The sequence below is a fragment of the Schistocerca serialis genome, chromosome 6, assembly GCF_023864345.2.
Source record: "Schistocerca serialis cubense isolate TAMUIC-IGC-003099 chromosome 6, iqSchSeri2.2, whole genome shotgun sequence".
NCBI lineage: Eukaryota > Metazoa > Arthropoda > Insecta > Orthoptera > Acrididae > Schistocerca > Schistocerca serialis.
In genome coordinates, this window is record NC_064643.1 from 231,303,347 (window position 1) to 231,375,435 (window position 72,089).

The 72,089-nt window shown below is 43.1% G+C and overlaps 1 protein-coding gene across 1 annotated transcript; it reads right to left on the minus strand.

Moving 5' to 3' along the window:
• Window positions 1-4,765: 4,765 nt before the first annotated feature.
• Window positions 4,766-53,903, minus strand: LOC126484786 (trypsin alpha-3-like). Its single transcript, XM_050108382.1, has 3 exons — window positions 53,788-53,903; window positions 9,731-10,025; window positions 4,766-5,267 (listed from the first exon to the last, which is right to left on the minus strand). The coding sequence occupies exons 1-3, from the start codon at window positions 53,901-53,903 to the stop codon at window positions 4,872-4,874; spliced, it is 807 nt and encodes a 268-aa protein (XP_049964339.1). The 3' UTR covers window positions 4,766-4,871.
• Between the last annotated feature and the right edge of the window lie 18,186 nt (window positions 53,904-72,089).

Sequence of the window (72,089 nt, forward strand, 5' to 3'; positions counted from 1 at the left end):
TGGTGCTACAGAAGAATGCTGAAGATTAGTTGGGTAGATGACATAACTAATGAGGGGGTATTGAATAGAATTGGGGAGAAGAGGAGTTTATGGCATAACTTGACTAGAAGTAGGGATCGGTTGGTAGGACATTTTCTGAGGCATGAAGGGATCACCAATTTAGTATTGGAGGGCAGCGTGGAGGGCAAACATCATAGAGGGAGACGAAGAGATGAATACACTAAGCAGATTCAGAAGGATGTAGGTTACAGTAGGTACCGGGAGATGAAGAAGCTTGTACAGGATAGAGTAGCATGGAGAGCTACATCAAACCAGTCTCAGGACTGAAGACCACAACAACATACTCACATAAGGTGTCTAGCATTGATCTTCCCTTAATTCAACTCGTTTCGTAAGGACCTATGACATTTTGCAGGAGTGGATTCATCCTTCTATTAGCGATGCGAGCGAGAATTTTAATTTCCTTTATTATTTGATGACTGGTTTCGAATATAAACTCCAAATCATCTAGTAAGCTATGCAATAGCATATATTACGACAACCACATGAATGTCCATTGTAGTTAAACACATCTTTAGTATAAGTCAGTTGGGGCTGTAATTCATTCAGTTAAGTGAATGCATAGTTCATTGTATTATTTGATGGAGATCTTAGGCTCGAAACTAGTCATCGAGTAAAAAGGGAAATTAATAATGCTTGGTTCTCTAAAGTTTATTGTATCACTTGATTAATATTTTAGATTTAGTAAGATATGCCAACGGCCTTGCCACAGTGGTAACACTGGTTCCCGTCACACCACCGAAGTTAAGCGCTGTCGGGCTGGGCTAGAACTTGGATGGGTGACCGTTCTGTCGAGCGCTGTTGGCAAGCAGGGTACACTCAGCCCTTGTGAGGCAAACTGAGAAGCTACTTGATTGAGAAATAGCGGCTCCGGTCTCGGAAACTGACATATGGCCGGGAGAGCGGTGTGCTGACCACATGCTCCTCCATATCCGCATCGAGTGACGCCTGTGGGTTGAGGATGACATGGCGGCCGGTCGACACCTTTGGGCTTTCATGGCATGTTCGGGAGGAGTAGTAAGATATGGTTGTCAGTCATAATTCCGCATTCTGTGTAACGTCTCATTAGCTACTCCATCCAGTTTTGACCTCCAGCGGCACCCTAAAGTGGGTAGCTTCCCAAAACCATCATTGTCTTTGCTCACAACTTCCAGTTGTCACTCAGAAGCGTCAACTACTGACCGTGCAAAGCGAGCTCGTGCAGTTTCTATCGCTGTTATTCACTCTGTCGTTTCACGAACCCACTGTAGGTGGACATCCCAGTAATTACTGGAGCGTTTATGACATTAGTGATGTTGAATATACATGCCGCGATGGAACAAAACTGTAATTATTCTGCTTCATGAAAGTGACAATAGTAGTGCGAACAGGTGAAAGGACTTTTCATGTCATCAGAACTGGCGCGTTAATTAAAAAAAGATGTAGCGGACACTGCTGTTAAAACAATGGCATGCAAATTTTTTTGCAGATTGAGGATGCTTTAACGGAAACGCCAAAAACGTTTATAGATATTTACATACCTGAAATCCTTCTGACTTACAAACCTAGTACTGCCAGAATTACAAATCACGGTAAAATATATAAAGGGAAACCATTATCCCTTGTACACTGCAGCTTTATTTACGAATAAACAATTTACTTCAGAAATTTTGTTCCGTTGGGCTTTAGCAAGGTACCTTAGGCATGAAGTATTTACATTACGTAAAATGACAAAATAATCATAAACTTCATTTGGCTTTTATCACTGTAGTATTATAAGACCCAGTAAATTATGTAAGAATGAGATGATTTTACTGTCAGTAACTGGAAACTATGTGAGACAAAACCTATGGTTAATAATTAAATTCCGATTGCAGTGTCTGGTCTAGAATCGCCTTTGGCCACCTACTTCTAAACACGAACATAACGGTGCAAATTACTTTTGATGTATGTAATATTGATTACTCTAAACTGTATCTGATTGTCAGTAAATGAATGTAAAGAATAACTGTCAAAAATAGTCACAATGACTTTTTCATGAAACATCCACACACAATGGCTAACTGTTGCGTAACCAGACCTGTTTCCTCTTATAAAACGCATGTACTGAATTTGAATGACATTTTTAACTGAAAACAATTCCTACTACTCTCATATAATGTGCGGCTAGGCCAAACAATTGTTTCCTACTTTGCAACAGGTAACTCGATTCTGGTCAGTCGGCACTGCAAAAACGATGAACTGAAATAAAACACCGGTCGGGGGTTTTGCCCTTTTAATTCTTTCACCATGCTGCATTAGCAAATTAAGCTTTCGGTCCTTTTTTCAGAAATGATAATCACTGTTAACGCAATGGTCCAATGCGTGAGAGTGCAACCATTTACCAAACACATTTTTCATTTAAACTGTGAGGATAATCTTCAGTGATATCCTTCGTAAATAAGTAAGAGGGTGTTTCGGAATTAGAGTGAAACCTTGTAAAAACACAGAAAAAACTCTGACTCATACGAACTCTTATTCTTTCTTAACATTATGATGCTGAGAAATTACGAACTTCCAGCAAGGGGAAGTAACTTAAGTCAGCAACTTCTGTAAATCAATAGAACGAAACACCAGCCCAAGTTGCAAATATTTCATTTTTCATTCGATGGCTTGTTCCGGGCAGAGAACCATTTTAAAATCAACATAACGAAGTCGAAAATAGCATTTTTGAAAATGTCAATTAAATGTGTAATGTACGCTCACAGTTACCCGTATGCACAATGAATGTACACTACACGTTTTGTTGACATATTTGGAAATGGCATTTTCGATTATGTTATGTTGATTTGAAAATGGTTCTAGGTATGAAAGTAGCCATAGAATAAAACGCAAAATATTAGCAACTCTTTTACATTAATTATGAAATATCTACAAGTTAAATTAGCCGATGAAAGCTAATTAGAACACTGAAGACATGACTGATCGTTTTCTCTGGAAACCAACACGTGCAAGCAGATATTCTTAAACTTAAATCTGTACGCTACCGTAATTACTGCATTAGTGATTGCAGCAAAATAAGCCCATTGTATATTTTTTTTAGCGAATGAGTCGTGTCTCTATAGAACTGTATCAGAACATCTTCCATCCTCCATCACGCATCATGGAACATCTCAAATAAAAATCTGTGTGCGGTATATCCGTTATCCAGGTTTCTCACTCTACCTTGACACAACACTCCCTGTACCTCTCTGGCCGACAACTGCTTCAGACTCCCTCGCTCGCCCGAGCTCTGTTCAGTAATACTACAACCTCAGGTAGCCGAAACATACGTATCGCTAACGTACTCGGTGTGCAAATACGCTCACTGTGGTAAACATTTCAAATAAACTGTCAAAATGTTCACAGAAATTGACTTCCCCATGGTATAATCATCTGTTACAAGCGTTTATCCTTATATGTGTAAACTATTAAAATGGAATCACATGTGATGGACATGGCCAGGAGTCAGTGAGTGGCACCAGTAAGCAGCTAGTACACCCGGCGCCCCGTGACGCAAGCGGCAAATGCGCAAGCTCTACGTCCATGGCTTGTTGATCAGCCTAGAGAACAACGCTATTGCTTGAAAAAAAGTGGTCAGATGTGTGTGAAATCTTATGGGACTTAAGTGCTAAGGTCATCAGTCCCTAAGCTCACACACTACGTAACCTAAATTATCCTAAGGACAAAAACACACACCCAAACCCGAGGGAGGACTCGAACCTCCTCTGGGACCAGCCGCACAGTCCATGACTGCAGCGCCCTAGACCGCTCGGCTAATCCAGCGCGCTATTGCTTGAGTCTGGAGTAACTTAGCCATAGACTCCACCAATGTCACGGAGTCTTTGACAGTTGAATGTACGAAGCCTAAAGAATGGTCCTTCCTTCTGAGCTGGGAGCTTTTGTAACAACTCTGGCTGGATGTGTTATGACAGTTGGTAAGTTCCTTAATGTTCTCGGCAGAGGTGACTTAGACACAACACAATCTGCCTGAAGATCACACTTTAAGCACTGTGGAACGCCAGGTGAAGAGCAGTAGCATGGAAAAATTCATACTAGAAAAAGTGGGTTATATTGCAAAAACACCAGGCAAGGCGGCGCAGCGATTAGCACATTGGACTGGCATGCGGGAGGCTCCATTCAAACTCGAGTCCGGCCATCCAGTGTTAAGTTTTCCGTTATTTCCCTCAATCACTCAAGGCAAATACCGGGATGGCTCCTCTGAAAGAGCACGGCCGATTTTCTTCCCTTGCTTGTGCTCCGTCTCGAATGACCTTCGTCCTTCCTTCGTGATTATATTGCAACTGTTTCGTAGTATTGCATCAACACCTATAAAAACATCTACATCCCCATGTACTGATATTGCGCTGTGAATTCTGCGATGTAGTGATGGAATATTGGCGAAGGCCCCAGCCTGAACAGCTGAGACTGTGGGAGCAACCCCTCAAAACGTCTGTAGTTTCTGGCTCCAAGCTCCTGAGGGCTTATGGTACCTATAGTGTACCCTGTATGTTTCATTAGGAACAAACTTGAAACTGGACAGGGGGACATGGCGTGGGAACGTGAGAAAGGGCATCTGAACTTTTCATTATAGTAGGAGAGGTTTCAGGTTACAAACACATTTAGAAACAGCTTCACGAAGACACAATTTATTAACTTCAATACATGGCGAAAATGCTTACTGATTGCTCAATGCTTAGACTAATAAATTTAGTAAACATATGTTTCTCGTCGAAAGTCATTGTCTCATTTCAGTTATATGTGTAAGAGGTACAGCCTGCCTAGGGTGATTCGAAAGTATTGAGTTATGGCTGTCAAATGGCGGTGACTTCAGTAATCCAGGAGCGTAAGTTTCCCACGTTGACGTAGACGGCGCCCCCAAGGAGGCAGTAGCCACTGCTCCAAGACACGATGCCCATCTGCGTAGTGCCGCTCACTAGAGGACCGCCCGAATCTCCGTGGCACACGCTCTTGCCCGTTTCTCCGGCGCGTATCATACGGGGGGTCACCTCGCGCCCTGTGTTAGGGAAGTTACACTCGGATCGGTCCCTAATGGCGATGTCCACCTTCTTCAGGATGCTGGGCAGGTACGCGTCCTCCGTGTCTCCCCAGCCGGTCGCCGTGACAGCGAGGCCGGCTGGCGGGTCGTAGCCGGCCTCTGGAAGGTTCACGATTGCCACATTGGTGCCCAGCGGTAAAGAACCGTCAATCTGCAGAATTAAACGGTAGCTAGAGCGATGGAATATTTTCCCATGTTTGAAGCATTTCTTGAATTAGAAATGTTCAAATGTATGTGGAATTTTATGGGACTTAACTGCTAAGGTCATCAGTCCCTAAGCTTGCACACTACTTAACCTAAATTATCCTAAGGACAAACACACATACCCATGCCCGAAGGAGGACTCAACCTCCTCCAGGACCAGTCGCGCAGTCCATGACTGCAGTTCCTTAGACCGCTCGACTAAACACGCGCCGCGAATTAGAGAAGGTTTTAGCAAAATAGTATAGTCCACATCGTCACTATTTTAAAGCTGTATGCATCGTATAGTAAGTACGTGAAACGTAACTACTAGATACGGTATGTGCCTCAAATAATGTTCATGAATAAGAATATGAACTAAAGAAAAAGATTTTGTTCGTGTACATGCGCTGTTTCTGAATAGTAATTGTTCCAAAACATTATAATACAGGGTGATTTAGCTGCCCTTACCAGTGGGTTTTATGCAACTTACAACGCTTCCAAAACCTCTGCACAAAATTTTCATATAATCTCGCTCGCTGCGTCCAAACTATTAGTCTTAAGGAAAAAAATGTACAGAACCTATTTGTAGGAATATATAGTTATATGTTCTGCTAGGATATGTTTACACTGAAGGTCATTGTCTCCGATTTACTCAAGAAATACGCATTTGAAAGTACCTGATGTGCACTTCTCTCGAATAAATCGAAAACCACAGCCTCTGGAGGAAACGTATCCCGGCGCAAAATTTAGCTATGCTGTCTCTCTTACAAAAACGTCCTGTACTTATTTTTTACTATGACTAAGAGTTTTCACATAGCAAGCGAGAGAATATGAAAATAATGCACGTGAATTTTGAAGGGGTTGCAGGTTGTATAAAACCCATACGTAGAGGCAAGTAAATCACCTTGTGTATATAAATCATTTCCGCTAAGCTTTATGTATTATTTTTCTGCGTAATTGCACCTTTCATGTCGGTTTATCGAGTACCAGTTTGTGTTGATAGGCGCAATATGCTTTAAAATCTACAAGGAGGGATTCGTAATAACAAATTTTTTTTTGCTGTACAGTAAGTACACTTTGGTGTTTGAAATCGTCACTGCCTTTGCATTTAATTTGTCAGTAGCAACATTTTTTTACAGAGGCCCCACCTGAATTCAGTAACCCGTTCATCGAGATTCATACCAATGTCATTGCAGCCACGGTAAGCATGTGTGAGCTATTAGGTACCAAGCAAGATTACTGTAAATGTCTGAAGCTTGGATGACACGAGGGTTGACTGAAAAGTAATGCCTCCACCTTCGTAACTCTTCAACAGTTGGTAGCATTGGTATGCGGCAGGCATTGGCTTGTTCCGTAGCCTCTTCTCTACAGCTCCAGTTGGCGGAAGCCTTAGCATTGAACGGTTTTGTTGTTACAGCGTAAAGTATGGAACCCTGCGCAGACGGTCGGTCAATGCGATTTAAGCAACATGCAGTCATTGAATTCTTGACACCAGAAGCTGTCATCCAAAAGGAGATCAGAGATTGAAAGCAGTTTATTGTGACTGTGTTGATGTGAGTACTGTATGTTGCTGCGAGAGTGGATTTAAAGATGTTGAGGCGGGAACATCTGACCTGCGTGCCAAGCAGAGAGTTGAACGTCCTGTGACAGCAACTACGGAGTTTCACAAGCAAAATGTTGACAGATTGATTCAGGACCAACGTCGTATCACTCAGAGACAAACTGCAAGTACTATCGGCATTTCACAAGAACGTGTGGGTCACATTATTGCTTTGCTTGGCTATCGGAAGATCTGTGCACGATGGGTACCTCTGATGCTGCCCCTGAAATGAAACAGCACAGTCTTGAAATTTGCCAGGAACTGCTCTCTCGTTACGAGAATGAAGGTGACGCCTTTCTCCAATCAATTGTGACAGGAGACGAAACGTGGGTACACCATTATGAGAGAACTGTGACGTAGTGGTTGCGGAAACAGAGTGTCGACTTCTTCCGTGCCAGCTTCAGAAAACTTGTTCATCGTTGGCAGAAATGTATCCAACTGGCTGGTGATTATGTGGAAAGTTAATATTGTTAATTAAAGATCACATTCTAAGGATAATATCTGCGTTTGATTTATTAAAATATTCCCTTCCAAACCCAATTAAAGAAGATGCACACATTACTTTTCATTCAACCCTCGTACATCTGTACGGAACATACTGTTCACTGCGTGCCCATTATTCTTAATGTTGGTGGATCTTGCGATGTAGTTTATGTCAATAAAAGTTTATTAACAGATGTGTAACAATAGAACAGCATGAGTACTAGACAGTATATTATGATTATACGTACCAACGTTTCAAGAGAAAAACTTTTAATCTTATCACTAAATTCCTGTTGCTGTCAGAACAGAACTGTAAGTGATTTGTTTTAGATAGTGCATTTGAAATTATTAAACTGCACTAGAATTATGGTGTTTGTTCAGCTATATTTGACGTAATATCGGATACATAGCACTTTGTGCCACTGTTACTGAGAATTTAAATGATCAGATTAAGAGTAAGTTACGACAACACTCGTTGTTGCTGCTCGATGCCATAATTGGAACAGTGGAATGTACCGCTGTTACTATTGATAAATGACATCCGGAAAAAGGGTGGGGTTTTTTAACTGACTGAAAACACATTTTTTGGCACATTTTCCTAATGTTTTGTTGCTGAGTATCAGAACCTCTCAGTTTAAATTATTACGTTTCTTAAAAACATGGTCACGTCATATTAACATGACCACTGCCGATGTTCCCCGTGAACTTGTAGCAAACAATCACGCACGGGACGTGGCAGCCCTAGGTACGGGATTGCATATAACGTGTGTTGGCGGAAGCGAAAACAGTGCCGTAGTTGACGTAACGAAAGGACGGAGCGATGTAATTGACGTTTAATAAGGCATGATCATTGGCTTTTGGGCAAATAGTGCAATCATTTTCGAAGCAGCTAAGATTCTGTAACGTGCGCCTACCGCTGTGGTAGAAGTATACCGTGAATGGCAAAATCGCGCCATCCAAAAGCTGTGCCAAGGCAATAGTGGTGCACCACGAGTCATAGATGAAGGGCGAACGCCGGTTACGGAGGTGAGTACAAGTGAACAGACGTTTAACTGTTGAGCAACTGACCACCCACATGAACCAATAGGATATCAGAAGTGTCATCTCTACGACTGTTCGGTGAACCTTGCAACGTTTAAAACTTCGCCGCAAGCTCCCAGTTCATGCAAGCATGATGACTGCTTTTCATCGGCAAGGTAGGCTGGAATATGTACACCAGTCCTACAAATGGACGTCCACCGAGGTGGCATTTTCAGATGAATTACGTTTCAAGCTCGATCGGACACATGGCGGTTGGCTGTACGGTCTGAAACGCCTGAAAAATATACGTGCGGCAGTTCGAAGTGGCCCAGAATAAGTCTACCGCACTCCCTTGGCGACCAAACTACCTCTATGTAAACCCGGTCGAGAATCTGTGGGACCACCTCGGTAGGGCTGTTTGCACCATGATTGCTCAAGCGAGAAACTTTGCCAAGCTGGCAAAGGCAAATCGACTTCTGTACTTCCCAGAGCCTCATCGACGCTCTTCCCCCACTTCTTGCAGCGGTCCCACCCGCCAAAAGGCGGTTGCTCCAGCTTTTGATGGGTGGTCGCATTAATTTGACTGGACAACATAAAAATTGATAAATATAGACTAGCAGCAAAAGATGGTTATTCGAACTTTTGGCAGGAGGTCACATGAATCTGACTGGGCAGTGTAGTATCTGATAAATAAACAGTAAATGATGACTAACTGAAAACCTCAGCTGCCGACAGGTGTTGTTGATATACCTCGATGTGGAGAGCTGAAAATGTGTGCCCCGACCGGGACTCGAAGCCGGGATCTCCTGCTTACATGGCAGACGCTCTATCCATCTGAGCCATCGTGGACACAGATAAACAGCGCGACTGCAGGGACTTATCCCTTGCACGCTTCCCGTGAGATTCACTTTGCCAACTGTCCACAATTCTACATATGTATTGAACCTTATAGACATCTGCCCACCCACTCATCTGTGTCTACGGTGGCTCAGATGGATAGAGTGTCTGCCATGTAAGCAGGAGATCCCGGGTTCGAGCCCCGGTCGGGGCACACATTTTCAGCTGTCCACATCGAGGTATATCAACATCACCTGTCGGCAGCTGAGGTTTTCAGTTAGTCATCATTTATTCCAGGGAAAAGCTGCACGGTCATCAACAGTAACTGTTCTTTCGAGAACAAGTTACTGTCTTCGTATATATAATAAACAGTAGACTAGCAGTATGAGTAGGAGCGTGGTGTACCCAACTGTCGGCAAAGTGGTCATACTTCCGCTATGCAGCGCTGCACGTAACTCTAGTGATGTATTTTTTTCTCAGTGACTACTCACGCGAAGGACGGCGATGTCGGAGTCGCCAGAAATGCTGTCGTGCTTTTCGTGTTCGTGGACCTCGGCCACGTCCAGCACGACGCCCCCACTGCTGCGGTCGGAGGATCCGGCGCGCACGCTGTACAGCGACTGGTACTGCGCTCTGTAATAGCTGACGCAATGGGCCGCCGTGAGGGCCCAGCCGGTTCCGATTATGGAGGCGCCGCTTTGATAGTAGCCGCCGTACTTCAGGGCCACCTGCCACGGGTAGTCCTCAATGCTGGCTTCGGTGCCGCCGATGATGCGGCCGTGAAGCCTCGATCGCAGAAGCAGCCCCCGTGGCGTCACCAGCTGCAGCTGAGCAGCCAGCAGCAGGCACAGCACGGCGACCTGGGTTCCTGCCATCGCGTGTCTCACGCCTCAGTGAATGAGCAGTCACATTTTATAGCGACACTACCTGCTTTCTCGTCGCTGTTATCTCCGTCCTCCAAATTGCTCGGATAATATACGCTATTATGATGTCCAAGAACTGGTTCCTTGCAGAGTTTTATCCCTCGGCGAACGATGTCGAAATGTTGCATCACAGGAAGTATGTGCTTATCCTAGATGACGATCAATTTACGGCTCGACAGAGCTCCAGCATGACTGATACATTCTTTTTCATGTTGGAACTTACTGGTGAATCCATTGTAACAAAGTAATGACAGAAGTGACTGAGTGGGACATGCGACATCTGTAACTGAGACAACGTAATTTCCTGTATTTTAACATCCGTTGAGACTATCGTCATATCCGTAAATATAATTCCATATTATTACAGGCGTCTGACAGCAGCTGGTCAATGGAATACAGCACTACTGCACCAACAGCTGTTATATTGGTACTGTTTTATTAGACACCCAGTTTAAAACAAAGCACCAATATTCGTATCGGGTCTACATGTACATCTACATTTATACTCCGCAAGCCAACCAACGGTGTGTGGCGGAGGGCACTTTACGTGCCACTGTCATTACCTCCCTTTTCTGTTCCAGTCGCGTATGGTTCGCGGGAAGAACGACTGTCGGAAAGCCTCCGTACGCGCTCGAATCTCTCTTATTTTACATTCGTGATCTCCTCGAGAGGTATAACTAGGGGGAAGCCATATATTTGATACCTCATCCAGAAACGCACCCTCTCGAAACTTGGACAGCAAGCTACACCGCGATGCAGAGCGCCTCTCTTGCAGAGTCTGCCACTTGAGTTTGCTAAACATCTACGTAACGCTATCACGGTTACCAAATAACCCTGTTACGAAACGCGCCGCTCTTCTTTGGATCTTCTCTATCTCCTCCGCCAACCCGATCTCGTACGGATCCCACACTGATGAGCAATACTCAAGTATAGGTCGAACGAGTGTTTTGTAAGCCACCTCCTTTGTTGATGGACTACATTTTCTAAGGACTCTCCCAATGAATCTCAACCTGGTACCCGCCTTACCAACAATTAATTTAATTTGATCATTCCACTTCAAATCGTTCCGCACCCATACTCCCAGATATTTTACAGAAGTAACTGCTACCAGTGTTTGTTCCGCTATCATATAATCATACAATAATGGGTCCTTCCTTCTATGTATTCGCAATACATTACATTTGTCTATGTTAAGGGTCAGTTGCCACTCCCTGCACCAAGTGCCTATCCGCTGCAGATCTTCCTGCATTTCGCTACAATTTTCTAATGCTGCAACTTCTCTGTATACTACAGCATCATCCGCGAAAAGCCGCATGGAACTTCCGACACTCTCTACTAGGTCATTTATAGGTATATTGTGAAAAGCAATGGTCCCATAACACTCCCCTGTGGCACGACAGAGGTTACTTTAACGTCTGTAGACGTCTCTCCATTGATAACAACATGCTGAGTTCTGTTTGCTAAAAACTCTTCAATCCAGCCACATAGCTGGATACATCCAAACTCTTCGGAACCAGATACGAAATTTGGTGCCTTGCTTACACATGCACGATTGGTACTTACGTCATTCACGTGAGAGACCTAAAGATAAAGTGACTGGAACGTCGAAACTGGTTGCGTATTAGGCAACAATATAAAAATAACGACTGTTGGTACAGCATTATTATTTTTCAGTTCTAATATATTTTTGTTACTGACTGTGCGTATAGGCACTATTCAAATCTGATCTCTTTGTTGTTCTATTCTACCAGTAAGACTATAATTCAGTTTCAGCAATCCTTTCTTTAATTCAATAATACTGTTATTCTACAAATCGGTGTTATCAATCAGATCATCTTTTATAAACTAGATCATTTTTCCTTTTGTTTAGGCCGGCCGGGGTGGCCGAGCCCTTAAAGCCGCTACAGTCTGGAACCGCACGACCGCTAAGGTCGCAGGTTCGAATCCTGCCTCCGGCATGGATGTGTGTGATGTCCTTAGGTTAGTTAGGTTTAAGTAGTTCTACGTTCTAGGGGACTTATGACCACAGCAGTTGAGTCCCATAGTGCTCAGAGCCATTTGAACCATTTGAACCTTTTGTTTAATAGCAGTAACTAGCGTCTTCAGAGTTAAATACCTGTTCTACAACACAGTCTTTCGCCATAGTCTAATTCTTAACGTATTCTGTCTTTGTCTGCAACTGCGATTTGATTTTGAGTTTGTCCCGATACATGTAGTGTTCTCCTCCAGCGAGTTTACCAGTGAATGTCTTCCTCTCGTTTTCTACGCTCCCTGCTTGCTTCAGCCTTGCACCTCACCAGCCATTTTATATTCATAGTCAGATTCCGTCAACTCCGGTTCAGTCTTTAGTTTCAAGTATTTCGACTCCACCACGTTAGTTATTTACTGTAACAATGCGATAACTGTACTAAGGTTCTCATGTATCCTACTTATAATTTAATGACTTTTATCATTCGTAATTTTGTGACCCCTAATTACGCACTGCTTGCAAGTTTGTGTCTTTAGACTTACGGATTATGTGTGTGAAATCTTATGGGACTTAACTGCTAAGGTCATCAGTTCCTAAGCTTACACACTACTTAACTTAAATTATCCTAAGGACAAACACACATATCCATAACCGAGGGAGGACTCGAACCTCCTCCGGGACCAGCCGCACAGTCCATGACTGCAGCGGCTAATCCCGCGCGGCTTTACGGATTAGGTTCTGTCCTGTAACAAGGACGTTCGATGGAACGTCCGTTACCTTCCTCTATTTGCATATATAATTCATCTGTATACGTGTCTCACTCACAGCAACAAACAAAACTGCAAGTCGTCCCGTGGCGAATTTAGTGCTGTGTCACCGTAAGCCAAGCGCAGTGACCTCTCAATGAACAATCCTATATGGCTTGCTAGATATAAAGAACTACTGAAAGCTATATTTCAGTTTAGTACCCTGCAGTTACTTAAATTAATTTTCTTCATTCAAACAGTTAAATAGTATATCCTGCAGCCACTATGAATCAAGACAAAAAAGGAATTAAAGTCATCAGCTGGCAGTGGGCACTGCCTCAAATCAATGTGGAAGTAGAAAATTTGTGCCATACCTGGTCTCGAACCCGGATCTTCTGCTTACACGCGCGTGACCACAGCACCATGCCAACACAGTGAGCATTGTAACTGCAGGGACTACACAAACACGCCAATCGTCAGACCCAAATTCTCAATTTATAGAGACACTAGTAATGTAGTGTCCCTTGACCATTATCCTCATAGTTCACGGCATCTAGCCGATTCCCGCAGGAGTTCCAGGCCAGTGTGCATCTGTACTGAAGGGATCACTGGCCGTCCTCTCTCGAACACTTAAGGGGGTTGATGAAATGTCGCCAGTTATGAGGATAAAATAGTTCAAATGGCTCTGAGCACTATGGGACTTAACTTCCGAGATCATCAGTCCCCTAGAACTTAGAACTAGTTAAACCTAACTAACCTAAGGACATCACACACATCCATGCCGAGGCAGAATTCGAACCTGCGACCGTAGCGGTCGCGCAGTTCCGGACTGTAGCGCCTAGAACCGCTCGGCCACTCCCACCGTCTGTTATGAGGTGTGTGGACAGGTTGAGAATTTGGCCTGACGGGAGAACTACAAAGGTAGTCCGTGCAGTTATAACGACCACTGTGTCCTGTTGTCAGTCATGGTCGCGCACTCGGCCGGTGCACGTCGTGCGGTGACGGGCGCGGGCCAGTGTTTACATCGCGAGCGGTACTGCGGTGGGGAGCCGAGCAGCGTGTGGGAGCGTTACTTACGTCTGTTTTCTTAATAGCTGTTGCAAGTACGATGTCGACAATTACCAGAGTCAACATCGTTCACTGTCATATTGATCGCGCTGAGTTGCGGCCGACGGCGTTTGAAATTCATGAGTGGATTTTTGAGGATTTGAAATAGCCTGAAGCTATAGGGGACACGTTTCAGCGAAATTTATTTCGAGTGATGCTTACGAGAAATTTGTTGAGGAGCATGCTGGCATGAGACAATTTCGTCGTACTGGTGCTAGTATTAGTAATGACCAGAGCGTGCCTTAGGGATACGAAGTGAGAAACGTCAGGGTACGTAATGTGCCACCTAAGTGTTCTAATGAGCTCATTGCAAGTTCTTTGTCTCGGTACGGTGTTGTTGTTTTGTCGGTTACGAATGAAAAATGGTGAAGTGCATAACATAACCAAGTTACCAGCGGCGTGAGAAGTGTACGTATGACTTAAAAAAGCATATACTTTCGTGTGTTGTCATTAGCGGCTGTCGCGCGGGTAACTTACATTTGTCAACCTCCTACCTGTTCGATGTGCCATTCAACAGAACATTTGCGGATGAACTGCACATGTCGACGTCCATTTCAGTTTCCACGGGAACGTCCTCCAGATGGTAGTGAAAGGCTTGTGCCATTATTGAGTGAGGTAGTCGCGGGGACTATACCACAACCACGACAGCCGGAACATGTTAACGAAGCGGCAATGCCAGTTCAGGTGGAAAGCAGTGGCAAAGACATTCCCGGTAGAATGGACGGCACTTCGGCCCCGTCATCAGCGTCGGGACAGTTACCACTGGATACCGACGCTGCGCCGGCCACCTCTGAAACTCAGATGTGTGAGACGCAGGAGCGGTTGCAGATCCGTTTACCTGAACCACCCCTACCGGCAGAGACTGCAGCGGAAACGACGTCGTAGGGGAAGCAAGGGGAACAGTAGCAAAGAGGGAAAGTCGGATTATTTGATAACCGTACCCATGTCAGAAAGTGGCAGCGAGACCTAACCTCAGTCTTCTTGCTCAGTGCGCTGCGAAAACACCGCAAGGCAAGAACGCATTCGTGAACAAACATCTGAAGGCACTACTGAGTGCCTAGAGGGAACAGAGCACCGCTAACGGCCAACAGGAAGAGCGAGCAGAGCAGCGAGCAGCTGCCGCAGCGCTCCCGTAGGAACTCGCTGACGTCAGTCGCAGCCCCGAATGATGGCCAGGCGGATGCGGCCACGTTGACAGACTCAACCGGCGGTGGCGGGCAGGGCTGTGAGCGCACGGCGCAGCACCCCGACAGCAATGAGCCTTGGTGACAGCAGGGCGAGGAGACGCAGCAGTAGCGGCTCTCGAGCATGACTATCGCGCTGCGGCCCTCTGTCATTCCCAGACACGTTATGGCTCTGACGTACCGCCTCATACTCCAGACATTGCCAAACGAGCCTGGTTTGAAGCTGTCGAAAAGGATGATCACACCACTCAGAGCTTATCGCCCTATGAGCCACTATGCGCGTTAACCAAACGTATAATATTACCACACTTCACATCAACAGGATTCAAAGCGCGGTGAAACTCCGTTCGCTAACTGATTTCTTGTATGGTACCGCCGTTGACATTGCCCTGCTACAGGAGGTAGTCACTGTCTTAAAAGTTCCCGGATATGTACTTACTGATAACATGAACATGCCGGATGCTGTAGGCACTCCCATACTTTTGCGCGATGGTATACCTTTACGGACGTGCTACGGCTGCCTAATGGTCGTGACATTTCTCTTCGAGTGTATGTTGTGCAGACTGTTAACGTGTACGCCCCCTCAGGTAGCAGTCATAAGAGAGAACGTTCGACTGTTTATATAAACGACGTTCCCATTCTTCTTAGAGCTTATCGTGCACATCTCATTCTTGGTGGTGACTGCAGTTGTGTGCTTAACGACAGAGACCAAACTCCTAATACGAATAGATGTGTGTATAACTTGAACATTTAATTCGTAGTATGCGTCTTCACGATACGTGGGGAAAACTGTAAGGTGAACAGGTAGCGTAAATCTTCGTATATAGTCATTTTGCCAGTCGGCTCGATAGGATCTAATGTTCGACGCCCTCCAGCGACACACTGTGAACTGTGACATAGCTCCTGTCAATATCTCTGACCATTGCGCATGTCAGCGTTACCTTAACTTACAACGTCAGCAAATCTGCCGATGTAAAGGCTACTGAAAATTGAATGTCAGCCTTCTGCAGGATGCCCAACTTGAAGAGGAGCTGAACATAATGTGGCAACAGCTCCAGCGATACCGACGACGTTATGCTAGCGTTCTACAGTGGTGGATTCAGTGTTCCAAGCCCAAATTACGCCTTACCATCGTGACATACGCCCGACAAAAAAGCTTTTGGCAGAAACAGACTATTGAATTTTACTATCGCTGTTTGAGAGAATTGTAGTCACACTACCATACCTTCTCGCGATATCGATGCCAAGATCGACTATTGAATTTTACTATCGCTGTTTGAGAGAATTGTAGTCACACCACGACACCTTCTCGCGATATCGATGCCAAGATCGATTGATGTAAAACGATAATCACGCCGATCCAACGCAAACGAATGGAAGGAATCATCTTGCGAACCCACCCAAAAGACGTTTCCGCCGAAAAACGGGCCTCTCTGTATCCAATTCTGAGAACGACGAAACGGTGTAAAGCAGTGTTGATTGAAGCGGTCGTTGATGAAACCGAGAATGCCATCACTAAACAACGTGACATCATCTCGCACGTCTACAACTGTTATTGTCAACTTTACAAGAAGCAACCAGTTGATAAACACTTGTGCGACAATTGTCACACGAGGATAATACAAATCTGGAATCTGTTTTCGGAGGACGAAATCCTACGAGCGGTTCACATCGCAATGAAAGGGAAATCAACAGCACCCGATGGTCTCAGCGCTGAGTTTTACTAGCGCTACTGGAACCTCCTCGGCCCGACACTCCTCGAGACAGCGAAAGAAATCTGGCACCTGGAAGTAATACCAAGGTTTTCATGGAAGGTATCATCTTACCCTTACCGAAGAAAGGTAACAGCAGGAAGGTAGGAAACATGCGACCCATCAAACTCCTGAACACCGATTTCAAAATCATTACCAGATCAATTAGGCTACGGATGCAAACAGTTATGCACAAGGTTTTAGGTAATTACCAATTCAGGGCAGTGCAAGGCCGAACTGCAATCTCAGCTGCTTGTGATTTAAGGGACATCGTCTGTTCATATGCTGAAACCAAAGGAAATGGCGTTCTGATCTTTCAAGATTTTGAGAAGGCGTATGACCGTGTACGTGACTTCCTCTTTCAAACAAGGTGAACATAGGTTTTGGACCTATTCTCATAGAATTAATTCGCAAACTAACTACATACGTCTCTTCCCGGATTCTTATTAATGGCCATTTTACAAAAGAAGTTTCCATTGGGAAATCCATCCGACAAGGATGTCCTCTGTCAATGACTTTTTACGCCATTGTAGTAGAGCCGCTACTGCAGAACTTAGTGCACTGTGGAATCGGGCTTGGAATCGGTTCTGTTACTATCCCATGCATTGCGTACGCCAACGGTATATGCGTAGCTGTTTCATTGTCACAACAACTTATGTCAGCTGAAACTCTTTCACAAGCATTTACGTTTCTTTCAGGAGCAATATTAAATAGAGCAAGAACCATGACTTTTCCCATCGGAGGCGGTATCTGAGATATATCCCATGTTACCCGGAGTATTGGGACAGGGCCGGCACCATTCCAAAATACCGAATGTATCCGGCACGTGTTGTCTCTCTAGTCGTTATTACCGTAGCGGGTTGCGACATAGAGAGAGTCCATTCCAAAGCATCGTTAGTAGACAACAACAAGGTCGCACGCAGTGTATCCGGCAAGTGTTGACTCTCTAGTCGTTATTACCGGCGCGGGGTTGTGACATAGAGAGAGAAACCCTTTCTGGAACTCGAACCCTGCTCCTCCTGGGTGGAAAGGCCAAGTGCTCCCACCTAACACAATTAAACCACCAGACACACATGGAATTGATGGGAAATTAAAAATGCCGGAGCCCTTTCTGGGACTCGAACCCTGGTGCTCCTGGACGGAATGCTCAAGTGCACCCACAACACATGAAACCTGTCTAGATGCGGGAGAGGAAGGTTAGGTTAGTGTACGTAATTTATTTTGGTCGAGAAACTGACGCAAAGATCGATCCTAATTGCGTAATTAATCACAAAGATAGGTCCTAATTACACAAATATATGCAAAGCACTACAGAAGGACGGCATAAAATCGCAATACGCCGCGAAAACTGACGATACCATACAACTGGTGTTATCCTGTCAAGAAAAAAATTCGCAGAACCACTCGAAACCAGCGACAGAAACATCGAAACTCTACCCTACACCTACAAGCTGCCAGAGTCGATATTAGCTAACTTTGAGACGAGTGTATTTCCTGCTTTTCATGTATGCGTGTTTCTACTGCATTACAGAGAAGTTATTATCAGAGTTTTTTTTTTCTTTGTATACGTCTACGGCATTGCATGTTTCGAATTCTTTAAGTTCAATGGGCTCCATGTACAATTAATCTTAAATAGAGTGATGGTAGTACTGCTGTCTGGACGCTTCCATATGAGGTCTACTTTTTTTCGTATTTGGTCTTCGTGGTCCTTATGCGCAATTAATGTTAGCTGCAGTAGAGTCGTTTGGTAGTTACCTTGAAATGAGGGTCTCTAAATTTTGTGTTTACAGTTCCTAGGAAAGAACACCGTCCTCCAAGGACTTCTGTTTGAGTTCTGAAAGCAGCTCCATGGCACTTACAGGTAACAAATCTAGAAGCCATTCGCCGAAATTCTTCAACATGACCTAGAACGGATCAATCCTACCAGTGAAGTAAGCAGGACGATAGTAATACTTCACCTGAAAGTTACTGGTTTATTATTCCTACTCATCAGCATTAACTTGCATTTTTTCCGCATTTAAGGCTAGCGACCATTCATCACACCAAATGGAAATTTTGTGTAAATCGTCTTGTGTCCTCCTACAGTCACTCAGCTTTGATGACTTATCGTAGACCGCTGCATCGCCGGCAGACTACTGACCCGCCAAATCATTTAAGTATAAAGAGAACAGCAGCTATCCAATTGCACTGGGCTGCATATTGGATATAGCCACTCTCTTATCTCTGAGCATGTTACATATGCTCGTGCCTTCGTTAACGGGCTGCGATGGGAGATCGTGTCATATACCTTCCTGAAATCTAGAATATGTAATCCACCTGTTACCTTCCTTTATAGTTCTAGATATATCACGTGAAATAAAGGCATGCCGAGTTTTGAACGAATGATGCTTTCTAAAATCAGGCTGATTCATCAACATAAACAGCTTAGCCTCAAGAATGTTTATTATATTCGAACTGAGAATACGTACAAAGATTCGGGAGCAGTCCGAAGTTAGGGATATTGGTCTGTAATTTTGCGGTCTGTTCCTTCATCTTTCTTGTGTACTGGAGTGACCCGCGCTTTCTTTCTTTCCTTTATACCATTCGTTTCGATCTTCGTGTTGGACGAGAAAGAAAGAGAGAGGGAGACAGAGAGAGGCGGGGTGATGGACCAATTCCCTGGAGTACTCCTTCTAAAATCTAACAGGAATGCCATCCGGACCAGATGATTTGTCTGTTTTTCAAATCTTGACGGTGCTTCCTTATGTCACTTACACATCTTCCATACGGGGGTCCGTCCGAAGGTCAAGAGACTGCATGTTTGTACGGTTTTCATGCTTGAACGATGTCTTAAACGTGAAATTTTAAACTTAGGTTTGGCTTTTGCTATCTTCAACTGCCGCACCAGACGTGTCAACAAGGAACTGAATGGAATCCTTAGACTCGCTTACCGATTTTACACACGGCCTGAAAGTTCTCGGCTCCCTGCCAAATCTTTTGCTAAGTTGTGACGGTGGCAGTTACGTGCTTCACGCATTAATATTTCGGCAGCAGGCTAATGACTTACGAGGTCTCGATTCAATCTATTAAACGTGCTTGATTCGACTATTCTATTCCCTACAGCTTACAGCCATGAAATATCGGTCAAATTATACATCATCTTCGTTTTCCATTAATGTCGATGGTACTTCATTCCTAAATATACGGCTTACAAGTAGTATTGTTTAGTGCTCGTCGCAGTTATGAGTACCGGTAACTACAAGCGAGGTTCATTACAAAAGCGATTCATTACAAAAGCGATACTGTCTGACTCGAAATAGCCAGGTATCTATGACAGGGTATGCTAATACACAGAAAATTCGGTGCATAACTGATTCTTTGTCTATGTGATGCACAAAACTAATTTCATTTTGTTTTGATGTTATTTATTTATTTATTGATTTTAGTTTCAGAAGCTATCCCCGATAGCTCCGCATCGCCGTCACCACTACCATCACTGCCAAGATGGTACTTACTTCCGGAGGAGGGGTATGGAAAAGATGATAATGATGACGATGATGATGATGTAATATTTCTCTGTGAAATAATAAACATCGACTAAAAGCACTACATATTTTGGAACACAACCTACGAGCAGCTTAGAGACAGAAGTGATGACACTTTCTGCGGGACCTGACCATCATTTTGCAGAACAATGCTCAAGCACGTAGAGTGCAAACTGTTACTGATTTGTTTGACTGATGGGAGTGTTGAGTGCTGTACCACCTACTGAGGTCCCCTGACGTAAGTCCTCGTGAGGTCAACTCGATTTCTGACTGAAGGAAACACTTCACGGCATTTGCTTGACGACTGCTGCAACTCATCGATTAACAGACCGCGCCACTCGAACTGTCGACACATGTGACACTGCTAAGAGCATCACTGGCAAGGGTTATACACTATGCTGGAGACTACTTTGAAGGTCAATAAAACTTTGAAAGACATATTTATTTTGTACGAGCTGTAAGTAAATAGTTTCCACTGTTAAATTTACAATCCTCGTATATAAACTCTCTCCTAGTATCCACCATCTTCTACAAGACGAGTCCCTTACAACAGAGTATACCACAGAGGTGCATGTGTGTTTGATGCTTTAGAAATACGCAGTGTGTTGCCTCTACAGTTGCTAAATTCATCATAGCATCCACAGTGAGTAAATGATACACTGTCACTGTTGCGGCCAAATTATACATCATCATGTATTGTACTTAAACTGCCAACAGCCTTGTTCAGTCTATTTCAGTAATGTCCAGCCTCGTACCTATCCATATATCCTCAATTTACACTATAACTTTGATGCCACTGGCTGATCTCCATGACAGCAGCAATATCTCCCTCCCTGTAATACTATTACTTGGAGTGCAATAAGACTCTTCACCAACTGTTCGGTGTTGTAATCCAGGAAGAAATTAACCGCGTATTTACCTTCTCAGAGGAACCGAAAGTATAGGACCACTCGGATTACGTTTCGCAGACTCATCCATCATTCAATTTGATTTCGTTTGGCTCCCATACAGCTCAGCTGATGACGCCATTCTTACGTGCTCTCCGTCCCACTCAGCAACTTGTGTGTTGAAGACGCTCGATCTGCTCACCACACAACGAATTCAACCACTGATGGTGTTAAAGATTAATATGTTTTAGAACAGTTAGTCTAATTCTGAAGCCGACGCTAGTTGGACTGATTATGGCATTGGTCTTCCGCTCCTAGTCTGCTTCTGTCTGTAACGGCAGGTTCAATTCAACGTCATGCTTATCTGTTGAACAAAACAAGAGTTAGTTTTACACGTTACAACAAGTAAAAATCAGTGATAGTGGTCAAGGTTCATGGATGGACTTGAGAGCATCTATCTTTTGTGATGACCTTCATTATCATCCTTTAAACAGACTGGCGTGTTGTTTTAGCGTCTCTGCTTAACTCAAATAGTTAAGCCTAGACTCGGCTAGCGTCGCTAATACGTCTCTACAACACTCCTACTGCCCAAATCATCAATAAGCTCTGTCGATCACGCTATTGCGTGCGACCAGCCACCTGATTTACGTCTTTCTATGACGGCTCAAAACTCGTCTTTTCACACAACATCCTCATCACACCGATTACGAATTATCCATGTTTGATGCGTCCCTATCGCCTAATTTCGATTGACTGGCCACCGGATAGTCGTTTTGATCACCGTGCTCACACTATCAACACAATTGAGATAACACGTGCGTCTCGAACACCACTGCGTCGGACAGACCACCTCATAATTATCACCCGAAACACCCACAATCGCCATACGCCGATAACGCAACGGGTGGGTCCTGAACACTACCGCATCGGACGTCATACCCTGCACTCGTCTCAAGAAACGCAACACATTCGGTGGGACGCAATATCCACCTACCACATCACAACACGCTCAACACGCCCCAAATCCAACCACCACAGAGCCAGATTTTATCCTGAAAGCTCTCCTGTCCAATAGCCTTGCCATAAAATTTTGTATAGGAAGTTATCTACATAAGATAACCCCTTCTATAATTAATCTAATACTTCTAAATATTGTTTGTGTCATAGCTGAAGCAAATTTTCTATACTAAGCGACCCAGTGCTCCCAATACAACAAAATTTAACATCAAACACATAATATACACACAATCCATACCAAAATAAGACAAGCACATGAAAATAGGAAAATAAATACACACAACATAAAACAAATAATCACAAAACACAAATAAAACACTGCCTATACTAATACAAATAAACATCGCCAACAAATCACAAAATCTAATCTAATTATACACTACTTTGTTCCCGGCCGCGTTCTTCCGCCGCCGAGTGTGACGCCCTAGTCATTCTTGTCTGTTTTGCGCAGTTTGCGTACGGCCAGGGTTCGCCGGACGTATTTTGATTATTTGTGTAGGTTCTGGATTGCGGTCTTCACTCGCTCTCCAGTTCTGCACTGGTTGATCCCTTCCATTTTTATTGGTTGGTTTCCAGTTATTATAACCCTGGTTCCACCTACGTTCCTGTGACGGATAATGTTTATCCTCTATTATCGCGTCACTGTGGATTGTTTCTTCAAGTTGCATGCTTTGTGGGCTGCACTGCGGAACTTACCCGTAAGATGACAATGGTCTCTACGAGGAGTCTCAGCTTTTCTATCTAAGGCCAGCCCGCAAATATGACAATTAACAGCCTTTTCATACAAGTCATCATTTTCATTTGATTTGGTCATGGGAATATTGATGCTGTAGAGCTTGTGAACTTGCCATGAAAGTTTTCCAAGCTCAGTGAGAAGCCAAACCGCCGGATCGCTCCCTACATAAGTCTGATAGCTATTAAGTTTTACAATCATATGCGCATACAACTTGGAACACAGCCGCATAAGGTACGTGTTTTTGCGTGAAGGTTGTGTGTGAGGCTAAGGGGTTCCCTTCACAACGAGTAATAGGAGCCACCAAGCATCAAAATCGGCGTACACAACAAAAGGACAACGCTGCTGGTGGTGAGCATTTTAAAATTTAATTAAGTTATTTTCCTCAGTGGGCATAACAACATGTACCGGGACCATGCATGCACAATCTAATAGATGTGTCGCTAATAACTCTTGAGATGAAAAATAATTCAAACACCTTATACAAATATATAGTTTATGTTCACTTTTTCTTAACTGGGAGGAAATGAGTCGGGACATGTCTTTGATCCAGACGTAGTGATAATTATCACGTTTGGAGAAGAGCAGCATGTTGACATGCAACTCTCGCTCACATGCAAATTTTGAGAAATGGAGGGGGCCTACTACTGTATGCTTGTTCTGCTCATCTGACTTGCTTTTCCTCTCCAAACCACAAACGTGGACCGATATTGCGGTATTCTGAGCTTAAAACTTAGGTATGTCCTGGATTCTTAAAGGGAACTCTATTCCATCAAAGTTGTACTGTCTCTTAATATCTTTGACTTTGTAACTGCTGGGACGCTCGGGATGATGTTTGTAATTGTAATTGTAATTTCTCTCGCAAGCCAGGACTGACCATGCAAAACACGCATTATCATACTTATTTTGAACATTAATGCACGCCTGCTTTATCTCAATATCTATAGGGAGTTTAATATAACTGAACCCTCCATTCATTGGATCATAGACATGTATATGGATGTCGAGGTGTGGTATACTGCTGAACGCTTTAGCGGATCCACGTACTTCCATCTCGGAAAATCGGGCCATAATAGCGCTCAAGGTGGATTCTCGGTACAACTCAGCAATCGATGTGCTCCGAGAAATAACACCATTTTCACCCCATATATAATGCAGAGTAGCCGTCTCCGCGTCACCTTGATGTTTAGGGGGGTGACTCAGTTCACTGCATAATACCGCACTGCATTTAAAGGCGTTAAATTCCGGATCTTCTAAGAGCTTGAGGAGCTCGGTCTCCAAGACGGGGAGGCACGCCTCCAAAAACCTTACAGGATCGCGATACCTCCCGCATGGATTCTCAATTCTGGTGAAAGAGATTCGCCCATCAAACGCTCAAGCAACTGCTGAGTATTCTAAGGGAGTCATTACGCCGTTATTCTGATCGAATTCGTTATCGATAGGACGGGGGGGAGAACTACCGCTAGCCATAAGGAAATTACTATTATTACTGTTGCTACAACTAGGAGTCCATCCGATAGATGAATGGACTGGTGATGGGTGATCGTAATCATCATCATTTGCGGGGAGAGGTATACGTCTCGGAACGCATACCTTGCGTGGGCGGCGAGCTGCTGCTTCTAGAGGAGGAGGGGGTGACAGCCGGTTTGAAGGGCCAGGCTGTGGCGACGGCGGACGGGCTGCGCAGCCAAACGGTTGCGACAGCGCTGGGGGAGGAGGTGGCGCTAACTCTCTCTCTTGGCTTCTCACTGAGCTTGGAAAACTTTCATGGCAAGTTCACAAGCTCTACAGCATCAATATTCCCATGACCAAATCAAGTGAAAATGATGACTTGTATGAAAAGGCTGTTAATTGTCATATTTGCGGGCTGGCCTTAGATAGAAAAGCTGAGACTCCTCGTAGAGACCATTGTCATCTTACGGGTAAGTTCCGCAGTGCAGCCCACAAAGCATCCAACTTGAAGAAACAATCCACAGTGACGCGATAATAGAGGATAAACATTATCCGTCACAGGAACGTAGGTGGAACCAGGGTTATAATAACTGGAAACCAACCAATAAAAATGGAAGGGATCAACCAGTGCAGAACTGGAGAGCGAGTGAAGACCGCAATCCAGAACCTACACAAATAATCAAAATACGTCCGGCGAACCCTGGCCGTACGCAAACTGCGCAAAACAGACAAGAATGACTAGGGCGTCACACTCGGCAGCGGAAGAACGCGGCCGGGAACAAAGTAGTGTATAATTAGATTAGATTTTGTGATTTGTTGGCGATGTTTATTTGTATTAGTATAGGCAGTGTTTTATTTGTGTTTTGTGATTATTTGTTTTATGTTGTGTGTATTTATTTTCCTATTTTCATGTGCTTGTCTTATTTTGGTATGGATTGTGTGTATATTATGCGTTTGATGTTAAATTTTGTTGTATGGGGAGCACTGGGTCGCTTAGTATAGAAATTTTGATTCAGCTATGACACAAACAATATTTAGAAGTATTAGATTAATTATAGAAGGGGTTATCTTATGTAGATAACTTCCTATACAAAATTTTATGGCAAGGCTATTGGACAGGAGAGCTTTCAGGATAAAATCTGGCTCTGTGGTGGATGGATTTGGGGTGTGTTGAGCGTGTTGTGATGTGGTAGGTGGATATTGCGTCCCACCGAATGTGTTGCGTTTCTTGAGACGAGTGCAGGGTATGACGTCCGATGCGGTAGTGTTCAGGACCCACCCGTTGCGTTATCGGCGTATGGCGATTGTGGGTGTTTCGGGTGATAATTATGAGGTGGTCTGTCCGACGCAGTAGTGTTCGAGACGCACCTGTTATCTCAATTGTGTTGATAGTGTGAGTACGGTGATCAAAACGACTATCCGGTGGCCAGTCAATCGAAATTAGGCGATAGGGTCGCATCAAACATGGATAATTCGTAATCGGTGTGATGAGGATGTTGTGTGAAAAGACGAGTTTTGAGCCGTCATTGAAAGACGTAAATCAGGTGGCTGGTCGCACGCAATAGCGTGATCGACAGAGCTTATTGATGATTTGGGCAGTAGGAGTGTTGTAGAGACGTATTAGCGACGCTAGCCGAGTCTAGGCTTAACTATTTGAGTTAAGCAGAGACGCTAAAACAACACGCCAGTCTGTTTAAAGGATGATAATGAAGGTCATCACAAAAGATAGATGCTCTCAAGTCCATCCATGAACCTTGACCACTATCACTGATTTTTACTTGTTGTAACGTGTAAAACTAACTCTTGTTTTGTTCAACAGATAAGCATGACGTTGAATTGAGCCTGCCGTTACAGACAGAAGCAGACTTGGAGCGGAAGACCAATGCCATAATCAGTCAAACTAGCGTCGTCTTCAGAATTAGACTAACTGTTCTAAAACATATTAATCTTTAACACCATCAGTGGTTGAATTCGTTGTGTGGTGAGCAGATCGAGCGTCTTCATCACACAAGTTGCTGAGTGGGACGGAGAGCACGTAAGAATGGCGTCATCAGCTGAGCTGTATGGGAGCCAAACGAAATCAAATTGAATGATGGATGAGTCTGCGAAACGTAATCCGAGTGGTCCTATACTTTCGGTTCCTCTGAGAAGGCAAATATGCGGTTAATTTCTTCCTTGATTACAACACCGAACAGTTGGTGAAGAGAGTCTTATTGCACTCCAAGTAATACACTCCTGGAAATGGAAAAAAGAACACATTGACACCGGTGTGTCAGACCCACCATACTTGCTCCGGACACTGCGAGAGGGCTGTACAAGCAATGATCACATGCACGGCACAGCGGACACACCAGGAACCGCGGTGTTGGCCGTCGAATGGCGCTAGCTGCGCAGCATTTGTGCACCGCCGCCGTCAGTGTCAGCCAGTTTGCCGTGGCATACGGAGCTCCATCGCAGTCTTTAACACTGGTAGCATGCCGCGACAGCGTGGACGTGAACCGCATGTGCAGTTGACGGACTTTGAGCGAGGGCGTATAGTGGGCATGCGGGAGGCCGGGTGGACGTACCGCCGAATTGCTCAACACGTGGGGCGTGAGGTCTCCACAGTACATCGATGTTGTCGCCAGTGGTCGGCGGAAGGTGCACGTGCCCGTCGACCTGGGACCGGACCGCAGCGACGCACGGATGCACGCCAAGACCGTAGGATCCTACGCAGTGCCGTAGGGGACCGCACCGCCACTTCCCAGCAAATTAGGGACACTGTTGCTCCTGGGGTATCGGCGAGGACCATTCGCAACCGTCTCCATGAAGCTGGGCTACGGTCCCTCACACCGTTAGGCCGTCTTCAGCTCACGCCCCAACATCGTGCAGCCCGCCTCCAGTGGTGTCGCGACAGGCGTGAATGGAGGGACGAATGGAGACGTGTCGTCTTCAGCGATGAGAGTCGCTTCTGCCTTGGTGCCAATGATGGTCGTATGCGTGTTTGGCGCCGTGCAGGTGAGAGCCACAATCAGAACTGCATACGACCGAGGCACACAGGGCCAACACCCGACGTCATGGTGTGGGGAGCGATCTCCTACACTGGCCGTACACCACTGGTGATCGTCGAGGGGACACTGAATAGTGCACGGTACATCCAAACCGTCATCGAACCCATCGTTCTACCATTCCTAGACCGGCAAGGGAACTTGCTGTTCCAACAGGACAATGCACGTCCCCATGTATCCCGTGCCACCCAACGTGCTCTAGAAGGTGTAAGTCAACTACCCTGGCCAGCAAGATCTCCGGATCTGTCCCCCATTGAGCATGTTTGGGACTGGATGAAGCGTCGTCTCACGCGGTCTGCACGTCCAGCACGAACGCTGGTCCAACTGAGGCGCCAGGTGGAAATGGCATGGCAAGCCGTTCCACAGGACTACATCCAGCATCTCTACGATCGTCTCCATGGGAGAATAGCAGCCTGCATTGCTGCGAAAGGTGGATATACACTGTACTAGTGCCGACATTGTGCATGCTCTGTTGCCTGTGTCTATGTGCCTGTGGTTCTGTCAGTGTGATCATGTGATGTATCTGACCCCAGGAATGTGTCAATAAAGTTTCCCCTTCCTGGGACAATGAATTCACGGTGTTCTTATTTCAATTTCCAGGAGTGTAGTATTACAGGGAGGGAGATATTGCTGCTGTCATGGAGATCAGCCAGTGGCATCAAAGTTATAGTGTAAATTGAGGATATATGGATAGGTACGAGGCTGGACATTACTGAAATAGACTGAACAAGGCTGTTGGCAGTTTAAGTACAATACATTCTATCCCTGTATTGGCGTCCTTGGCCGCAACAGTGACAGTGTATCATTTACTCACTGTGGATGCTATGATGAATTTAGCAACTGTAGAGGCAACACACTGCGTATTTCTAAAGCATCAAACACACATGCACCTCTGTGGTATACTCTGTTGTAAGGGACTCGTCTTGTAGAAGATGGTGGATACTAGGAGAGAGTTTATATACGAGGATTGTAAATTTAACAGTGGAAACTATTTACTTACAGCTCGTACAAAATAAATATGTCTTTCAAAGTTTTATTGACCTTCAAAGTAGTCTCCAGCATAGTGTATAACCCTTGCCAGTGATGCTCTTAGCAGTGTCACATGTGTCGACAGTTCGAGTGGCGCGGTCTGTTAATCGATGAGTTGCAGCAGTCGTCAAGCAAATGCCGTGAAGTGTTTCCTTCAGTCAGAAATCGAGTTGACCTCACGAGGACTTACGTCAGGGGACCTCAGTAGGTGGTACAGCACTCAGCACTCCCATCAGTCAAACAAATCAGTAACAGTTTGCAGTCTACGTGCTTGAGCATTGTTCTGCAAAATGATGGTCAGGTCCCGCAGAAAGTGTCATCACTTCTGTCTCTAAGCTGCTCGTAGGTTGTGTTCCAAAATATGTAGTGCTTTTAGTCGATGTTTATTATTTCACAGAGAAATATTACATCATCATCATCGTCATCATTATCATCTTTTCCATACCCCTCCTCTGGAAGTAAGTACCATCTTGGCAGTGATGGTAGTGGTGACGGCGATGCGGAGCTATCGGGGATAGCTTCTGAAACTAAAATCAATAAATAAATAAATAACATCAAAACAAAATGAAATTAGTTTTGTGCATCACATAGACAAAGAATCAGTTATGCACCGAATTTTCTGTGTATTAGCATACCCTGTCATAGATACCTGGCTATTTCGAGTCAGACAGTATCGCTTTTGTAATGAATCGCTTTTGTAATGAACCTCGCTTGTAGTTACCGGTACTGATAACTGCGACGAGCACTAAACAATACTACTTGTAAGCCGTATATTTAGGAATGAAGTACCATCGACATTAATGGAAAACGAAGATGATGTATAATTTGACCGATATTTCATGGCTGTAAGCTGTAGGGAATAGAATAGTCGAATCAAGCACGTTTAATAGATTGAATCGAGACCTCGTAAGTCATTAGCCTGCTGCCGAAATATTAATGCGTGAAGCACGTAACTGCCACCGTCACAACTTAGCAAAAGATTTGGCAGGGAGCCGAGAACTTTCAGGCCGTGTGTAAAATCGGTAAGCGAGTCTAAGGATTCCATTCAGTTCCTTGTTGACACGTCTGGTGCGGCAGTTGAAGATAGCAAAAGCCAAACCTAAGTTTAAAATTTCACGTTTAAGACATCGTTCAAGCATGAAAACCGTACAAACATGCAGTCTCTTGACCTTCGGACGGACCCCCGTATGGAAGATGTGTAAGTGACATAAGGAAGCACCGTCAAGATTTGAAAAACAGACAAATCATCTGGTCCGGATGGCATTCCTGTTAGATTTTAGAAGGAGTACTCCAGGGAATTGGTCCATCACCCCGCCTCTCTCTGTCTCCCTCTCTCTTTCTTTCTCGTCCAACACGAAGATCGAAACGAATGGTATAAAGGAAAGAAAGAAAGCGCGGGTCACTCCAGTACACAAGAAAGATGAAGGAACAGACCGCAAAATTACAGACCAATATCCCTAACTTCGGACTGCTCCCGAATCTTTGTACGTATTCTCAGTTCGAATATAATAAACATTCTTGAGGCTAAGCTGTTTATGTTGATGAATCAGCCTGATTTTAGAAAGCATCATTCGTTCAAAACTCGGCATGCCTTTATTTCACGTGATATATCTAGAACTATAAAGGAAGGTAACAGGTGGATTACATATTCTAGATTTCAGGAAGGTATATGACACGATCTCCCATCGCAGCCCGTTAACGAAGGCACGAGCATATGTAACAGGCTCAGAGATAAGAGAGTGGCTATATCCAATATGCAGCCCAGTGCAATTGGATAGCTGCTGTTCTCTTTATACTTAAATGATTTGGCGGGTCAGTAGTCTGCCGGCGATGCAGCGGTCTACGATAAGTCATCAAAGCTGAGTGACTGTAGGAGGACACAAGACGATTTACACAAAATTTCCATTTGGTGTGATGAATGGTCGCTAGCCTTAAATGCGGAAAAAATGCAAGTTAATGCTGATGAGTAGGAATAATAAACCAGTAACTTTCAGGTGAAGTATTACTATCGTCCTGCTTACTTCACTGGTAGGATTGATCCGTTCTAGGTCATGTTGAAGAATTTCGGCGAATGGCTTCTAGATTTGTTACCTGTAAGTGCCATGGAGCTGCTTTCAGAACTCAAACAGAAGTCCTTGGAGGACGGTGTTCTTTCCTAGGAACTGTAAACACAAAATTTAGAGACCCTCATTTCAAGGTAACTACCAAACGACTCTACTGCAGCTAATATTAATTGCGCATAAGGACCACGAAGGCCAAATACGAAAAAAGTAGACCTCATATGGAAGCGTCCAGACAGCAGTACTACCATCACTCTATTTAAGATTAATTGTACATGGAGCCCATTGAACTTAAAGAATTCGAAACATGCAATGCCGTAGACGTATACAAAGAAAAAAAAACCTCTGATAATAACTTCTCTGTAATGCAGTAGAAACACGCATACATGAAAAGCAGGAAATACACTCGTCTCAAAGTTAGCTAATATCGACTCTGGCAGCTTGTAGGTGTAGGGTAGAGTTTCGATGTTTCTGTCGCTGGTTTCGAGTGGTTCTGCGAATTTTTTTCTTGACAGGATAACACCAGTTGTATGGTATCGTCAGTTTTCGCGGCGTATTGCGATTTTATGCCGTCCTTCTGTAGTGCTTTGCATATATTTGTGTAATTAGGACCTATCTTTGTGATTAATTACGCAATTAGGATCGATCTTTGCGTCAGTTTCTCGACCAAAATAAATTAAGTACACTAACCTAACCTTCCTCTCCCGCATCTAGACAGGTTTCATGTGTTGTGGGTGCACTTGAGCATTCCGTCCAGGAGCACCAGGGTTCGAGTCCCAGAAAGGGCTCCGGCATTTTTAATTTCCCATCAATTCCATGTGTGTCTGGTGGTTTAATTGTGTTAGGTGGGAGCACTTGGCCTTTCCACCCAGGAGGAGCAGGGTTCGAGTTCCAGAAAGGGTTTCTCTCTCTATGTCACAACCCCGCGCCGGTAATAACGACTAGAGAGTCAACACTTGCCGGATACACTGCGTGCGACCTTGTTGTTGTCTACTAACGATGCTTTGGAATGGACTCTCTCTATGTCGCAACCCGCTACGGTAATAACGACTAGAGAGGCAACACGTGCGGGATACATTCGGTATTTTGGAATGGTGCCGGCCCTGTCCCAATACTACCTGGTGCAATGTAAAGGATTGTCACAAAACTGTCGGTGTAACCTTTGAGGGCGTCCCAGACCTATTTCTGACGAAAGACTGGTCAAAAATGCTTAATAAATTAAGTGCTGGTTTGATAATCCACTCTGAATGCGATTTGAGCATACTACAGAAGAAAGTCAAGACTGTAGGGATCGCCATTACAAGCAAGATGAATTATTTAGCGCAAATTCTTCCTATATCCGACCATCTAGCAAAAAGTATACAACAAGCGCTACGCTTTGTAGAGGGCACATTTTCCAATGTTCAGTTTGATACATTTAATTTACCTACGTCCAAAGGTGGCCTTACCTCATTACGGTACACAAAAAATGTATCACCCTGCTCCTACATCGCGTCACGATGAAGTTCGTACCCGGAGGACTAGAATCAACACAAACCTCATCCAGCGGTGGATGCCAGATAGCCTTGACCCACTCGTTGATATCACCGGCATTCCGTTTTATTACCGACATGTGCCACTGCACTACATAAACTGAGCTACATCCGACACAACATCTTCGATACCGGCAGTCTGACCAACAGGAAACTTTATAACCTTCTCATAACAACAAACCACAGCAATAGTTTGGAAGACATATATCCATATATAACATGGAGTATAGTATGGCGGAATGTGCCCAGCGACATGTTACCGTCACGCGTCATAGCCGACTCGTATCTCAAAATCAACGATAAAGCGGCAATGAATTACAAGCTACATAAAATAGGCCTTCATCCGATGCCCAATTGTGAAGCATGCGGGAGAGTCGATACACTAATTCACAGGCTCACGTGCGAACATGCAGAAGAAATGATATTTCTTCTTCAAAGATTGTCGGGGATAGACCGCACGACGCCAAATATTGTAGACCTATCAGAGATCATTCAGCCACAAAAACTGAGGTATTCACGGAAAAAAAAAAAACGCTGCAACGCGGATCATGGGCCACACGGCATAGTTTACTATCCAAAATAAGCATGCTACTTTCCTCGATTTTCTATCTTACGTCGAAACTGAACACCTTAAAATAAGTCAACATCGGGACTACAGGAGATTATTTGGAAATATGCTGCACATAACAATAAAACGGTTGAATACTTCAAACCCAGTATTCCGGATGGTAGAGGTTGACACTGTTCTGTCTAGAAGAATACTATTGCTTCCTGAGACTTTAGCTATTGTCTAAACTTTGAGATATTATTCCAGGCGCATACCGTGGCAGAAGACAATTTTATTTCCCTGTTAATGTTCCTACATTTCCTTTTTCTCGCAAAACAGGAGAGCGAATTTCCTTCAACAGTGAAGTGATAGTCATTCGTGTAATATAAGTTTTTCTGTTTACCACTTTGGAAAGAAGAAATATCAAGAAGAAATGTCAATGAGAAATTTCATTTCATATATTGCGCAACGGAGGGTTGCAAATAATAGGTACTTTGTTAGTTCTACTCACATCACAATTGGAGAAAATGTTTATTTTTTCTTCCACATCAATGGAACTCCATCCATTTCCTCTTTTTTTTCAAATGGAATGTAACGATCTATTTGCAAATTCAGCTTAGAAGCTGGCCGATTAAGGCAACATAGGTGGAAAAAGAAAAAAGGATGGCGTAGTGGTCAGCACTTCTCCCTATTAAGCAGGAGACGTGGGTTAGAATCCCGGTCTGGCACAAATTTTCTACTTCCCCCATTGACTTGAATCACTGCCCACTGGCAGCTGGTGTCTTTAATTCTTTTGTGTCAGTTAAAAAGTCACATAATATTTGTTATAATTAAATCATTTCAGTTTTGAAAAGGAGTAATTGTAATCTGTCTCTGGTTTAACACAGTATCTAACTTACTACTCGTCCACCTCTGTAGCTGAGTGTGCCGAGCGAAATGATGCAGTGGGTAGCACATTGGACTCGCATTCGAGGAGACGACGGTTCAGACCCACGTCCCGCTATCCAAACTTAAGTTTTCTGTGATACCCCTAAACCGCTCCGGCCAAATTCCGGGGTGGTTCCTTTGAAAGGGCAAGGTCGATTTTCTTCTCTTCTCTTGACACAATCCGAGCTTGTTCTACGTCACTAACGACCTCGAAGTGGACGGCGTTTTAAACCTAATCTCCCTTTCCTTCCCTCCTTGTAGCTGAGTCGTTAGCACGGCTGATTGCTATATGGAGAATGTGGATTCAATTCCCAGTGCTACGAGAGATTTTACCTTGGTGGGAGGACTGGATAGGGATGCACTCAGACTCGGGATGACAAATCCGGAGCCGGCTGAAGTGGCCGTGCGGTTAAAGGCGCTGCAGTCTGGAACCGCAAGACCGCTACGGTCGCAGGTTCGAATCCTGCCTCGGGCATGGATGTTTGTGATGTCCTTAGGTTAGTTAGGTTTAACTGGTTCTAAGTTCTAGGGGACTAATGATCTCAGAAGTTGAGTCCCATCGTGCTCAGAGCCATTTGAACCATTTGAACAAATCCGGAGCTACTTATTGGAGTAGTAGCGGCTCCAGGTCACGAAAACTGATAAAGTCCAGGAGAAAGACGTGTAAACCCCACTCTCCTCCGTACTGATGTACTAACGAACACTATAGTTAATCGAGCCTCGAACTCTCAGTCACTGAATTAAATATATCTTCAGCTTACTGGAGAGAAAAGAGCTAGCTTAGCCGTAATATAACACACTGGGCGGTCTTATTACGACCAGCTATCTCTGCAACAACTACCTGTATACTCTAACTTTTTAGACGATGACATACTGAGTTTTTTTTATGATAAATGGGGAACATGGAGACCGAGCATCGATGACTGCAGGTATTATAAGTATTTTGAATAATTGTAATTGGTTCACATCATACTGGTTTTCACGTTGTACACTGAGATTTTCTGTATAGGAGAACACGTGGATATCAGGCTGTAGATCCACTCAATAATGCGCCATAAAACATTACTTCTTAGACATAAATTATTCTACGGTTTAAATCTGTAGAAATTTCAGTGGATGGGAATCTCGCTTGTTTGGAATTGTCGCTCACCGTTATCGAATTAAATAGTTTCCAAAGGCATGTCTATAATTTACGAAATTAAATTTTAGTTGCAATAATCTCCCAAGAGAAAATTACTAGCCATTCCACAACAGATCACAGCGATAGCTCTGAATTGTTGAGTATTGTATAGAATTGGTACCGGGCAGTGTCATGTGACCTATCACTACCGACGTAAGCGATGGCAGGTAAATGATATATATTATTCAGATGGCTTCATGGTATCGTAAGGACAAGATGGCTCGACTTGGAGCTGTGACAGATTGGCAGGAAGGAGTAGATGAGCTTTAAAGTGCTCGGAACTGCAATGTGAATGACGAAGGGCAGCAGTTTTACGAGGAATGGTATGCCGGTCGCAGACGTATAGCTCGGGTAATGTTAGAAGTGTGATGTCCGCTGTGTATATACTCATATTATTCAAACAACGGAAGGTTCGGTTGAACTTTATATACCTGTCATACCTTGTTGTATTGCTATTGGGGGGGGGGGGGGGAGGGGGGGCGGGAGGACTGGACCCGGTAGATGAGGTAGCACCTAATACCACTCCGTGTCACTGTTGAGACTCTTGAGAGAGGGTGAGAGCGGCTGATATATTGCGTCACCGATCCAGAATAAATCTGGGAATGAACTAAATGAACTGCGAAGACAGTATTGTCCCGAACGAGATAAGCTAGTTGGAAAATCACCTGCAACTGTTTTAAATCGCGGACAAGACCAAACAATCGTAACGCTAGTGGATGTTTTAGGATTCAGAACACGGAAGCTATGGTTGACCATCATACAGATAGCAAGTTGCTGTAGGTGGCTGAATCAGACTGGTAGGCGAACGCTTGAAAGTGCTCGTTGTTCCTGTTATGACCCAAGAGAGAGGGTAGTGGCCACTATCTGGCTTCGTATTTCCTTTGTCATTAAGCACAATGTATCATCGCGCACTTCTTATCGCCGAGCAGATATTGCAAAAGTCTTACTGTGCCCAAAATAAAGCTTCAAAATATTAACCAGAAACAGTAAAACTGCTTACAGAGTAGCTACAGGAATTCTGAGGGCATCGCTGAAATCGTAGTAAAGAGACGAATGTAATAAAATTATTAACACATTTCTACAACAAACATATCACGCTGGAAATAACGTTTATTTGTAAAAAAATTTATAACGATAGTAACAAAAGCTACAGAGAATGTACATGTGTGTCAAGCACACCAGCATCTCGGCCTTGAAGTCAGCTATAAAATATCCTATTACTCAGACACACTAACTATTTTAAATATGAACCAGTTATCTTATAAGTCAATGTAAAACGTATGTCTGAATAATGTAATCTGAAAGCAGCAAGCTGAATAAAGTCGCATTTTTGACTCGTAGTTTTGATTCCGGCTATGTGTGAGGTGTAAAATATTCATTAAAGTGATAATAATGGAATGTTTAAAGCCTAGTGGAGTAATATCTTCCTGCAAATTTTCTAAATAGGCCTATATTTATTGGATATCTGAAAGATTTAAAACTGTGGAAATTCTATTCAGTAGAATGGTTGTCTGTCTACAAGATATACACTTGTCTGCAGTAGTTCGTTACATGATATAGGAAGCACAGTATGATGCTTCTGGTAAGATCTGAGCAGGCAGGAACTCACGCGTGCTTAAATGACAGTTCGATGATAGGAATATTTACACTGAAGAGCCAAAGATATCGGTACACCTACTTAGTATCGTGTAGAGCCTCCGCGAGCACGCAGTAGTGCCGCAACGCGACGTGGTATGGACTGAAGTGGTGCTGGAGGGAAATGGCACCACAAATCCTGCAGGGGTGTCCATAAATCCGAAAGAGTACGAGGAGGTGGAGATCTCTTCTGAACAGCACGTTGCAAGGCATCCCAGTTATGCTCAATAATGTTAACGTCTGGGGAGTTCGGTGGCCGGCGGAAGTGTTTAAACTCAGAATAGTATCCCTGTGGCTACTCTGTATCAATTATAGATATGTGGGGTGTCGCGTTGTCCTGTTGGAACTGCCACAGTCTGTCGGAATGCACAACAGACATGATTGGATGCAGGTTATCAGGCAGGATGTTTACGCACGTGCCATCCGGCAGAGTCGTATCTAGACGTATCAGAGGTCCCGTATCACTCCATCTGCACACGCTCGCCATTAAAGAGCCTCCACCAGCTTGAAAAATGACCTGCTGATATGCAGGGCCCATGGATTCATAAAGTTGTCTCCATATCCGTACACGCCCATCCTCTCGATATAATTTCAGACGAGACTCGTTCGACCAGACATCCCCCAGGCTGTGGCTAAGCCATGTCTCCGCTATATCCTTTCTTTCTGGAGTGCTAGTTCTCCAAGGTTCGCAGAAGAGCCTCTGTAAAGTTTGGAAGGTAGGAGACGAGATACTGGCAGAAGTAAAGCTGTGAGTGCCGGGCGTGAGTCGTGCTTCGGTAGCTCAGATGGTAGAGCACTTGCCCGCGAAAGGCAAAGGTCCCGAGTTCGAGTTTCGGTCGGGCACACAGTTTTAATCTGCCAGGAAGTTTCATATCAGCGCACACTCCGCTGCAGAGTGAAAATCTCATTCTGGATCATGTTTCCAGTCTTCAACAATCGAATGTCGGTGTTGACGAGCCCAGGCGAGGCGTAAAGCTTTATTTCGTGCAGTCAGCAACGGTACACGTGGGACTTCGGCTCCGAAAGCTCATACCGACGTAGTTTCGTGGAATGGTTGCGACTCTGGCTCTTGTTGATGGACCAGCATTGAAATCTGCAGCAATTTGTGGAACAGTTTCACTTCTGTCAGGTAGAAAGATTCTTTGCAGTTGTCGTTGGTTCTGTTCTTGCAGGATCATTTTCCGGTTGCAGCGATGTCGGGTGTTTGATACTTTACCAGATTCCTGATATCCACGGTACTCGATAAATGGTCGTAAGGGAAAATCCCCAGTTCATCGCTACCTCGGAGATGGCGTATCCCATCGCTAGTGCGTCGAATATAACACCACGTTCAAACTCGCTTAAATCTTGATAATCTACCATCGTAGACGTTTGCGCCAGACACTTGTCTCATATAGGCATCGCCGTATTCAGCCTGTTTTCTCTGGCGCTCTGGTATAGATGTGCGTCCATTCGGTACTAAATGGTGAACTGGTTATTCTATATGAAGTTGAATGAACTGTTGAACATCTTGGATTTATTCAATTTCAAAGATTTTGGTGCCCGACACGCTGGCAGTTACCGCTATGCTTGTCCTGTTACATCAGTTACTTCATATTTTGGTTCGTATTTTATCTATCTTCAGCAACTATAGTAGAATTAAGCACAAAGCATAACTTAATCATAGCTAACACTTAATTTAAGAATCATGAAAGAAGGCAAGGGAAGGTTTGACATTGATTATAGAACGGTAAGACACAGATATCGGAACCAGATTCTAAATTGTAAGTAATTTCCAGGGGCAACTGTGTACTCTCATCACAATTTATTCGTTATGTACAGTTGATTAAGATTGTAGAGACTGTAAAAAGGCAGGAGTTTTAGAGGATGGGAACTGCATAAACTGATTGAAGCAGGGATTTTAGAGTGTTTCGGAGGGAGCGTAAGGGAACGATTGACAAGAACAGGGGAAAAGAGTGCAGTACAAGCGTGGTGCGTAGCTTTGAGAGACGAAATAATGAAGGCATCAGAGTAACAAGCAGGTACAAACGCGAGGGTTAGTGGAAATCTATTGGACATAAGAGATACTGAATTTAACTGATGAAGGGAGAAAATATAAAAAATGCAATAAATGAAACAGGCGAAGGGGAATACCAATTCTAAAAACACGAGACTGAAAAGAAGTGCTGTTCAGGAATGGCTAGATCACAAATGTAAAAATTTATAAGCATGTATCTCTAGGGGAAAGGTAGATGCCGCCTATAGGCAAATTAAAGAGACCTTCACAATAAAGAGCACCATCTATAAGAATATCAAGAGCTCATGTGGAAAACAAGTACTAGCCAAAGAAGAGGAAGCAGAAAGATGGAAAGAGTACATAGAGGGTCTTTACAATGGAGATGTACCTGAGGGCAATAATACGGAAATGGAAGAGGACTTAGATGATGATGAAAGGGGAGATATGATATTGCATAAAGAAATTGACAAAGTAGAGAAAGACATGAGTCGATACGCGGCCGCGGGAGTAGACAAAATTACAACTACTGATGGCCTTGGGAGAGCCAGTCATGACAAAACTCTTCGATCTGGTAAACAAGAGTGTATAGAACAGCCGAATTACTCGTGGGACTTCAAGAAGAATGTAGTAATTCAAATTCCAAAGAAAGTAAAGCTGAAACGTGTGAAAATTAGCGATCTATCAGTTTAATCAGTCACCGTTGCAAAATACTAACACGGAGTCTTCAAAGAAGAATAGAAAAATTGGTAGAAGCCTGCCTCGGGGAAGATAGTTAGGTTCCCGGACAATGGCCACTGGAATACTGTCTTTAAAATTCTGAAGGTGGCAGAGTAAAACACAGGGAGTGAAAGGCTATATACAAATTGTTCAGAAACAATCTGGCAGCTAAGAGTCGAGGCGTATGAAAGGGAAGCAGTGACTGAGAAGGAAGTGAGACAGGTTTGTAGCCTATCCCAGATGCTACTCAATGTGAATATTGATCAAGCAGTAACGCTATTAAAGGAAAATTTTCGAGTAGGAATTACAGTCCAGGGAGAAGAATTAAGAACTTTGAGGTTTGCCGATGACATTGGAATTCAATCAGAGACAGCAAACGACTCGAAAGAGCAGTAGAACGGAATGGACAGTGTCTTGAAAGGAGGATATGAGATGAAGATCAACAAAAATAAAACGACGATATGGTGTGTATGAAATGCCGAAACTAGTAGCCTTCACAGTAAAATAAAATAATATTTTACATTACACGGCTGTTGATGAACTTTATTGATAATGAGAATAATGGAGTGTAGACGAATTAAATCGGGTAATGCTGAGGGAATTAGATTTGGAAATGACACACTTAAGATAGTTGATGAGTTTTGGTATTTGAGCAGCAAAATAAATGATGATGGTCGAAGTAGAGAGGATATAAAATGTAGATTGTCAATGCAAGGAAAACTTTTCTGAAGAAAAGAAATTTGTTAACATCGAGAAATGATTCAAGTGTCAGGAAGTATTCTGAAAGTATTTGTATGGAGTGTAAGCATGTATGAAAGTGAAACATAGACGATATACAGTTTAGACAAGAAGACTGTAGAAGCTTTTGAAATGTGGTGCTACGGAAAAATGCAGATGATTAGATGGGCAGATCACGTAACTAACGAGGTGGCACTGAATAGAGCCGGAGAAAAAAGAAATTTGCGGCACATCCTGATTAGAAGAAGGGAACGATTGGTAGGACACATTTTGAGATATCAATGGATCACAAATTCAGTAGTGTAGGGAATCGTGTGGGGTAAAAATAGTAGAGGGAGAGAAAGAGATGAAAGAAGTAATCAGATTCAGAGGGATGTAGGTTGCAGTAGTTCTCGGAGATGAAGAGGCTTGCACAGGATGTAGCAGCATGGAGAGATGCAAGAAACCATTCTTCGGTATGAAGACCGCAATGGCAACATTATCCACAGGCGTCATCCTTTTTATCCGCTTTATTTAATAATCTGTTTCATTTACTTATGTGCTTTAGTAAACTGTTCACTGATTGTTCATTAGGCTGGCTGTATGATTAATTGATTCCTGTGTAAATTCTCAACGCAACAGTTGCTCAACTGAACTCCTAAGTTAGCAAACGAGCCACTTACAACTTTTTATGTTCACGTATTCCTCCTCTTGTGGTTAGGTAGCTGTAAACTGATTTCAACTGCCCACTGAATCCACAAAATTCATCGGTTACCAAAACACCGTGTAACATTGCAATAACTTGGTGAGGATTTGGAACAGTTGTAAATAGTGACGTTGAAAACGGTGTACGAATAATGTTTTTGAAAGCATAATATCCGCCAGGCACTGGAGACAGGTATTACGTGTAGTCAGTGACATTCGTTTTCAAACCCCACCGTATTTACTACTTTTCGTGAATGAAAGTTCATTCATCCAGTTTTCAAGCAAACACTACCAAGGGAACTCAAGGCTATGTACATTTGGTGTCGGGTCCTCGGAAAATGACAGTAGCACATAAAGCTGCTGGTAATCAGTGAATCAACCGAGGAGCCCAGTGAGGGTACAAAAAGGCGTGTAACCTGCTGTGTAAAGAGAACGTTATTGGGGGGCGGTAGCGGGGAGGTGGGGGGGGGGGGGGGGTTGGGGTTGGGGGTGGTGGGTGGAGTAGGGGGAGGGGTTACAGTAGCATGACTTGGGCACATTAATCCAGCATATCGTGAACATGAATTAGGATGTTCAACATTCTCAATGGCCAATGTGTTGAGCTTTCTTGTAGAGCGTGATTTTCCCTATTTCTCAAGAAGACAACATCAGTATTCTCAACGATGCATTCATACGAGCCTGGTTTGACGAATACAGAGGTACACTATCGCATTGCTCAATACCATTGGTATCTGTATCCAATCACAGGCCCCAGAAGAATTTTATAATTGTGAAATTTCGGTCGAGGTACAATACAAAGCAAAACAATTAATGAGAAGACATCAGTAAAATCTTTAGAAAATCTGATGTATCTCTAGTGTCACTTATCTTAAGAGCTCTCACGCCAATTGAACGTCATTGTTCAAGGTTCCGCGAGTGTCGTGGTACTTTGTTTGGACTGATACTGAGTCACAGTACCTCCATATCTTAATACGTATCGTCCTGGTGGTTTGTTGCCGCTAAGGAAGCTCAGAGCGTTCGGTCAGAGGGCTCGCTGCCCTCTGTAGTAAAGTAACTGAGTGAAGAGTCAATGAACGGCTTGAATAAGTGACATGTGGCTTCAACCCGGACCAAATGACTAGAAAAATGACAAAGAAAAAAATTAGAAAAAGTGGTAAAACGTGTGGCTGGAAGCTGAGAGGTCACGGTATCGAATCCTGTCCGGACCACGGAAATAATGTAGCTTTTACTTCCCAACCACGTGAAGAATCCACAGGACATTGTTCGGATCCCACGTCAAACTGTTGCTCCTCTTTTTCCCGATAGGGTAAGGGGAGTAGATTAGCATCACCCAAGTTGCCCAAACGGTGCGCAATTGAAAGACTTCCATCCGATCACTGAGACACAGCCATTCATTATTAGCCGCTCACAATAAAAAGTGAAGCACATTACATTTAATTAAAATTTTTATTCGTGCGCTGAAGAAGGGCCGGGGAGAATATTGGAACCATCTGTTGTCCGCACACAGAATTAACGTCAATTAATGGCGAAAGTTCTCACTGCACCACGTAACGACTGATAGGTTTTTGAGTGGCCATTTCAGATAAAAGGAACTAAAGAAAACAATTTCTATAATGTAATTTTATCTTACATACTAATGTACACTTCATGTTGTACAAATCGAAGGCACTGGAAATGCTGAGGATCCCTAGCGCTTCTCTCACGTTTATCATATTATCCATCACTTCACAGCATTTCCTTTCGTAACTTGTTGAGAAACTGAAGAAACATCAATGCATGGCGACATTTTACTAATAGTGCGCATGTAGGGAAATGGCCCTTACTGTATCCAAATGAGAATACAGAAAACAGGTATCAGTAACGAAGTTTACTATTTAATGAAGTGTTTTAACCGGTGAACCACCTCCATCGATCCTCAGGATTTGTTCTAGAAGCTACACATCTCTTCCAGTACAAAACGATGTTCTTGATAGAAAAAGAAAATCAAACAATCGTGTAGTCTTCCCCACAAATTTATTATCAGAATTATCGTTTGTGTTGTACAGTTGGCAGTGTGTTACTGGTCTTGGAACAGGTTTGTTACCCGTATATGGCTAAGTACTACGAATCTTTCCGCTATCCATACCACAGCACATGAAAAGTTGAATACGAATACACATATATCAATGCGCAAGGTAGTCACACGCAGATGGTGCCCAAATCATTCCTACTTTTAGGGTAATTGATGACTGTAGCGTAAACGAAAACGGCCGGCAACAATATTAATGTAAAATAAATTTCCCTATTTAAGGTACTATATTTCCATCATTATTTGTCCCTAAATACAAAGAAGCAAGTCTTATTCATAGATTTCCTTGCATGTAATATAGTGTTCGTAGTAAAACAAAGAGATAGCATCTGTTGTCTGAATTACTTGCCATTGTCACGGCTTCTTATGCACGATTTTTTGTCTTATTTCCCTATATTTGTTAAAGACTAGATCGAAAAATCATCCAGCCACATTGAATAACAAGATTCGAAAGAATTTATCATTTGCTTTGTCACTGTTTGACTAGCTACTGTAAAATTAGGCCACATGATTTTCTGAGATTTTCCTCTCATTATAGGAAATTGAAGATGCTGGAAGTTGTTGTCAATGTTTACACTGCACCAAAGTAAGAGAGGATAATGGTTCTCTACGAGAAACATGGATCGAATTCACATCTTTAAAATGTCCTAAAGCGAATATTCTTTGCTCAAAAATAAGACTATGACGTACTCTCTCGGGTTCCTCTCCGTTTGAACTTAGGTTGTTAGAGCAGTAACCCTCTTCTGCTATATAGTGTCTCAGAAGCTGCAAAAGTGCACTGAAATAGAAGCCTTCACCTATATGCCAGGAGTAGTTCCTGAAAGTGAAAACTGTATTTAAACACATACATTATACAACCGTAGCATGAAACGCACATGTAATCGAACGTAAGGTTCTAAAATAAGTAGTAATGATGAAAACATAAGATTTAACTGAAATTTATTGTTATGAGGTCTGTGCGATGACCTCCTGCGAAGCTTTTACTCTCATGAAGTTTTTTTCTGTCCGAACGAAATGCTTTGCAGTACGCTGATTGGCGAGCGCCCCCTTGATCTGCGGGGCCCGGTGCTCTGCAAAGGAGGAAGGAGTGCGGACCGAGTCTGCACGGTGCATCGCGGGAGACCAGTTGGTGCGCGGTGTACCACTGTGACGCAATGGTTTTGTCAATGCGGCACCTGTGGCTGTCAGTGAGAGAATCTGGGGTGTGGCTGCAGTGACAAGTAAGCATAGGCTCCGTCCAAGAGTCGCTCCGCCTTTGCGCTGCGACGAGAACCCCTGAGTTTGGCCTGGCTTGTACGTCTGTGGCAACTCCCTGGATTAATTTTAAAATGATGACCTATTTGTGTGGTGGGTCCTTTTCAGTCTGTGACTGCTCCTCGTGACCACTCTGTTTGTTCGAAAAGTGTTGTTCTAAATCGCTTGAGTGATCAGTTTGCATCACTGTGAATCGCGAGTGGAATTAACTGACTTGAGTTTGCTATCAGTTCTCGACTGTTGTTGGTTGTGGCCGATATTCGCCGAATTTGTCTCTTGTGTGAGTGAATTCCTACTTTCACGATTTGTCAATGAATTCCTCATCTGCTTGCTATAGGTTAACTTTCAGCTTAACTTGGATTTTGCTGTATCACTGTCTGCCTGTGGGCGGTAGTAACTTGTTGATAACTTTGTCCCGTCAAAGGGCGGTATTGTTAGTGGTTAAAAGTGCGTGCAGATATTAGATCTTTACAAGGTCAAGTCCTGAGTGACTGCGCAAACTACCTTTGTGAAAGTTAATTTGATTCAAGCTGTCTGAGACGCCCTGCTAAACCCGGTAGTTTAAATTGTGGAAAGGGTCCAAAGTAAGCGGCTGTCAGTTACACTCGAACATACAACTTTATTTATGTTACCAAACACTACAAGAGCGAAGAAAATTTTTAAAAAACACAGCATTACTTTTTGGAACTTTATTGCCGGCTGAATGCGCCGTACAATCTCATGTTTTAAGGTCAAGACCACCTTAATTTAAAATCGTCTAAAAGTCAATAACTTAAGACCCAAACCAAAATCAGAAATGTACAATGCATAAGGCCTTATCTTAAAACAGTTCTTCAATGTAGCTGAAGGCCCAAACAATCTGACACCTTAAGAGCAAAACAACTTAAATTTAAAAATCGGCTGAAAGCCCATCACTTGAAAATCAAACGAAAATAAATTTTTAAAAGGCCAAAGGCCTTACCTTAAAACTCTTCTATAAATTAGGCTGAAGACCCAAACGAACTTACGCGTTAAGGGCAAATCAACTTTAATTTTAAAATCGTCTAGAAGTCATACAAATACAAACAACAACAAATAAGAAAAGGCAGTACATTCAACGGCGCTCAGAAGTTTCTAAGGGTCGGTCTGGAATTCAAACACTAACGCTCGCTTGGGTGAGACAGGCAGTCGGCCCAGACATCCTCGATCCGACGACAACCAAACCGACAGATAGTCAACGGACAAGATAACTTCCGCTCCACCCGACTAGCAGACAACAGGGAGTTCAATGGAACAACTAGACGGTATTGGCGCCCACAACCAATTATATATTGAGCTGTCAAACTACACACCGTGCGGGACAGCGACAAAACGATGAGCACAATACACTGTCTGAATTTAAGTCAACGGCCAGGACAGGTAAATGGAACGTTAACAGCCACAAGGCAGAAGATTCCAATGGTGCACTGCAATCAAAACAACCACGTACAGTTAAACTCGACTGGAGGGTGGCTAAAATTGAAAACATATTTTGTTGCTTGCGGGAATGTCCCAACAGCCGACAAAGAAATTCAAACTAAACAATGGGAACAGTCGTGACTTGCTGGTATATTATGTCACAAGTCAACTTTCACGTCCAGGATCGGTGAGCCACGGACCTCGTAGCAATGGGAACAGCACCACACACTCCGACCGCGCGTGGACGCCGCCAGCGGCCTTCGCCAAACTATGCGCCGCGATTTCCTTGCTGCTCCACGCCAACCGACGAACTGACCGCACACAGCACAGAAGGAAACTATAAGCGCCAGGCCAAAGATAGTACAAGGTGCGAATATCGATACACACCGCTGCTGCCACTCGCGGAGAGAGGGGATACCAGCATAATGGCGACAACCGCGGGAGACTAAACACAGAATAGCAATCAAGGTTTAATCCAACGCAAAACATGAGCCAGCCACGGCTCACTGTCTTACTTGCAGAATTAACATCAACTGCAGTTGCAGTTTATTACGCAATGGCGAATTGAAGAAACCTTGAGCCGAATCTCATTTCCATTTGTTTTCTATTTCAATGAACCTATATTTTACCATTTTGGTTATTTGTTCAAGTGAATCGTATATTAAGGATATTTTTGTATGTGTCACAGAAGCTGTTGTCAGAGTGCAGCCGATGCTAGTTGTTGTTTCTGGTCGGGTCTCACGTACGAAATTCAGACGCGCGGCAGATGTCGAACGCCACCGTCAATAGCGCGCTGATTTGTACCTACTCCTTTCAGTATACTGCATCATGTAATGGTCACCCAATATTTGCTCTCATGCTTTTCTCTGCAAGCTGCAGATTCTTTGGTTGTCAATCAAATTGCTCAATTGTTATAGCGACTTTTGCTGTTAAGACAATTTACAGTTGAATAGTTTGATACCTTCTAGCTTACTATAATCTGTGTTATCATGTTGGCATTCATAAGGGGCTAACAAGTTGCCTTGGTTAGAATTCGTTCATTCAATAGCCGTCAGCATTTTTTAAATTTGGTTCTGAAGTAAATTCTATGTAGTGGTAGTACTTTTTTTTTAATGTTTTGGGTCGTAGGGCCGTTTATCCTCCACACCCTCAGCAACAGTTTACTTAAATGGGTGCTAATTTTTTAAAAATTTTGTTTTAATTAATGGCCGGCCGAAGTGGCCATGCGGTTAAAGGCGCTGCAGTCTGGAACTGCAAGACCGCTACGGTCGCAGGTTCGAATCCTGCCTCGGGCATGGATGTTTGTGATGTCCTTAGGTTAGTTAGGTTTAACTAGTTCTAAGTTCTAGGGGACTAATGACCTCAGCAGTTGAGTCCCATAGTGCTCAGAGCCATTTTTTTAATTAATGCTGTTACCATGAGCATATGTCTCGCGCATGGATGTGTGTGATGTCCTTAGGTTAGTTAGGTTTAATTAGTTCTAAGTTCTAGGCGACTGATGACCTCAGAAGTTAAGTCGCATAGTGCTCAGAGCCATTTGAACCATTTGAACCATGAGCATACCATTAGTATACCATCAGTCGCTTATAATACTATCGTTCGGTAACTGTGTTGTTAACAGTGTCTGGATCTTGGTTTTGCCAAATAAATCTCTATTTTTTCTGTGTCCACAAATTGTGCCTCAGCCTTTTACCGTGCTCCCTAAGTTATCAGTGACCGCAATTTTTGCGGGAAGGGGGGGCTCGGCGTAGTACTAATTATAAGTCATTGGTAACAGCATAGTGGCTAGTGTACAACTTTTATTTTTAATGAGCTTGTTATTGGTTGTTGTTTGGGTCTTGTTCTGTCGTCGTTTGTTTTGTTGGACTACGAGTTCCACAAGACCGAGGAAGGTCATCGGTATAGCCAGTCTCAGAAAATCCTGCTAAGAATGTGAAAGCAGGATGAGGAAGACAGTGTACTGGAACTTCTGCATCTACATGGATACTCTGCAAATCACGTTTAAGTGGCTGGCAGAGGGTTCGCCGAACCACCTTCACAATTCTCTATTGTTCCATTCTCGTATAACGCGCAGAAAGAATGAACACCTATATCTTTCCGTAGGAGCACTGATTTCCCTTACTTTATCGAGATGATTGTTCCCCCCTATGTAGGTCGGTATCAACAAAATATTTTCGCATTCGGATGAGAAGGTGACTGGAATTCCGTGAGAAGATTCCGTCGCAACGAATAACGCCTTTCTCTTAACGATTTAGAGCCCAAATCCTGTATCATTTCTGCGACACTCTCTTCCACATTTCGCGATAATTTAAAACGTGCTGGTTTTCTTTAACTTTTTCGATGTACTCCATGAGTTCTATCTGGTAAGGATGCCACACCACGCAGCAGTATTCTAAAAGAGGACGGACAAGCGTAGTGTAGGCAATCTCCTTAGTAGGTCTGTTCCATTTTCTAAGTCACCTGCCAATAAATCGCAGTCTCTGGTTAGCCTTCCCCACAAAATTTTCTATGTTCCTTCCAATTTAAGTTGTTCGTAATTGTAATACCTAGGTATTTAGTTGAATTTACGGCTTTTAGATTATACTGGTTTATCGTGTAAACGAAGTTTAACGAGTAGTATTGCATCTTTCTCAATGCTAGCGGGCTGCGTGGACGTCGCCAGTGATCATCTTGCAGGAATCGGTGGGAGAGGTCAGTGAAACCATACTCTTTTGTAAAAATTAGTTAGGAGACATTCAGGATGATGTGATAGACCTTCAGTATGCATCGCCGTCGCGAAGGTAAGACCCTCCTTGATCATTTGCTCAACATGTAGCCCCATATGCGTGGAGTCAGTAAAGATCCTCCGGTGTTAACCGAGAGTCACAAATTGCAGGACGAAGTTTTAGCTGTGCAGCAACAAATATTATCTTTAAACTGGCATGAGGATGAGCAAAATGTTGATACTAATGTTGGTCAAGAAAGTCTAGCATTGAAGAGTCACAGTGTGTTTGGAAGATTACCTAATCCTCTAATGGCTATTCTTAATGTGGTACCAAAGTTGTCCATGGAAGGTACTGACAAGTTGTTTGAACTCTGCTGGCACTAGAAGGCTAACATGTTCTGAATCAATCATAATGTAGTATCGCAACTTATTTACCCATTGGCCGTGGGACGTTTAGCGAGGATAGTTACAGAAGAATTAGAAAATCAGGAAGCATTATCGGATTTTCGGAACACGCTCTTAAATAAGTGTGTTGATACTCATGAGAAGCCGCGCGGAGTGGCTTGCTCGGCCCCTCCCGCCGGAGGTTCGAGTCCTCCCTGCGGTATGTGTGTGTGTTGTTCTTGCCATAAGTTAGTTTAATTAGTGTGTAAGTCCACGGACCGATGACCTCAGCAGTTTGGTCCCTTAGGAATTCACACACACACACACACACACACACACACACGCACACACACACACACACACACACACACGTACACACACACGTACACACACACACACACACACACATATACACTCATGAGAAGAAAGACATAACTGATCAACATCTTTATCGGGTGCAAAGGAAAGATGAAACAATTTCTTACGTTAAATAAGTGCGTCTTGCCATCTTAGCATTGTGTGTTGATTTCTCAGAGGCTCAAGCGGTTGCAGTTACGAGTACCTTGGAAAATATGTGGTCCACCGATAGATGCACGATTCTCTTTTTTAATAAGCCATCATGTTTTGCCGATTTAGAAGAGTTGTTGACTAAAGGTGAAAATGTTCGTCATGGTGATTGCAAGCTCGGAGACTTAGAAGCATGCTGTAGTGAGGTTGTATGTTGTTGTTGTGGTCTTCAGTCCTGAGACTGGTTTGATGCAGACCTCCATGCTACTCTATCCTGTGCAAGATTCTTCATCTCCCAGTGCCTACTGCAACCTACATCCTTCTGAATCTGCTTAGTGTATTCATCTCCTGGTCTCCCTCTACGATTTCTACCCTCCACGCTGCCCTTCAATACTAAATTGGTGATCCCTTGATGCCTCAGAACATGTCCTACCAACCGATCCCTTCTTCTAGTCAAGTTGTGCCACAAACTTCTCTTCTCCCCAATCCTATTCAGTACTTCCTCATTAGTTATGTGATCTACCCTTCTAATCTTAAGAATTCTTCTGTAGCACCACATTTGGAAAGCTTCCATTCTCTTCTTGTCCAAACTATTTATCGTCCATGTTCCACTTCCATACATGGCTACACTCCATACATATACCTTCAGAAATGACTTCCTGACACTTAAATCTATACTCGATGTTAACAAATTTCTCTTCTTCAGAAATGCTTTCCTTGCCATTGCCAATCGACATTTTATATCCTCTCTACTTCGACCATCATCAGTTATTTTGCTCCCCAAATAGTAAAACTCCTTTACTACTTTAAGTGTCTCATTTCCTAATCTAATTCCTTCAGCATCACCCGACTTAATTCGACTATATTCCATTATCCTTGTTTTGCTTATGTTGATGTTCATCTTATACCATCCTTTCAAGACACTGTCCACTCCGTTCAACTGCTCTTCCAAGTCCTTTGCTGTCTCTGACAGAATTACAATGTCATCGGCGAACCTCAAAGTTTTTATTTCTTCTCCATGGATTTTAATACCTACTCCGAAATTTTCTTTTGTTTCCTTCACTGCTTGCTCAATATACAAATTGAATAACATAGGGGAGAGGCTACAACACTGTCTATCTCCCTTCCCAACCACTGCTTCCCTTTCATGTCCGTCGACACTTATAACTGCCTGCCCGCAGCTCGCGGTAGTGCGGTAGCGTCCTCGTTTCCCACGCCCGGGTTCCCGGGTTCGATTCCCGGCGGGGTCAGGGATTTTCTCTGCCTCGTGATGACTGGGTGTTGTGTGATGTCCTTAGGTTAGTTAGGTTTAAGTAGTTCTAAGTTCTAGGGGTCTGATGACCATAGCTGTTAAGTCCCATAGTGCTCAGAGCCATTATAACTGCCATCTGGTTTCTGTACAAATTGTAAACAGCTTTACGCTCCCTGTATTTTACCCCTGCCACCTTCAGAATTTGAAAGAGTATGTTCCATTCAACATTGTCAAAAGCTTTCTCTAAGTCAACAAATGCTAGAAACGTAGGTTCGCCTCTCCTTAATCTAGCTTCTAAAATAAGTCGTAGGGTCAGTATTGCCTCACGTATTCCTACATTTCTGCGGAAATTAAACTGATCTTCCCCGGGGTCGGCATCTACTAGTTTTTTCATTCGTCTGTAAACAATTCGCGTTAGTATTTTGCAACCGTGATTTCTCTATGTCTACAGATGCTAGAAACGTAGGTTCGCCTTTCCTTAATCTAGCTTCTAAGATAAGTCGTAGGGTCAGTATTGCCTCACGTGTTCCTACATTTCTGCGGAATCCAAACTGATCTTCCCCGAGGTCGGCATCTACTAGTTTTTCCATTCGTCTGTAAAGAATTCGCGTTAGTATTTTTCAACCGTGACTTAATAAACTGATAGTTCGGTAATTTTCACATCTGTCAACACCTGTTATCTTTGGGATTGGGATTATTATATTCTTCTTGAAGTCTGAGGGTGTTTCGCCTGTCTCATACATCTTGCTCACCAGATGGTAGAGTTCTGTCAGGACTGGCTCTCCCAAGGCTGTCAGTATTTCTGATGTAATGTTATCTACTCCCGAGGCCTTGTTTCGACTTGGGTCTTTCAGTGCTCTGTCAAACTCTGCACGCAGTATCATATCTCCCAATTCATCTTCATCTACTTCCTCTTCCATTTCCATAATAATGTCCTCAAGTGCATCGCCCTTGTATAGACCGTCTATATTCTCCTTCCACCTTTCAGCTTTCCCTTCTTTGCTTAGAACTGGGTTTCCATTTGAGCTCTTGATATTCATAAAGTGGTTCTCTTTTCTGCAAAGGTCTCTTTAATTTTCCTGTAGGCAGTATCTATCTTACCCCTAGTGAGATAAGCCTCTACATCCTTACATTTGTCCTCTAGCCATCCCTGCTTAGCCATTTTGCACTTCCTGCTGATCTCATTTTTGAGACGTTTGTATTCGTTTTTGCTTGCTTCATTTACTGCATTTTTATATTTTCTCCTTTCATCAATTAAATTCAATATTTCCTCAGTTACCGAAGGATTTCTACTAGCCCTCGTCTTTTTACCTACTTGATCCTCTGCTGCCTTCACTATTTCATCCCTCAAAGCTACCCATTCTTCTACTAGTGTATATATTTCCCCCCTCCTTGTCAATTATTCCCTTATGCTCTCCCTGAAACTCTGTACAACCTCTGGTTTAGGCAGTTTATCCAGGTCCCTTCTCCTTAAATTACCACCTTTTTGTAGTTTCTTCGGTTTTAATCTACATGGTGATGTTAGTATAAATAATGTTAACACATAGCATCGGCGGCCGAGCTCGGTTGATAAAGTAGTGTGCTACCGCTGTAAGAAAACAGTGCATTTTATTAAGGACTGCCTCATTCTGAAGAGTAGGCGGATAAGTAGGCGGATAAGAGCTGACGCCAGAAGAAAGGGGTGCCGCCAGTGTTCCGTATCAAGCTCCCTGCTGGTTTCCGTAAAATACGTGCTGTAGAGCGTCAGCGGATCGCTTACATGTTGTACGGATACTGTTTGTGTTCTAATTGCTTCGGGCAGTAGTGTTTCCCTGACTCATGATGACTGATATACGAGATACCGACTTGTAGCTAGGTTACCGGAGTTAGGTCTAGTCAGTCAATCTTGCTGTTCTGTGAATGGGAGGCCTTGTGAAGTAGCAGACCAGGCCGGTTTGGAATTGAGTATTTAAGTGTTTACATGGTGCCTTGAGTGTCTGGTTATTAAAGGGTTATCAGTTAAAGTAATTTTGAAGTGCAATTTTTTGCACTTAGCGCTGTGTTTAGTGTTTTGCGCGGGAGGTCGATTTTGTTTCAAGTTTAGGCCAAGTGGGAGTTTTAGGGTATGTTCTCATAATGGTGGGGCGAGGGCATGTAGAGTGGGCGTTCAATGGAACAGGAGAGACGTCAGTCATCTCTCTGAAATCTAGCTTCTAAGTTCGTTGAGTTGTTGGACGAATTCCCAGAGGTGTTTACGGATCAGTTGGGTATTACTAACAACATTCGGTGTAGTATTCAGCCCAGGGATCAGAAACCCATATTCCAGACACCGCATCGGTCGTGTCCTTCTTAGATGCAAAAACTACAGGAAATCATTGATCAGCTTCTTACTGATGGCGTAATTGGACCTTCCCTCTCGCCCCGCGCTGCCTGATTTTCCTCCTTTTTGAGACCCATGGTGAAGGGTTTTGATCCGTGATTATCAGGACTTAAATCATAAGCCTGTATTGGAATCTTTTCCGCTTCCCGAGTTACATAACTGTTTTACATGGTTTTCATGTGCTAAGGTTTACAATGTCCTTGACGTAAACAAAGCCTATTATTATATTCCCTTTGGAAAAGAGTCTACACCTATTTCCGCCTTGTGCAATGATTTCAAGCTTCTGAATTCAACAGAGTATTCTTTGGGTTGGCTACTCAAGCTGCCGTTTCGTCGCAACTATTGGATTCTGTGTTGGGCGACCTGAAATTTGGGTTCTTGTGTAGTTATTTAGATGAAGTGGTGATGTACTCTGCCAGTTTTGGGGAACACCTTGAAAACTTTGAACATCTTAGGGAAGTTTTATGGCTCCTCAAGGAAGCATATCTCACCGTAAATCCTGCTAAGGTGGCCCTAGTCCCCAGGCCGATTTTCTTCTTGGGCCATGTGGTATCGATAGTAACGATGCCACATAGTTTCAAAGGTTGTCACTACCACGAGACACCGACGGCAGCGCCCTCTAGCTGCTGCTGTGCAGCTCTACGGGCTCCGCCACAGATTCTGTCCATTTTCATCAGGTTCAGCCAGCCAGGAATCTTCGCTTCAACTTCGCACCACCTTGCAAGTTATGTATTCTTACTTGTTGAGTAAAAAGGGTTTAAATTCGTACAGCAGTACCGACGTGTCTTACCTTTTCCTGATCCAGCCCACGCGCTGCCTTCCAGGCGGGACATAAAAGGCCACATTTACCAGCCAGTTTTGGAACTGAGTTTATGTAGCCACATTATGAAAAAGAAAGGGATACCACATGTAGCTCCGATAATTTGAATGAAAACAGGCTGATTTTATTTTATACAATTAAAACTATAGTATCTTTCAGTACCTTAAAGAGAAAATTCAGCCATCTTGAGGTTCCTCAGTTGCCTCAGGAACTCTATGAACGTGCCCCACCGAAGGACCTCGCCGCACCCGTTAAGACGCCACGGGGTCGTCAGAGTTCAAGCCCTTGCTCTCTGGCGGCAGCGACCACGGTCGGCCCCATATCCAATACTGACCCCGTCAGCTCTGCGCCAGAAGTCGTTCTGCCCGCGAACATCACGCGGTTCCACAGTGCGCCGTCGTCGCGGGATCTCCCGCCCTAATGCGGAACTCGGCGCGACTGTCGCGAAATGAAGAACTGCGCAGCTGGCGGCAGCCGAACACTGCCGCGTCCATCAGGGCACAAGTTAAACGTCTAAACAAACGTACACTAATGTGAAAAATATCATTATATTTGCATTTTTAGGAAAACGCGTCCTTGCCGCTTACCAAACACTCTGAAACAATCCAATTAACAGTCGTAATTAAGGAACATGCGCCACGGCGCTCACTAAATCTTTAACTGATAGAAATTATGGTTACAAGGTACTTAAGATCAAAATGCGCCCCTGCGTTGAACAAATGATTAATTAAATATCAATGGTTCAGCGCGAAGTAAGCTCCGAACTTAAATGTGAACAAGCGCCAGAATGCCAGCAAACGTATTTAAGAAAGTAAGAAATGTGCTGTAAAGCTATTGTTGTTTTATAGCTTCGACCTCGAATCGTCAGCAGACCAGTATGAGATGGCTTGGCGTTTTCTAGCACCAACACGACGGTCGGTCGGTCACTAAGAGAGCGGCGCCAGACCAGTGGCTGACCAGGCCAGCGGAAACCTGCGACAAGCTCTCACCAATCAACTGATCACATGACACAGGCCCATAGGTGGACTGTACAGCACTCCGTCTTAAGGTCACCAGCGGCCTACCGGGACCATCAGACCGCCGTGTCATCCTCGGAGGAGGATGCGGATAGGAGGGGCGTGGGATCAGCACACCACTCTCCCGATCGTAAGATGGTATTCTTGACCGAAGGCGCTACTATTCGGTCGAGTAGCTCCTCAATTGGCATCACGAGGCGGAGTGCACCCCGCGAAATGGCAACAGCGCTTGGCGGCCTGGAGGGTCACCCATCCAATTTCCGACCACGCCCGGCAAGCGCCCAACTTCTGTGATCTCACGGGAACCGGTGTTGCCACTGCGGCAAGGCCGTTGCCCGGACTGTACAATAACTGACTAAAATTCTAAATCAACAGACACAAGGATGAACAATTACAAACGGGAACATACCTATTCCACTTTAGGGAAATGAGAGTGATAATATCTTTGAATTCAAACAACAAGAAATTGTGAACTCCACCACAAATCACGGAATTAATTTTGCTCCCGAAACATCAATAATGGCTACCAAACTCAAGGTAGAATATTACGCTTATAAGGGCACAGTGATCTGTCTAACAGCCACGACTACATAACACTTTGATTATCACCTATTATAACGCTTCTGAACTTTGGCAGCCTTAAGTGGTGGCTTATTACGCCTCAACAAATGACAGAATTGTTGTCTATAAACTCCACTGGAGCTTCAAAGCAGCGCACGATGTGGTCTTTTACATGTAAACAAGCACTTTTGAGACGAAATGACTTACCAGATTCAGGAATGGGAACTGGCCACATAGTTTGGCTAAAGGTTCTGCATGGTAGTCAGCACCTGAAGGTTGTCACTCCTCCCGCGGTGATATCGGCGTCCATACACCACACGCACCGACATGAAGGTAGCAACCCTGTCTGCCTCTCGTCATGTCTGCAAACGCCGCTCGCTGCATACACTCCAACTTCCTGTCTTTACTTTTCACAGCAAGGAGCCCTCCCTAAATGCTGTGGGCAAACTTGTTGCTGATGTACCACTCGCTTTTGTACTTTCTTCTTTCCACCAGCCAGCCAATTCTGCATGCAAGGATCGCAAACCAGTCCATCAGAGATGTATCGAATCGTGCCACACGGCTAATGCTCTCCAGCCCAAAACTCAGTACGGCCTGACCTGTAATTTTTGAAAAAGAAGGAGACATTTAATCCTGAAACCCTTCCAGTAGGAAAGTTCCATACCAATATTCTGACTGGATTAAGAACCTGAATAACGACACAAGGCCTTACAAAACAGGGTGTCAGTTTATCAGGAAAAGCGTGTACCAATCTCGACTTGGAACTCGCTTCGCCTTGACTATAATGGCGCGTCTGCTTCTGGTGTGCGATGCTAATATTTCCTCGCAGTCGTCTCCAGTTCTCCTGAATCAAGTCAAGTGTCGCTTTCTCCGGGAGCAGGTCATTAACTGACCGCAGGTTGGCCAAGAGGGACTTGACCAAACATCAAGGATGTGGGTGTGGTTTCAAGAGTTTCATGGCAGGCGGAATTAATCGCCAAATTAAGATATGGTAACGAGGAATCCCATTTGTAGCGTGAATGAGATTGGAAAATAGTGAAGGCTACCTTCATATTACGGTTCACTCTCTCTGAAAATGAACGTTGCAGCTAGTATGATGCAGTCGTGGAATGAGTTATTACATTATACATGGAGAATCTTCTAAACTGATGTGAAATAAAAGGCAGCAGTTTTCTCATTGACAGCACATGGAAAATACTCCCCACAAATGACGAATAGGTAACCCAGCGGCCACTCCACTACTGGGGACTAACCAGAAAAATCCGGAGAAGGCATCAGCCACGACCAGGGCGTACCGGTTCCCGTTACGGGCATGCGACAGGCCATTGACGTAATCAACGAAGAGCTTACCCTTTGCAAGTACGGTTTTGGAAGTTACTTACAGAAATTTATTTACATCAAGACGTACCTACCATGTTATCAGGGAATTTTACTATTTTAAAAAATTTGTAACTGTTAATTTTTTGCAGGTGTGTTCTCATACTTCAGTTAACGGTTCCACCTTACACTTGAGCGTTGTATATTTCAGAATAACACAAGAATTGCTAAGGTTAATAAGATAAGATTTTCAATTGACAGGTTCGTTATGCAAGTGGCTGGACAGCGTCGGTTCTAATCCAAAATATACGTCTTTCAGATTTTAAGGTTGTGAATAGATAAAGGCTTCACAGCTATGAGTTGGAATGATGTTGCTTTTCTGCCATTACTGCAGAACGAGGTTTAATTTAACATATGAAATCACAGTACTGTTTCCTATGACAAAGGCGTTGTGGTTATATGTTACTTATATTTCAGGTTCTCATGATCAATAGCAGATTTATTTCGCACTTGTGACATCTGATAATCGTAACTGAGCTTAACTGAAATTAGATACATAAACTTCCTGTAATTTATTGCGACTATCGCTTGACAACTGAACTGATGTCAAATAAATGTGAAAAAAGAAAAAGCAACTTACATTTAGTCGCGCTCTAATTACGATTCTAAAATTGGGTTTAGCAACTTTAAATTCATACCAATCCCACACTAAACGCCGTATATCTTTACACAACGTGGGCCAATTAAGAAATTCCCTCACCTGGCTAAGGTTCCGACCAATTCCCAAATGCTCTCCAACCACAGACTTATGAACGTAGTGGAAAATGGCAGGAATCAAGTCTCCCTTTTGTGGGTTATATCCCAGCGCTGATATGCAGCTTAATAAACCTTACTAAATTTTACACAAAACAGGGTTTTGGTCGTGTTCGTGGTCCAAATTATTGAATAATTTGGGTATCTCAGTCAGCGTTCAAAAGAAAATATCTGATATTTACTTCCTGAAATTTTAACATAGGGCACATTACGTGAACAGGTACTCAATTGTTTGAGTGATTTTAGAAGGGAATGACAGTCAGAATCTCTGGTTTCTCCGCCAATCAAGCTAGCTCGGGGAAACATGTATTACGTTTCATACGACCATTAATTTACCTGCTATTAGATATATGAGGGAGATAATTCAATTCAGAACATTATTAATCCAAGTGGATGTAGATAAAATGCTTTATTTTAGCATGGAATTCCAGAGTCATCGAGTAAACTTGTTGTGTAGCGCTGTGCATCGTGAGTTCTGTAAGACTCGCACACATTTTAAAGCATCTTTTTTGTGCTCTACACTCATAATGAATAGCGACGATAATGCAAACTACTTGTGTCATAGTTCTCCACCAGCTACACGAAGACCAGAGTTTCCACAGATACGATTGCTAGCCAACTCGTCACCTTCAGCAAGAAAGCAAGAACTCCATACATATAATTTCTTCACAGCACTACTACTACTATGGAAAGAAACAGGAGGACCTGCTACATACTATGCGATGGACTGTGATGGGCCACTAGTGGAATTGTCACGGTGCTCTGTTGTTCTTCCTGTGTTTTTTTTTCCTTGATTGGTGGCTCAAGTACTAAATGTTAACCAAGTGGTACCAGAGCTGCGACTAGCATCGCTGCGTCAGTTTATACATGACTCCTGTGCGGATGCCTTATTCTCTCGAGAAGGCATTGCCGTAGCTGAGGTAGAGATGCCTGAACCTGTTTGAGGGCTAGGCTGTAGACTTTTGGACCTCACCTTGGATATTTTACATGCTCCATGTGGTTCTGGTCACACAGTGGAACGTTCGCGGCTTTATAAAGACGAGATTATTTGTGTTTTACGTAATATTCCTCAGGGTCTATTATTTGTGTTGATTTTAATTATGTTGTGCTTCCTGTGATCTGTCTCCCCATTTTATTTATTGTCGGGTTTTAAACGAATTTATACGCTCGATTACTATGAAAGAGGTTTGAGAGTGTTAACATCGATCGTTGGCCAAATTTATGCATTTTGCTGAAACTTCTAGTAGCACGAGTGACCGATTCTGCTTCTCAGGCTTGGATGCGCAGTCTTATTCTTTCAGTTGACGTTATCCCTGCTAGCTTCTATGATCAAATTGCTTTGGCCGCTCTCCAGTTTGATCGGCAACCAGTGAAACTATTCCGTTCCCGATGAATGTTACATGTCGCCCCATTGGCAAGTCCATCTATCGATGTCGTCATACACGATATGTAGGAGCGTGGTTTTCAATCCTCTTGGAGGTACTTTACCACTCTGGAATGCTGAACTGTCCTTGCTAAACTGAAGCTCTGACAAACTTTGATCACTTGTTATGCTGCTGGGGACAGGAATTTTCGAACTCATTTAATTTATTATTCCCTCTTATATAAACTGCATGACGGTGCGGATCGCTGACCCTTGTGGAATTCAGGTATATGATGTATTAAAACAAAGTTGCTACAGTGGGGTGTGGCTGAGCGGTTCTAGGCGCTTCAGTCTGGAACCGCGCGACCGCTACGGTCGCAGGTTCGAATCCTGCCTCGTGCATGGATGTGTGTGATGTCCTTAGGTTAGTTAGGTTTAAGTAGTTCTAAGTTATAGGGGACTGATGACCTCAGAAGTTAAGTCCTATAGTGCTCAGAGTCATTTGAGCCATTTTTTTGCTACAGTGGAAGCGGCGACAGGTGTTAGGTTTTCTGGTGCGATTGAAACTCCGATGACTAGTCGCGGAGAAATTGACTTCGTTGTACCATCTGCTTCGGCATCAAGTTAGGCGTAGCCGCACTTCCACTGTTTCTCTTACTGCAGCTGACGGCAGTCAGCTGAGAGCGCGAGGTGGTATAGTTCACGCTTTATGTCAGTACTAACATTAGTATCATTTGGATTTTCACGACGTGGTTACATCTAGCAACTTATTGAAAGTTCCGCCAATAGCCAGGTATGGAAGGCTCCCCAGAGAATTTTATATGCGTTTTTGACCGCTCCTGGGCATCACATATGCGTTTATGTTGAACGATGTGATAAGAGGCGGTTGTGCCCGCTCCTTCCAAGGTGGGAAAATTGTACTGATACCTAAACATCCCGGTCGTAATGCTGTTGATAGTTTTTGTACTCCCACGTCAATAAATTCTGATTACATGACAGTTGTGGGGATGGTACACTGATGATGTGATTCGTTTTACTCCGTCGACGTACAAAGGTACCTCTGCCCAATGCGAACTTCAATTATTATTTCCGAGGGCAAATGCAAACCTCTGCATTTACGGGGTTTCGATGCATTAGTCACGTAGGCCACTGCTGTGGATCGACTTACGTCACTAGGACTTGTTATTGATCGTTGTCCCCTCAAAATGGCGACTCTCAATTGTAAATACTGGAACATGAACAACGATCTCTTGTCCATCTCCAGAAGGTGCGAACTTTTGATACATATGCGCTCTGCAAGGCCTATTACATCTCACATCTATGCCTTTACATGTCGGCACTTCATCTTAGCGTCCATCGAGTCTTACTCCCCTCCTGACGTTGTCTTAATTTTAAATTGAGAGGTCTAACTAGACGTGAACTATTAGGGGGCTGACATACTGCAACGGCCTGTGCACACGACCAAATTTTTGTTGATCAAGTGGCAAGGGATTCCATGAACCAAACCAGCTGAATAATTAGCACCACGAATATCACTAGCCAGTAGTGAAAATGAAAATGGTGTGACATAAATGTTTGTTGATTATATCGACCATGTTGATAACGAAAACGATAAAGAAGAGCTCGAATTAGCTCTCGTTTCTAAATTGCAGGGTGGTACATTTAATTGTAATTATATATTATTAGCAGTCAGTGTCAGTTCCTTCCCATATGGGCTTAGAAATCCCACTGCTGGTAGACAGTGTGATGAAATTTCAGGCAAAAATAGATGTGTGTATTTTGACGCTATTTTGAGCCGGAGTCGTAGCAAAAAGGGGAAGAGAAAGGGAGGCATGGAGGATGTTTAATGTAAGCATATTTTCAGCCTGTTAAAAGCTGTGTTCTGTTAGTGTGCAGAAAGAACATGTCACTAAAATGTAGAAAGTATGTGTGGTCGTTGTACTGCCAGAGATTCAATATGCCTCGCAAAGGCGTGATTAGTGCTGAGAATTTTTGCCACATTTGCGGACAGGTTATAATGAAATCAAATAGGTGGCCAATAACGCCATATATTAGTTAGACCTATAGACCGTATTTTCGCTGTAAATTCCGGAAACAGGAAAAGCCCACGGTTCCTCAAGTATACTGCGTATTTTGGGTTTCGAATTTTCATTCGCGGTTGAATCGAAAAAGATATTCCATGGATTTTGCTATACCTATCATCTGGCTATAGCCATCAAGCCATGTGAATGTTTCTTGTGTATGACAACTCCACGAACATATGATGTTTCTTTCTTGACGTGTCCTAACATATCGCCGGCCATGAGACCAGTGTCTCAAAGAAACCGACTCCTTGTTCCTGACTCACCGAGTTTGATAGTCAAACTAGTGCGGCACCATCACCTTCAAAACCCAGTTCTTCGAAAAATCCTGTTGTTGTGTGTAGCGATGAGTACACAGAGATTCACAAAATAAAGCAGTGAGAGAGCTGGAATTGTCGAAAGGTAAAGGTAATTTGTTGGCGTTAAGATTACAACGGTGGAATTGTCTTGATAGGACCCTTAATATGATTGCGTTCCTTCCCGTCTTGTAAAGTGAAATATCTTGCTATTTTGTAGTGATGTACAGGGACTGAAATCCGGTTTCGCGGGACAGAGAGGATCAGGTTGTGGAAAGGGGCCAAGCTCAATTACTGTTAGTTATACAAGAACACACACAACTTTATTGCTCAGACCAATGCACAGTTTTCTCTTTAAAACAACAAAGATCAATTCAAGGCTGAGTGCACAAGTAACTTCCCCAGAACAAGTCTGAATGATTGCTTTTAAAACACCAGGATTTAAAGTAACGACTGAAGGCCTTACTTAAACAAAATTACAATAACTTATCGGCTAAAGACCGAAATAATATTTAAGATCAGCTAAGGAATTCCTTAAAAGCCAAACTTTCAGAAATTCCGGCTAAAGGCCCTATTAAGGAAAATTCAAGTTAATTCTTCGGCTGAAAAGCCAATAAAAATTTTTCTTTGCATAATAAAAGACACGCTTTTAGGCTAAGCCTTTACACAGTGCAACAGAAAAACAATGTTAGGAAACTTTAATTATCTTGTCGACTGAAGCCCAAACAATTACTCAATGATAATCAAAGATAAACTTAAACATTTACAGAACACGGCTGAAGGCCGTTTCAAGAATTCAAGATAATTAAAGAGAAACCTTACAGACAAGGATTTACATATTAGAGACACAGATTTTGAAGCAAACGCGGCTGAAGGCCTAAATACAGAGCAATAAGTATTTTAAATAAAACACGGCTGAAGGCCTAATCTTAAAATTGTTGTCCTGAAGTTCGGCTGAAGGCCATATACTAAACATCAAACAGACAATATTAAAACACGGCTGAAGGCCGGGCACAGTACCTGCGACCAAATAAAATGACAATGACAAGCAAAAAACGTTCGTGCTCAGGAGTGTTCCAAGGGTCGGCCTGGGGAGGAAACTCTAACCACAGTTTAGGTGAGACAGGCAGCCAAGCGTAACAAATCCTAGGGACGGCTGAAGAACCAACCAACATCCTAATCAATTCCCTTACACCTGACACACTCACTGCTTTATTTCAACCGTCCGGGCGGGCCGGAGTGACCGAGCGGCTCTAGACGCTACAGTTTGGAACCGCACGACCGCTACGACAGCAGGTTCGAATCCTGCCTCGGGCATGGGTGTGTGTGATGTCCTTAGGTGAGTTAGGTTTAAGTAGTTCTAAGTTCTAGGCGACTGATGACCTCAGAAATTAAGTCGCATAGTGCTCAGAGCCATTTGAAAATGAAGAAGAATTACATGATCTGCTGAATGGAATGAACAGTCTAATGAGTACAGAATATGTATCGAAGAAAGACGAAAGTAATGACAAATTGCAGAATTGAGAAGAGCGAGAAACTTAACATCAGATCACGAAGTAGATGAAGTTAAGGAAATGTGCTACCTAGGCAGCAAAATAACCAATGACGGACAGAGCAAGTAGGACATGTAAAGCAGACTACGACTGGCAAAGAGAAATTTACTAATATAAAACATAGGCCTTAATTTGAGGAAGACATTTTTGAGAATGGAAGTTTGGAGCAAAGCATTGTGTGGTAATGAAATATGGACTGTAGGAAAACCGGACAGGAAGAGAATCTAAGCATTTAAGATGTGGTGCTATATAAGAATATAGAAAATTAGGTAGATTGATGAGGTAAGGAATTGAAGGTTCTATACAGAATCAGAGAGAAAAGCAATATGTGGAAAAAACTGACAAGAAGAAGGCACACTATGAGAGGGCATCTGTTAAGACATGAGGGATAGACTTCCATGGTACTGCAGGGAGCTGTATAGGGCTAAAACTGTAGAGAAAGACAGAGATTGAAATATATCCAGCAAATAATTGAGGACGTAGACTCCAAGTACCAATCTGAGATGAAGAGGTAGGCAAAGGAGAGGAATTCGTGTCGCACTGCATCAAACCGGTCAGAGAACTGATGACTCAAAAAAAAAAAAAAAAAAAAAAAAAAATGAAGCAATTACCACCATCACCGCCAATACTATATAATGTTACGCGGACGAGAAAGAAGTTAGGAAACAGTTCACGTCACTACAAAATTTATCACTGTTACTGGACGCAACCTACACCTGGAGCCATGGATAGAAGAATTCTGTGAAACATTGTCGGAATGTTCGTCACATGTTTTAAAAATTGGATTCGTATGATCTCACTTCAGTGAGGTGGAAGCGACGAAAATGCGAGAAAACTCCAGGAAACGCAGGCCGTCATACGAATTTACCCGAACTTTCCTTGAAGTATACTGGTCTGAGGGAAAACAACAACAGAGCTGGAAATCATGTTGACAGAAAATTACGTAGACTCGAGGTGGCCATGTCTACAGCATTTTGCAAAGGTTTGGTATCGGGAGGAACCAATGTTTAGCCGTTACTAATGAGACATCGGAATTCATACAACTTTGATTGATCTCAAATTCAGAGAGAGATACGAATTAGTGGTACAAAAATGTAAGATGTTCGACGTTTCCAGCAGCTTCTGGACGAATTAAGGTACAACAGGAGCGGAGAAGCGAAGATACCAGTATATTTTTCTCAAATTAACTTTCAACCAGTAAACCAGCAACTGAGCAACCAGAAATGCGGAATGAAACACCCGCCAAGAAGGAACGTTAATGGATGTGACAGAAGAAAAGTTGACACCACGTTAAGGATCTCACTTTCGGCCAGATGACCTTAGAACCAACTGAAGACGTGATGACCGACCAAATAATGATAGACGAGTTGATAGGCGAGAGGGAAGGGTAGGTATTGTTGAAGATAGTGAACCTGACCACCGGCAAAACCCCAGGAATGGGAAGCAAATGAAAGATTCACGAAATTAGGTTCAAAGTTGTGAGTACCCTGTTGCAAACACATATTTTACTGAGAGTTTTAGGCCAGTGTACACTTGATACAGCTAGCAACGTTTCGATTTTAAATGAGAGTTTTTATCAAGTTATTGATAAGAAAAGAGATGGCTAGTATTGAAGGCGCCGAAATTTGATGTTAGGCAGAGGATGTGTGTTGGGAATCTCAGGAAGCCGAAGAGTATAGCGTGTTCACGCGAAATAAAACTTCACGCGAGGAATATAGCGATGGAGAGGTTACATAGAAGAGGCAAAATCATTGCATAAGATATAGTTTTATTAAAGTCAAGGATGTGTTTAAAAAAGAATCACTATTTAAAATAAATTTTTCTGCATCTTTTGTCGACATTACCGATTACGCAGAATCGTCCACCACAACATCTACGATGTCTTAAGTCAACTGAAAGCCACCACGATACGCAGAACGAACAGAGACGCAGTATCTAATCTCCAATCTGTCGTAAAAATAAGCAGCTGATACTCGGAACTAGAGGAAATATACTAACGGAGGAAGTTCTCGTTTGGAACAAGTCCTTTTGTGCCAGAAGCAGTCAGAAAGATCGTACAGGAAGTACAGAAAAGGGGAATATTAACCAGATCGTTGGCCACAGCTGCCTTGATGAACAATTGTGTATTAACTTGAAGTTTAATTTGGGTAGGTATGCCAAAAGCTATAACGCACTTATGAGGAAGCTTATCAGGCGTGAAGGAACGTTACACAGTTCGGGTTTAGCAGACACAGAGCAAAGGTGCACAGTTAATGTTTAGTAGAGGTTGGAAACGCTGCCGTATGTGAGTAATTCTATACGAGTGATGTATGTGGATACTGATACGTTGATTTATATGGGAATTTTTGTGAGCTGTTGAGAGTGTTACGTAATGGTTTTAGGTTGTTGTTGTTGTGGTCTTCAGTCCTGAGACTGGTTTGATGCAGCTCTCCATGCTACTCTATGCTGTGAAAACCTCTTCATCTCCCAGTACCTACTGCAGCCTACATCCTTCTGAATCTGCTTAGTGTATACATCTCTTGGTTTCCCTCTACGATTTTTATCCTCCAAGCTGCCCTCCACTACTGAATTGGTGATCCCTTGATCCCTCAGAACATGTCCTTCTTCTAGTCAAGTTGTGCCACAAACTCCTCTTCTTCACAATTCTATTCAATACCTCCTCATAAGTTACGTGATCTACCCATCTAATCTTCAGCATTCTTCTATAGCACCATATTTCGAAAGCTTCTATTCCATTCTTGTCCAAACTATTTATCGTCCATGTCTCACTTCCATACATGGCTACACTCCATACAAATACTTTCAGAAACGACTTCCTGACACTTAAATCAATAGTGGATGTTAACAAATTTATCTTCTTCAGAAACGCTTTCCATGCCATTGCCAGTCTACTTCGACCATCATCAGTTCTTTTGCTCCCCAAATAGCAAAACTCCTTTACTACTTTAAGTGTCTCATTTCCTAATATAATTCCCTCAGCATCACCCGATTTCATTTGACTACATTCCATTATCCTCGTTTTGCTTTTGTTGATGTTCATCTTATCCCCTTCTTTCAAGACACTGTCCATTCCGTTCAACTGCTCTGACAGAATTACAATGTCATGGCGAACCTCAAAGTTTTTATTTCTTCTCCATGGATTTTAAGGCCTACTCCGAACTTTTCTTTTGTTTCCTTTACTGCTTGCTCAATATACAGATTGAACAGCAACAGGGAGAGACTACAACCCTGTCTCACACCCTTCCCAACCACTGCTTCCCTTTCATGCGCCTCGACTCTTATAACTGCCATCTGGTTTCTGTACAAATTGTAAATAGCCTTTCGCTCCCTGTATTTTACCCCTGCCACCTTTAGAATTTGAAAGAGAGTATTCCACTCAACATTGTCAAAAGCTATCTCTAAGTCTACAAATGCTATAAAAGTAGGTTTGCCTATCCTTAATCTTTCTTCTAAGATCAGTCGTATCGTCAGTATTGCCTCACGTGTTCCATCATTTCTACGGAATCCAAACTGATCTTCCCCGAGGTCGGCTTCTACCAGTTTTTCCATTCGTCTGTAAAGAATTCGCGTTAGTATTTTGCAGCTGTGACTTATTAAACTGATAGTTCGGTAATTTTCACATCTGTCAACACCTGCTTCCTTTGGGATTGGAGTTATTATATTCTTCTTGAAGTCTGAGGGAATTTCGCCTGTCTCATACATCTTGTTCACCAGATGGTAGAGTTTTTTCAGGACTGGCTCTCCCGAGGCTGTCAGTAGTTTCGACTTAGGTCCTTCAGTGCTCTGTCAATCTCTTCACGCAGTGTCGTATCTCCCATTTCATCTTCATCTACCTCATCTTTCATTTCCATAATATTGTCCTCAAGAACTTCACCCCTGTATAGACCCTCAATATACTCCTTCCACCTTTCTGCTTTCCTTTCTTTGCTTAGAACTGGTTCTCCATCTGAGCTCTTGATATTCATGAAAGTGGTTCTCTTTTCTCCAAAGGTCTCTTTAATTATCCTGTAGGCAGTCACTATCTTACCCCTCTAGCCATCCCTGCCTAGTCAGTTTGTACTTCCTGTCGATCTCATTTTTGATACGTTTGTATTCCTTTTTGACTGCTTCACTTACTGCATTTTTGTATTTTTTCCTTTCATCGATTAAATTCAGTATCTCATCTGTTACCCAAGGATTTCTAGTAGCCCTCGTCTTTTTACCTACTTGATCCTCTGCTGCCTTCACTATTTCTTTCCTCAAAGCTAACCATTCTTCTTCTGCTGTATTTCTTTTCCCCATTCCTGTCAATTGTTCCCTTACGCTCTCCCTGAAACTCTTTACAACCTCTGGTTTAGTCAGTTTATCCATCTCCTTCAATTCCCACCTTTTTGCAGTTTCTTCAGTTTTAATCAACAGTTCATAACCAATAGATTGTGGTCAGAGTCCACATCTGCCCCTGGAAATGTCTTACAATTTAAAATCTGGTTCCTAAATCTCTGTCTTACCAATATATAATCTATCTTAAACTTTTTAGTATCTCCTGGGTTCTTCCATCTATACAATCTTCTTTCATGATTCTTGAACCAAGTGTTAGCTATGATTAAGTTATGCTCTGTGCAGAATTCTACAAGGCGACTTTCTCTTTCATTTCCTACCCCCAATCCATATTCATGTACTATGTTTCTTTCTCTTCCTTTTCCTACTGTTGAATTCCAGTCACCCGTGACTACTAAATTTTCATCTCCATTCACTACCTGAATAATGTCTTTTATCTCATCATACATTTCATCAATTTCTTCATCATCTGCAGAACTAGTTGGCATATAAACCCGAGTACAAGCAGGCGTGGGCTTCGTGTCTATCTTGGCCACAATAATGCGTTCACTATGCTGTTTGTAGTGGCTTACCCGCACTCCTATTTTTTTATTCATTATTAAACGTACTCCTGCATTACCCCTATTTGATTTTGTGTTTATAACCCTGTATTCACCTGACGAAAAGTGTTGTTCCTCCTGCAACCGAACTTCACTAATTCCCACTATATCTAACTTTAACCTATCCATTTCCCTTTTTAAATTTTCTAACCTAGCTTCTCGATTAAGGGATCTGATATTCCACTCTCCGATCCGTAGAACGCCAGTTTTCTTTCTCCTGACAACGATGTCCTCTTGAGTAGTCCCCGCCCGGAGATCCGAATGGGGGACTATATTACCTCCGGAATATTTTAGCCAAGAGGACGCCATCATCATTTGATCATACTGTAAAGCTGCACGCCCTCGGGAAAAATTTCGGCCGTAGTTTCCCCTTTGATTTCAGCCGTTCGCAGTACCAAAACAGCAAGGCCGTTTTGGTTAGTGTTACAGGGCCAGATTAGTCAATCATCGAGACTGTTGCCCCTGCAACTACTGAAAAGGCTGCTGCCCCTCTTCAGGAACCACACGTTTGCCTGGCCTCTCAACAGATACCCCTCCGTTGTGGTTGCACCTACGGTACGGCTAACTGTATCGTTGAGGCACGCAAGCCTCCCCACCAACGGCAAGGTTCATGGTTTCGGGGAGGGGGGAGCGGGTTGTTTTTAGGTATCTCCAAGAAATATCAACAGGGCAGACAGCTGAATTACGAACCGTGACGATGTAAAACTGAAAACAGAAGAGGGGATAAAAAGTTTATAATCTAATCCATGCTGATAGAAAGAATGTTAATCAATTTTGGATCTACCGCTAAAAATAGGACAGACCATGAATAAAGGCAAAATGGGATGAAGGTAGCTGGCCGTTGTGACCGAGTTGTTCTAGGCGCTTTAGTCCTGAGCCGTGCTGCTGCTACAGTCGCAGGTTCGAATCCTGCCTCGGGCATGGATGTGTGTGACGTCCTTAGGTTTGTTAGGTTTAAGTAGTTCTAAAGCTAGGGGACTGATGACCTCAGATGTCAAGTCCCATAGAGCTTAGAGCCATCTGAATTTTGGATGAAGGTAACTTTTAAGAATGAAAAGAAGTAATGTAAAGGGATACTGAGATTTAAGGACATTGAAAAAAAGTGATATGACATCTACTTACACATGGATAGTTCGCAAATCACTCTTAAGTGGGGTACATCGAACTACCTCCACAATAATTCTGTATTATTCCAATGTCGAACAGCGCACGGTGTAGACGAACGCCTATATCTTTCCGTGAGAGCTCTGACTTCCTTTATGCTATTACTATGATCGTTTATCCCTATGTAGGTCGGCGTGAACAAAATATTTTCGTATTCAGAGGAGAAATTTGGTGATTGAAATTTCGTGAGAAGATACTGCCGCAACGAAAACTGCTTTTGTTTTAATTATGTCTATCACAAATCCTGAATCATGTCAGTGACACTTTCTCCCCTGTTTCCGACAATACAAAACATGCTACTCCTCTTCGAAGTTTCTCGATGAACTCCGTTTATCCTATCCGGTAAGGATCCCAGACTCAGCAGCTGTGCTCCAAAAGAGGACGGACAAGCGTAGTGTGGGCACTCTGTTTAATACATTTGTTACACTTTCTATGAGCTCTGCTTATAAAACGCAGTCCTTGGTTTGCGTTTCCTACAATATTTTCTTTGCGTTCTTTCCAATTTAATTTGTTCGTAATTGTAATTTCTAGGTATTTACGATAAGTAAATCTTGTATAAGTTGAGAGCCAAATTATTCTTTTGCTCTTTTTGTTACAGGTTTGCGATCTCTGGTACGAAGGTAAACACATAAGTAGCGAAGGATATGAGAAGATGGATTAATGGAAACCACAATTTCAGAGATGAAATAACAATGGAAGGACTTAAATTAGACGAATGAGTAAAACTTAGGTCTAAACGGTAGTGTGTCCACAGCAGTCTTTGTTTACAGGGTACTACATGGCAATGTGCAGGTAACTGAGAGAGAAATCTTGAGTATCGGTAGACATCTCGGTTATAACTTCTAGTGCATGAAATCGAGCGCTAACCCCTTGAATAACTAATCACTGATGTACCAATGACTTAACTCCCAACGAAAAGAATCTTCTGCAGTATTTAAAAAAAATTCTGAGAAATAATGATTTTTTTTGTCAACAGTTGCAAGGGAAAAACTTTTGGAAGTTATAATATAAAAAATCAAGTAATAAATAGGAATTTAATTAGTTATCATTTCTAGATAAACCTTAACTGAATGATAAGTTCATTGAAAGTAAAAGTGGCAGAACCTCAACTGAAATTAAAGTAATGATTCCAATAAATTTATTGAGAATAGTATCCATATTGACCGTAAACAATGGCGAGAAATATTGTAAGGTTAGATTGTATTTGGATTTGTGCAAATTATTTTGTTAATGAATTTTTTGTAAAGCAGTTACGAGAGAAATGTAAACGGGATCTGGAACACCAGAACGGAAGGGCGTATGACCACAGGCAGACGTCAGCTGCACAAATGGAGCACAATAAAATTGGGCAGCAGGTTTAACAGCTGCGGTGCGTGGCCGGAGTCACAGCCTGCAACCTGCGGCCGCTACCTGTGAGCGCAATGTGCTGGCAGCTTAAGCCTTTGCAAAAGACAGGAGATTTATGAATGCTGACCGCCAACCCTGCACAGGCAGCCGGGACACCTCTCCGACCTTCTGCCTTCACTACAGGGTAAACTGCAGATCGCTGGATCCCATAAAAGCAAGTAACAGCAGCGTCATTTGCATGTGGAGTGTTTCGACAATAGGAGAGTAATTCAAGTAGCCTGTCTACTAACTTCAGAACATCGTGCAGACAACATGAGACAGCATTTCATGGTGAAGGAAGACTGCAACTCTCTGATTTCGTACCCATGAACTTGCAAGCCTTTGTTGTGTGAGAAAAGATGTCTGACCACTCCTTGCCATTAACACTGATCACTGCCAACAACAGGGAGTGTAGATAGACAATAACCACTTTGTGTTAAATGACATTGGTTTAATCTGTTACAGTAACGGCGATTTAATATTTTAATTTGGCCATCCATGATCTGATCAAAGATTCGTACTTACATAGACAGACTACAATCGCCAACGCTGTGAAAAATTGAACTTCGAATGTTGTATGTTTGTGTGTACAACTGATTAAGGAGAAACTTTATTCCATGGATGATGTTGTATTGCGATTAGGTTGCCTTAATCAAATTAGGTCCCACTCATTACTATGAAACGAACGTACTTCCAGCATTAACTGTGTACCTCTCGTAACGCGACCATAACATTATAATTCTGATGTGACGAACTCAATGGGTTTTCAACCATCAGTTTCTTTTATGGGATAACTATTCAGAGACAATACTTTTTATTTTGTGTATTCTTGCATAAATACTGTTAAACAGAGACTGACTTTATAGGTCTTACAAATGAACGTAATTAATGTATTCTTAACTGTTGTATTTGGTCTTTTGTAATTATGATTTTCTTTGGATAGCTGACTTGCGAAAATGTTAAACTCCACCGTACTGTAACTTTAAATGTACTAATGGTCATCATGCTTACGGACTCTAACTCATACAGAGTAACACAAGAGTATTTTGAATACAGAATTAGGAATCTGAGTTTGGATTTGAATCGATATTATTTTTATGAGCTTGTAATTCCACATATGTTACCTTGTAAAAATCTTACATCATTGCACCTGTCTGAATTTTGATTTATTTTACGTTCATATGCTTTGACTTTTGTGTGTCATGTACTGTTTATTTTATTATCTGATGTTGTGCAGTTTTAAAAGTTTATCACCCTGTTACAGCTTATATGTTTTACGAGTGTGAACAATATATATATATATATATATATATATATATATATATATATATATATATATATATATATATATATATATAAAGTATGGTGTATGAATGAGAACCAATCGAAGTGTAAAACACGAAATAGGTGAATGTTTTCAAGCCGCCGATGTGTGATTTTTGTCATTTGGCTCCACGGAAGCTGAAGGCCTACGGGGGGTAATTGACCCGGATGGCTGTTAGGGGCCAGTTTCGTTGCATCTCTGCACTCGCAGCGTCAGCGCGCCACTCCTCTTCTAACTTGAGTACGCCGTCAGTAGTGTTCCTCACGGTCAGTATCAGTACAGTCACTTAGCGGAGGGTTAGTCATTTCAGTACCCGCGTCTGATATTGTCGGTATCTGTCGTAGCAGTACTACAGACTACTGGAGGACAACGTGCCTTGACAATCTGTCTTTCTCTTTCACCACGATTTGGATTGCGTCTCTCTTTGATATTGGCCTGCTGACATTATTGTGGTGACGGTTTCTGCTTTGCATTTAGTTGCTTACATCTGCTGCTTTGGTCTTGTCCATGTCTTTGTCCTGTCCGCCATCGTCACCTGTGCTTATCTCGACGGCCACTCGGTGTCATGTTCTCTTACGCGGGGAGCCATCCCTCTTGGCAGCTTCAGGTGTTTCTCTCTTCGGTTCTGACACGTGTGCTGATATCTGGCTACTGGCGGGTACAGCATAACTGAGCAAATAATGTAATTTCCTACCGTTTATAAAACATTTTGGTTATATATTGTTCACACTCGTAAAACATATAAGCTGTAACAGGGTGACAAACTTTTAAAACTCATCATGTTGAAGTCTTACCCAGATCATGTTACTGAACAGGACCCGAATCAGTAATAAAGAATGAGGAAAAGGGAAGTGGACCATTTTCGAAATTTATGAGTTTCGGTGAAGCGA

Bases quoted from the DNA above. Each gene is read 5' to 3' on its own strand.
- LOC126484786 (XM_050108382.1), bottom strand. From the start codon at position 53,903: ATGGACGCGGCAGTGTTCGGCTGCCGCCAGCTGCGCAGTTCTTCATTT. The intron at 10,026-53,787 runs GTGATGTTCGCG...TCTGCGATCGAG, and splicing joins ACGGCGCACTGTGGAACCGC to GCTTCACGGCCGCATCATCG. The intron at 5,268-9,730 runs GTGAGTAGTCAC...TTAATTCTGCAG, and splicing joins CCGACATCGCCGTCCTTCGC to ATTGACGGTTCTTTACCGCT.